At 40.4% G+C, this 56474-nt stretch overlaps 1 protein-coding gene across 2 annotated transcripts; it reads left to right on the top strand.

Moving 5' to 3' along the window:
- Positions 1–1125: 1125 nt before the first annotated feature.
- On the top strand, positions 1126–56069 carry LOC106612407 (AP-2 complex subunit mu). 2 transcript variants are annotated; one of them, XM_014213509.3, is made up of 13 exons: positions 1126–1307; positions 26986–27097; positions 35815–35992; positions 36087–36174; positions 45680–45762; positions 46679–46814; positions 49272–49419; positions 50880–50894; positions 51395–51526; positions 51633–51768; positions 52017–52114; positions 55254–55365; positions 55544–56069. In XM_014213509.3, the coding sequence occupies exons 2-13, from the start codon at positions 27024–27026 to the stop codon at positions 55676–55678; spliced, it is 1335 nt and encodes a 444-aa protein (XP_014068984.1). In that variant the 5' UTR covers positions 1126–1307; positions 26986–27023; the 3' UTR covers positions 55679–56069. The 2 variants fall into 2 exon arrangements, with proteins under 2 accessions (XP_014068984.1, XP_014068986.1); XM_014213511.3 differs by lacking the exon at positions 50880–50894.
- Positions 56070–56474: the final 405 nt, after the last annotated feature.

The following is a 56474-nucleotide window of genomic DNA, read 5'->3' as shown; positions in this document are numbered from 1 at the left end:
CTCAACACAGGGGCCCCTCAGGGGTGGGTGCTCAGTCCCCTGTACCGGAGCTGCTTCTACCCCCAAGCCATAAGACTCCTGAACATCTAATCAAATGTCTATTTGCATTTCCCCCTCCCCCTCTTTACACCGCTGCTTTCTGTTGTTATCATCTATGCATAGTCACTTTAATAACTCTACCTACATGTACATATTACCTCAATTACCTCGACTAACTGGTGCCCCCGCACATTGACTCTGTACCGGTACCCCCCTGTATATAGTCTCACTATTGTTATTTTACAGCTTTAATTACTTGTTACTTTTTATTTCTTATTCTTATTCATATATTTTTTAAACTGCATTGTTGGTTAGGGGCTCATAAGTACGCGTTTCATTGTAAGGTCTACACCTGTTGTATTCGGTGCATGTGACTATTAACATTTGATTTGATTTCATTACCAGGTTATGATGAGGTCTTAAATCAGCAATATGTAACTTGTAGGGTGACCCGACCAAATTCATATAGACAAGTGAGTTTTAGAGTCTAAGAAGTGGTAGATCTGTTCTATGTGCGCTATTTCTATGCTTCCCGTTCTTACATTTCAGTTTTGTGTCTTTAACTTTTTGTACACCACTTTCAAACAGCTAAAAATACAATATTTTTGGTTATGGAAAACATATTTCACAGCGGTTAAGATGGTACAATGATTCTCTACACAATGACTGCTTGTTTTGTCACATAAACTGAAATTAGGCTAACTATTCGAATTTTAACAACCAGGAAATGGCGGACCGATTTCTGAATATTGCATCTTTAACTATGACCAGTAGGCTTCATAATATAGCACATAGTATAGTGGGCAGAATTATGACCGGATGCAGAGAGGTTAGTTACAATTATGACAAACTGGTAGTATGGTAGTTTGAAAAAAACGTAATATTCTGGTCAATAAAAATACTTAAAAAAACGTCGTTTTTCAACCAGTTCAACCAGGTTTTTCCCATTGGGCCTGGTTTTGTTTTATATAATACACCTTTTTTTTTTTTAATAGTGTGGTTTATTCCACCAAACTAAATGTATATACTAGTCTTGACCGTTATAATATATAAACCCAGCAGTGCTAGCTAATAGTGGTGGGTGTTCTCACTTCCCTATATCCGCGTCAGAGTCAGCTGACAGAAGAGGCTCTTTGAAGCGGTCGACATCTTGAATTGGAATAAGAAAGTGATATAAAAACCTTGATCTTAACCATACTGTTTAAAAAGTATTGCTTTCAGGACACGTAGCAAAGTCTTGTGATCTAAACGGGCCTGTGCATCTTCAGGTGAGTTCGAGGGAGACCGGTGGGAACAGTAGCAATGCAGTACAATTTGACCGAGACGACAGCGAACGAGTCGTGACAACCTTGCAGTATCTTCATAGCTAGCTATGCTAGCTAACAGACACATTTCGCATGCTAGTAAGTTGATTATAAAAGGCAATTTGAAACCAAGAACAGTGTTGTGTTCAGTGATTTTCAAAAAGGGGCATGGTTATGGGAATACACAATAGGACAGAATACCTGAACGGTGATAGCTACAAAATTGATAGCTAGTTTTCGGTGATAAGCTAACGTTAGCAAATTTTCCGGTCAGGCAGCGGGTCTAGCTGTAGTAACGTTGGCTAGCTAATTTCAAAACCTCTTATGTTAGCTGACATTAGCAAGCTAGGTACATTGGTTTGCTCCATCCCCATCCGAATCGATGTAATAACGATATTATAACTCGTATTTCATGTGTCAGCGCCCTTTGGCACTAATGATGTTCACAGGCTATTGCAATGTCAAGTTGTCAACATGGACACAAAACCAAATGCCTTGAAAGTAGTTACTATGGTTGACGTTAACTGCTAGGCTATTCTATTCTAGAACGCTGAAGACATGTTGATGCATGAAATTAGTAATTGAATAGGATTTGTGTTGATCCAGTTTGAATGGATGAATCATTACATTTGATTTGTCACATGCGCCGAATACAACAGTTTACTTACGAGGTCTTTGCCAAGAATGCAGACTTAAAAATGAAATACAATTTTGAAATTTACTGAACAAAAATATAAATGGAACAATTTCACTGAGTTACAGTTCATATAAGGAAATCAGTCAATTGAAATAAATTGATTAGGCCCTAATCAATGGATTTCTCATGACTGGGAATACAGATATGCATCTGTTGGTCACAGATAAAAATAAAAAAAAACAAGGGAGAGGCGTGGATCAGAAAACCAGTTAGTATCTGGTGTGACCAGTGGCGATTTTAGCATGTAAATCTTGGTGGGGCAAACTCAAAACATTTTTTTTAGATGCATGCCAGCAAAGACACTACACAACACCAAACAGTACATTAATTGCACTATAACAGCGACAAGCGGTGCCCACAAACTGTTAGGGCCTACATAAAGCTGTCCCAACAGTAGAGCTTTCTTTCCAGCACAATGGAGTGAATCCTTACCACCGCTTCACCTGGCTGTCCGCGGAGCCTTGTCTGGCAATGCAACAATTCATTCAGCTTTGTTTACTTCCTTTAAAAAAAAAAAAAAAAAACAGTTGATATGGCTGACTTTCTTAAACAAATGTGGTTTCTACTGACAGTTGAAATGTACAAACTATGGCGTAAGGGGACGATGAGTGGATAAGAGGCATTCTGTAATTTCGATTAAGACATTAATGAGCGAGCTAAGACGGATGTAGTCAATATAACTATGTGTTCAGCACTTTTGTAATGTATAGCGACAGAATGCAGAACATGGGCTGCTCTTACAGTATTTTCCCTATACACCAAGTCAGAACCGTAGGATAAATAAATGGGGCATATAAGCGGACAATGAAACCTCTTACAATATTAGATGATGACATTTCTTATAAACAGGTTATAGGCTACATGTGCAGCACCACCGAGTCAGAACAGTAACGTTAGGCGAAATTAAGAGGTGAAAATATACCAAATTATTAGGGTGAGGCACATGGGCTACTAACAGCTTACTACACAACATACACTTTCTTAGCTACAGTATACATATATCCCTTGCATATTACATAATTTATGCAGCAGCATACGAGACATTTTTGGACTCGCCTTGGCTTGTGATGTGCTCACTTAAACATGAAGGTGGCGCGCGAGTCCTTTGTGGGCACATTTTGTCATCAAACTTTGTCATCAAAGTCTGGCATTCTCTGGATTTATGGTGGAAAAAAAACACAGCCACTCCATTGAATAGCAGGCTAGTGGTTGCTTTGCAATGCAGATTCCTTCCAAACGACTCATTGTTGAATTTGCGATTTCCAACTTCTTGTGTAATCTTTATGTCCAATGGCCGATGAGCACCGATACGTTTTATCTATAATTTCTCTTCATTAATTCTATTTGTATGACAAGGATAAAAAATGATTTGCCGGTAGATTGTCGACTTGATTCATGATGATGACTGCTAGCTAAGGCTTTGAAAGTAAGATGTTGACATGATCAGTCCAATCAAAACTACTGAAACACCTCAGTAAAATTACGTGATTTTACGTAATTTTATCTGTGGCCAATGACCTTGAGTCTTCATGGAAGGGCACTTGTAATATAACTCTATGGCAGGACCCAAAGGGCTGACATTTTGGATGTCTACCCTTACTAAGGAATTAAACTTGGCGATGACGTAGTGTCCCCATGAGTGACAGAACACTGAGCCCATTACGGCGCAATGCTCCTATTTTCTGCTGGCTCGCCCCACCACCACAGAAAGCTCTGTGCTAGGCTGAAACACCTGCATTTTGTAGCTGCCTTACTCAAGAAAACAAAAAAAAGAGACCGTGTGCATGCGGCTTTATTAACTCAATGATATATATATTTACATTGTTTACAAACTGATATGCGACACGTACTAATGCCAAAATAACATGCAAAACAGGCAAGCCACACATTTATTTATTTGTGTAAAAAATAATTTAGCTAAAAATGTGTGGGCTCAAAACAATCCTGATGAATGACTGGTCGCCACTGAGTGTGACCACCATTTGCCTCATGCAGCGTGTTGCCATCGATAAAATGCAATTGTGTTTGTTGTCTGTAGCTTATTGCTGCCCGTAGCATAACCCCACCGCCACCATTGGGCATTCTGTTCACAACGTTTACATCAGCAAACCGCTCACACACACAATGCCATTCATGTGGCTGCGGTTGTAAGGCCGATTGGACGTACTACCAAATTCTCGAAAACAACGTTGGAGGTGGCTAATGGTGGAGAAATTATCTTGCAACAGCTCTGGTGGACATTCCTGCAGTCAGCATGCCAATTGGACACTCCCTCAAAACTTTTGTGGCATTGTATTGTGTGACAACTGCACATTATAGAGTGGCCTTTTATAGTCCCCAGCACATGGTGCACTTGTTTAATGATCATGCTTTTTAATCAGCTTCATGATATGTCACACATGTAAGGTGGATGGATTATTTTGGCAAAGGAGAAATGCTCACTAACAGGGATGTAAACAAATTTGTGCACAATATGAGAGAAATAAGCTTTGTGTGCGTATGAGACATTTCTGAAATCTTCTATTTGAGCTGTTGAAACATGGGACCAACACTTTACATGTTGTGTTTATATTTTTGTTCAGTGTAAAATGGTAACACAATAAATAACGAGTATATATACAAGGAGTACCAGTACAGATTCAATGTGCAGGGGTACGAGGTAGTTCAGATAATATGTACATGTGAGTAGGGGTCAAAAGTGACTAGGCGATCAGGTGATTCTCATAAAACCAGTTTTTAACTATGGCAGTACATGATACAACTATCATTATTTTTGACATGCTGACTGCAGCAATGTCCACCATAGTTGTTGCCAGGTAATTTTAATGTTAAAACCTCTCTAGGTCCACCTGGCCAACATCCGGTAAAATTGCAGAGCTCCAAATTCAAAATACAGGAATACACATAATAAGCATTCATAAAATATACAAGTGTTATACATCGGCTTAAAGATTAACTTCTTGTTAATCCAGCTGCTGTGTCAGATTTGAAAAAGGCTTTACGGCGAAAGCATACCATGCGATTATCTGAGGACAGCGCCCGTGTAAAAAAGCATACAAACATTTACCAGCCAAGTAGAGGAGTCACTAAAGTCAGAAATAGCGATAAAATTAATCACTTACCTTTGATGATCTTCATATGGTTGCACTCACAAGACTCCCAGTTACACAGTAAATGTTTGTTTTGTTCGATAAAGTCCCTCTTTATGTCCCAAAAACTCTATTTTTGGGCGTGTTTTGTTCAGTAATCCAATGGCTCCAAGGCGGTCACAACAGGCAGACGAATACATACTAAAAATACCGGTAAAGTTCGTCGAAACATGTCAAACGATGTTTATAATTAATCCTCGGGTTGTTTATTGTCTTTATACTCAATAATATTTCAACCGGACAATACCGTTTTCAATTGAAAGGAAAAATAACTAACGGCGAGCACACGGGAGCGCGCCAAATCAGGTCTGCAAACTTCCTCTGACCAAAATGGCTTTTTACATGTCATTTTTCAAAATAAAAGCCAGAAACCATGTCTAAAGACTGTTGACATCTAGTGGAAGCCATAGGAACTGCAATCTGATTCCTAACCCATTGGATTCTCTATAGGCATTGAGTTGAAAAACAGCCATATGAAAATAATTCCACTTCCTGGATGGATTTTTCTCAACTTTTTGCCTGCGATATCAGTTCTGTTATACTCACAGACGTTATGTTAACAGTTTTGGAAACTTTAGAGTGTTTTCTATCCAAATCTACCAATTATATGCATATCCTAGCTTCTGGGCCTGGATAACAGGCAGTTTACTTTGGGCACGCTTTTCATCCGGAGGTGGAAATACTGCCCCCTACCCAAGAGAGGTTAATTTCTATACCATAAGTCGCCTCCAAACGTAGTTTTAAAGAATTTGGTAGTATGTCCAACCGGCCTCACAACCGCAGACCCTGTTTAACCATGCCATCCTAGGACCTCCAAATCCGTCTTCTTCACCTGTGGGATCGTCTGAGACCAGCCATCCGGACAGCTGATTAAAATGTGTTTGCACAACTGAAGAATTTCTGCACAAACTGTCAGAAACCGTCTTGGGGAAACTCATCTGCGTGCTCGTCGTCCTCACCAGGGTCTTGACCTGACTGCAGTTCGGTGTCGTAACCGACTTCAGTGGACAAATATTAACCTTCGATGGCCACTGGATGGATTCATGGATGAATCCCGGTTTCAACTCTACTGGGCAGATGGCAGACAGCGTGTATGGTGTTGTGTGGGCGAGCGATTTGCTGATGTCAACGTTTTGAATAGAGTGGAGAACCGTGGAGGTGAAGTTATGGTATGGGCAGGCATAAGCTATGGACAACGAACACAATTGAATTTTATCGATGGCAATAAGTATTGTAATATTTTTTTGTGGTCCACTTAAAAGGTTGATGTAGATCGTGAGTTTTCCTATTGCCACTATCATTTGTTTTCACTGTAATTTTATATCCTGAGATTTTAGAGTACTCTGAATTTTTTTTTGTTGCCAAGTGGGCATTGAGTTTTCAATATTGGTCAGGTATATCAGAAAATCATCTGCAGATAAGTTTAGTTTATATTCATGTTTACCAATACTGATACCTGTTACATTTGGGTCCTGTCTAATTATTTCTGCAAGCCGTTCAATTGCCAGTGCAAACGGGGGTGGATAGGAGACATTCCTGTCTTGTGCCCCTTTTCTAAAGCAATGTCATAAGATAATGTATTATTTGTGTATATTTTTGCTTTAGGACATTTTATAATATTTTTATTAAATATATTTCAACTGGAAAGTTAAACTTCCAAAGTTTTGAATTGAAAAGTCCATTCAAGCCGGTCAAGCCTTTTCGGCATTAACAGCCAATATTGATGAATCTCTATATACAGTTGGAAGTCGAAGTTTACGTACACTTAGGCTGGAGTCATTAAAACTCGTTTTTCAACAACTCCACAAATGTATTTTTAACAAACTATAGTTTTGGCAAGTCGGTTATGACATCTACTTTGTGCATGACACAAGTAATTTTTCCAACAATTGTTTACAGACAGATTATTTCACTTATAATTCACTGTATCACAATTCCAGTGGGTCAGAAGTTTACATACACTAAATTGACTGTGCCTTTAAACAGCGTGGAAAATTCCAGAAAATGATGTCATGGCTTTAGAAGCTTCTGATAGGCTAATTGACATAATTTGAGTCAATTGGAGGTGTACCTCTGGATGTATTTCAAGGCCTACCTTCAAACTCAGTGCCTCTTTGCTTGACATCATAGGAAAACAAAAGAAATCAGCCAAGACCTCAGAAAAAGGAATTGTATACCTCCACAAGTCTGGTTCGTCCTTGGGAGCAATTTCCAAACGCCTGAAGGTACCACGTTCATCTTTACAAACAATAGTACGCAAGTATAAACACCATGGGACCACACAGTCATCATACCGCTCAGGAAGGAGACGCGTTCTGTCTTCTAGAGATTAACGTACTTTGGTGCGAAAAGTGAAAATCAGTCCTAGAACAACCACAATGGACCTTGTGAAGATGCTGGAGGAAACGGGTACAAAAGTATCTATATCCACAGTAAAACAAGTCCTACATCGACATAACCTGAAAGGCCGCTCAGCAAGGAAAGAAGCCACTGCTCCAAAACCGCCATAAAAAAAGCCAGACTACGGTTTGCAACTGCAACTGCACACAAAGATTGTACTTTTTGGAGAAATGTCCTCTGGTCTGTTGAAACAAAAATAGAACTGTTTGGCCATAATGACCATTGTTATGTTTGGATGAAAAAGGGGAAGCTTGCAAGCCGAAGAACACCATCGCAACCGTGAAGCACGGGGATGGCAGCATCATGTTGTGGGGGTGCTTTGCTGCAGGAGGGACTGGTGCAGTTCACAAAATAGGAGGGATAATTATGTGGATATATTGAAGCAACATCTCAAGACATCAGTCAGGAAGTTAAAGCTTGGTTGCAAATGGGTATTCCAAATGGACAATGACCCCAAGCATACTTCCAAAGTTGTGGCAAAATGGCTTAAGGACAACAAAGTCAAGGTATTGGAGTGGCCATCACAAAGCCTTGACCTCAATCCTATAGAAAATTTGTGGGGAGAACTGAAAAGGCATGTGTGAGCAAGGAGCCCTACAAGCCTGACTCAGTTCCTCCCGTCAGAGCTGGAGTAATGGGCCAAAATTCACCCAACTTATTGTGGGAAGCTTGTGGAAGACTATCCGAAACGTTTGATCCAAGTTAAGCATTTTAAAGGCAATGCTACACTCAATTAGTATTTGGTATGTAAACTTCTGACCCACTGGGAATGTGATGAAAGAAGTAATAGCTGAAATAAATCATTCTCTCTATTATTCTGACATTTCACATTCTTAAAATAAAGGGGTAATCCTAATTGACCTAAGACAAGGATTAAATGTCAGGCATTGTGAAAAACTGAGTTTAAATGTATTTGGCTAAGGTGTATGTAAACTTCCGACTTCAACTGCAGGTATGCACGTGAGCTTTGACATCGGTTTTGCATATCGGTGTTAAACTAGAGTTTGGGCCGATACAGATGTTGGCATTTTTAGCTAGTATCGGCCGATTCTGATATGTTCACAGATATATCATGTATCCCTATTCATTAGGCATAGTTATATGGTTTCCAAAGTGGCAGCCTGCATTCAAAATCTGATACATTTGGGAATGAAGTCTTGGATCAATTAAAATACAGCCTGTAAACTGTAAACAAGTCTGTAAACAATTGTTGGAATATTTACTTGTGTCACGCATGAAGTAGATGTCCTCTCTGACTTGCCAAAACTATAGTTTGTTAACAAGAAATTTGTGGAGTGGTTGGAAAAACAAGTTTTAATGACTCCAGCCTAAGTGTATGTAAACTTCCGCCTGCAATTGTATGTAATGTAGGTACATGACGTAATGACGCCACGTAAAATGTTGCGCTACACGTGCAACACAGCATTCCTAACCTAGCCCACAATGTCTGCTGTGTGGATTGAGCAGTCAACAAGTCGAGCAGTCATTTGAAAGAGTAAGAAAATGTCAGCGAGACAACTCAAAGTCCAACTCCATTAAATTCTATTGGTCCCACCTGCGGGACACAGCCAGTGAAATATCAGGGCGTCAAATTCAAAAACAACAAAATGTCATTATTCAACTTTCTCAAACATACGACTATTTTACACTATTTTAAAGATACACTTCTCCTTGATGTAACCACATTGTCCGATTTCAAAAATACTTTACAGAGAACGCAAAACAGTAGATTATGTTATGAGAGTACATAGACAAAAATAATCACACACAGCCATTTTCCAATCAACTAGATGCATCACAAATACCCAAAACACAGCTAAATGCAGCACTAACCTTTGACAATCTTCATCAGATGACACTCCTAGGACATCATGTTACACAATACATGCATTTTTTGTTCGATAAAGTTCATATGTATATATAAAAACAGCATTTTACATCGGCGCGTGACGTTCAGAAAATCTTTTCCCTCAAATGCTTCCGGTGAAGCAGCGCTACAATTTACAAAATTACTATTCGAAAACATTGTTAAAATGTAATATTGTCATTCAAAGAATTATAGATTAACATCTCGTGAATGCCACTGCTTTGCCAGATTTCAAAATAACTTTACTGGGAAATCACACTTTGCAATAAACGACGTGATATGCTCAGAAAAATAGGCTAGGCGATTCATGTTAGCTCCATCTTGGAACCATCAACCATCAAAAATACTATTGTAAATATTCCCTTACCTTTGATTATCTTCATCAGAAGGCACTTCCAGGAATCCCAGGTCCACAACAAATGTAGTTTTGTTCGAAAAAGTTAATAATTTATGTCCCAATAGTTCCTTCTTGTTAGCGCGTTCCGAAGGCTACTCAAAATGTACCGTAGTGCGCGGGACTTGTCGTCACGAATGTGCAAAAAAAATATATTTAAGTTCGTTCAAACCATGTCAAACGTTGTATAACAAATCTTTAGGGCCTTTTTCAACCAGAGCTTCAATAATATTCAAGGTGGACGATTGCATTGTCTTACTAAACGTTTCGAAAGGGGAGGGTAGCCATGGGCGGCCGCGTCATAATGGTAAATGGCCCTCCCCCTGTGACCAAGTTCCACAGCCTCTCTTTGGGTCAGTTTGTACCATAGAAGACTCAAACCACTTTGTAAAGACTGTCGACATCTAGTGGAAGCCTTAGGAAGTGCTAAATGATTAATAAGCCCCTGTGTGTTTCAATGGCAAATGTTTGAAGTGATTTCCACACATCAGATTTCCATTTCCTGTTAGGATTTGTTTCAGGATTTTGACTGCCATATGATTTCTGTTATACTCACAGACACCATTCAAACAGTTTTAGAACCTTTAGGGTGTTTTCTATCCAAATCGACTAATTATATGCATATTCTAGTTACTGGGCAGGAGTAGTAACCAGATGAAATCGGGTACGTTTTTTTATCCCGCCGTGCAAATACTGCCCCCTATCCCCAACAGGTTAACCTCTTACATCTAGACGTTCCGCTAGCGGAACACCTGCTCCAATATCCAATGATAGGCGTGGCGCGAATTACAAATTCCTCAAAAATACAAAAACTTCAATTTTTGAAACATATGACTATTTCACAGCATTTTAAAGATAAGACTCTCGTTAATCTAACCACACTGTCCGATTTCAAAAAGGCTTTACAGCGAAAGCAAAACATTAGATTATGTCAGTAGAGTACCAAGCCAGAAATAATCAGACACCCATTTTTCAAGCTAGCATATAATGTCACAAAAAACAAAACCACAGCTAAATGCAGCACTAACCTTTGATGATCTTCATCAGATGACAACCCTAGGACATTATGTTATACAATGCATGCATGTTTTGTTCAATCAAGTTCATATTTATATCAAAAACCAGCTTTTTACATTAGCATGTGACGTTCAGAACTAGCATACCCCCCGCAAACATCCGGTGAATTTACTAAATTACTCACGATAAACGTTCACAAAAAACATAACAATTATTTTAAGAATTATAGATACAGAACTCCTCTATGCACTCGATATGTCCGATTTTAAAATAGCTTTTCGGTGAAAGCACATTTTGTAATATTCTCAGTAGATAGCCCAGCCATCACGGCTAGCCATTTAGACACCCACCAAGTTTAGCCCTGATCAAACTCCGATTTACTATTACAAAAGTTTCATTACCTTTGTTGTCTTCGTCAGAATGCACTCCCAGGACTGCTACTTCATTAACAAATGTTGGTTTGGTCCAAAATAATCCATCGTTATATCCGAATAGCGGCGTTTTGTTCGTGCGTTCCAGACACTATCCGAAATGGTAAAGAAAGGTCGCGCGCATGGCGCAATTCGTGACAAAAAAATTCTAAATATTCCATTACCGTACTTCGAAGCATGTCAACCGCTGTTTAAAATCAATTTTTATGCCATTTTTCTCATAGAAAAGCGATAATATTCCGACCGGGAATCTCCTTTTCGGCAAACAGAGGAAAAAAATCACAAAGACGGGGGCGGCCAGGTCACGCGCCTAAGCCCAGAGTCCCTTGATCGGCCACTTGAGAAAGGCGATAATGTGTTTCAGCCTGGGGCTGGGATGACGACATTCAGGTTTTTCCCGGGCTCTGAGCGCCTATGGACGACGTAGGAAGTGTCACGTTAGAGCAGAGATCCTTAGTAAAAGATAGAGATGGCAAAGAAGTTCCAGAAATGGTCAGACAGGCCACTTCCTGTAAAGGAATCTCTCAGGTTTTGACCTGCCATTTGAGTTCTGTTATACTCACAGACACCATTCAAACAGTTTTAGAAACTTTAGGGTGTTTTCTACCCATATATAATAAGTATATGCATATTCTAGTTACTGGGTAGGATTAGTAACCAGATTAAATCGGGTATGTTTTTTATCCAGCCGTGAAAATACTGCCCCCTAGCCATAAGAGGTTAATTTGACACGTCAAATAACACAGTTCTATTATAAAATGTTGTGTGTTCTGAATTTGTACGTGCAAGCCAAGCACCACAACTACAATCAGTAGCACTGTCAAAGCTGTACAAAAAAGTCTGCAAACACTGGTGATGAACGATGTTTACAATAATAAAGCATTATTTGTTCGACCGCAACTTCTGGGGTAGCTAGCTAGCTTTAGCTTGGTACCTAGCAAGGACCAATTCAACCAGCCTGAAAACAATGACCAGTAGAAACTGCAGTCATTTTCATTATTCTTAGCAATGATTTAGGAATCCTTGTAAGTATTGTTGTTTGCCTATTGAAATTGAACTTCATGAAAATAAATAGCTAGCCTACCCTGTTGCCCAAAACTAACGTTATAAGCAGCCAGCTAGCCTCATCTGGCTAGTGATGTTCGACCGGACCGGGTTATTTGTTGTGAAGCTAGCCACAATAAGGATTAGGCACAATAGTAGAATTTGAAGTTTGCCTTCAAAATAAAAGTACCTATTTGAAAGTGATGCAGAAGGTTACAATTGGTGGAATCATACCATATTTAGACTAGATAATGTTAAACAAGGTTGGAATGTGAAGCAATGAAATGGGGTATCAGTCTACTCAGTGACACCCACAGAACACAACTGTTAAGAGTTTACGCAAATATTAGCGTTGTAGCTCTTATTGCGGGACTGTGGCTGTGAAATCATCTCCCCAGTCAGCCAATTGTGTGTATTGACATTCATATTGCACTGTACAGCTTTACCTAAGGATTGGGGAGCAATGAAATGGGCTATCAGTCTACTCAATACCCAATATACTTTTTCCTAACGTCCTCCTCAGTTATTAGACTCCAAAACATCCACGCAGTATTGTTTTTCCTCGGGAATAGTGTTCAATACACATCGGTTGACAATAAATGTTGCTCAATTCAGTTGTTTCAGAGTCCTACAGTAAGAGCTATGACGCTCATGTTCTCAGGGTGTCACTGAGTAGACTGATACCCCATGTCATTGATCCACAATCCATAGGTAACGCTGTACAGTGAAATACGTATGCCCTCAATGCAATTCTAAAGTATAATACATCCAGTGTGATTTCAAGAAATTTTTGTCAAATTAACAAATTATTGTCTTTTGTTGATTTTATATAACATTCCAACCTCGTTTAGCATGATATATTCAATTATGGCATAATTCTACTATTTGTATTAATATGCATCACTGTCAATTGCATACTTTTATTTTGAAGGCTAACCGCGAAGTCCCTTATTGTGGCTATTCCTTTTTGTAGCTACCGACCACCATTAATCAAATAAGAACTGTCTTATAAATTAGGGTTATTTTAGATGATGACACCTAGCTATATAGTTTAAGCAATATGTAATAACTATTACAAAAATGTATGAACGTGTTAAATTATTATGTGACGTGCAGTCATATTCCGGTCCTGATTGGTCAACAAGCTTATTTGACATGTCAAATAGTGTTGTTTGACGTATCTTTTTTGACATGCAAAGACCCGCGGTGTTCCACAGAAATCCTGGTTGAGAATGAAACAAATGAACAATGAAACAGCACAGCAAGTAAGTAAAATAAATAGGTTTTGATTATGTTTTACTGGTAATGGGGACATACGTAAATGCAAAATGTATTTTTGGTGTGTGTGTAACCTTTTATTTAACTAGGCAAGTCAGTGAAGAACAAATTCATATTTACGATGACGATCTACCCTGGCCAAACCCGGACGACGCTGGGCCAATTGTGCGCCGCCCTATGGGACTCCCAATCATGACCGGATGTGATACAGCCTGGATTCGAAACAGGGACTGTAGTGACGCCTCTTGCACTGAGATGCAGTGCCTTAGACCGCTGCATCCAATTTGTTTGTGTTAACTATTTAACTGTACTAGAATGCTTAAAAGGCAGCTAAAATTTTAAATATCGGTTATCGTTTTTTTTTTGGCTAGGAAAATATTGGATATCAGTATCGGCCAAAAATGTAATATCGGTGCATCACTACTAATGACCCTTATATTATTTACAGAAATGACTGAAGATGTGTTCCATTTTTTCTAGCATCTTATCCCGGTATTGGGATTTATTGTCAAGAGACCATGGCGGGAAATTCAAAACTGCAAGAATCTAATAATTTCAATTTCTCAAACAATCAACTATTTTTCACCATTTGAAAGATAAACATCTCCTAAATCCAACCACATTGTCCGATTTCAAAGAGGCTTTACGGCGAAAGCATAAAGTTAGGTTATGTTAGGAGAGTACATTGAAAATAGCTGTGTGTAATGTTTTGTCAATTCAAAGACCGGCGTCACCAAAAGCAGATAACCAGCTAAAATTATGCACTAACCTTTGACAATCTTCCTCAGATGACACTCCTAGGACATTATGTTATACAATACATGCATTTTTTGTTCCATCAAGTTCATATTTATATCCAAAAACAGCATTTTACAGTAGTGGTGAAATTCAGAATTTTTTCCCCCTCAAATGCTTCCGGTGAATCAACGTTACAATTTACAAAATTACTATTCGAAAACATTGGTAAATTATAATATTGTCATTCAAAGAATTATAGTTTAACATTTCGTAAATGCTACCGCATTGCCAGATTTCAAAATAACTTTACTGGGAAATCACACTTTGCAATAAACGGGGTGCTGTGCTAAGAACAATAGGCTAGGATATACAGGTTAGCACCATCTAATATCAATAATACTATTGTCAATAATCCCTTACCTTTGATTATCTTCATCCATTGGCACTTCCAGGAATCCCAGGTCCACAACAAATGTGGTTTCTTTCGACAAAGTTCATAATTTATGTCCAAATAACTCCAAGTTGTTCCATGTTGTTAGGCTTCGGTAGGCTCCTCAAAAGTAGGGCGGGGGGGGAAAGTCACGACGAAAAGTAAAAAAAAATAATCTCTTTACGTTCGACGTTGTTTAGCATCAATCTTTAGGACCATTTTTAACGTGAAACATCAGTAATGTTTCAACCCGACCTCTCCTGTGTCTTGAAAAACGTTTTTGAAAAATGTCTCGCCTCACATGAACTCACATGAATGCGCAGGTGCGGGCAATAATGAAGTGACGTCAACTTCTCTTCCTTGTCATCCGGTCTCTGTTCATCATAGACGCTTCAAACAACTTTATAAAGATCGTTGACATCTAGTGGAAGCCGTAGGAAGTGCGAAATTAATCCTTTGTCACTGTGTGGTCTATTAGCAATGAAAAATAGTACAGCCACAAAATTCTAATTTCCTGCTTGTAATTTTCTCAGGTTTTTGCCTGCCAAATGAGTTTTGTTATACTTACAGACACCATTCAAACAGTTTTAGAAAATTCAGAGTGTTTTCTTTCCAACTATGTTAATAATATGCATATCCTAGCTTCTGAGTTGGTGTAGGAGGCAGTTAAAAATGGGCACATATTTTTTTTGTTTTTCTCAATACTGCCCCCTATCCCCAACAGGTTAAAGGGATAATCCACTAGGCTTGGGCGGTATCCAGGGATTTATGGTATGACCGGCATAGCAAACAAGTAGGTGCGAAAAACGCAAGAAATGCCCATTGGTCCTCTAGTACCAGAATGCTAACAAATTAGCACAAGTAATAGCGAAATCACATAGACTCGGTTAGCTAAATGCTTATGAGCGAAAACAAAGTAATTGCAGACCGGAAAATCCAGCTCAAAGTTATACAAGCATAGCTAGTAGGTACCGAATGTAATTTTCAGTGAGTGTGCACATTTACAAGCGAAAGTGAACACGATAAATTGTGTAAATGAACAAAGTTGCGATGCATGCTTTTCTGAAGGAAGAGCACGGACGAGAGAAGAACAGAGGAGACACCAAATCAAATGTATTTATATACCCCTTTGTACATCAGCTGATATCTCAAAGTGCTGTACAGAAACCCAGCCTAAAACCCCAAACAGCAAGCAATGCATGTGAAAGAAGCACGGTGGCTAGGAAAAACTCCCTAGGAAAAACTCCCTAGAAAGGCCAAAACCTAGGAAGAAACCTAGAGAGGAACCAGGCTATGAGGGGTGGCCAGTCCTCTTCTGGCTGTGCCGGGTGGATATTGTAACAGAACATGGTCAAGATGTTAAAATGTTCATAAATGACCAGCATGGTCAAATAATAATAATCATAGTAGTTGGCTTTTTCATAGCCGAGCTTTGAGAGTATCTCTACCGCTCCTGCTGTCTCTAGAGAGTTGAGAACAGCAGGTCGGGGACAGGTAGCACGTCCGGTGAACAGGTCAGGGTTCCATAGCCGCAGGCAGAACAGTTGAAACTGCAGCAGCAGCACGGCCAGGTGGACTGGGGACAGCAAGGAGTCATCATGCCAGGTAGTCCTGAGGCATGGTCCTAGGGCTCAGGTCCTCTGAGAGAAAGAAAGAAAGAGCGAATTAGAGAGAGCATATTTAAATTCACACAGGACACCGGATAAGACAAGAGAAATACTCCAGATGTACCAGACTGACCCTAGCCCCCCGACACATAAACTACTGCAGCATAAATACTGGAGGCTGAGAGAGGAGGGATCAGAAGACACTGTGGCCCCATCCGATGATACCCCCGGACAGGGCCAAACAGGCAGGATTTAACCCCACCCACTTTGCCAAAGCACAGCCCCCACACCACTAGAGGGATGTAGTATAGCCCACAAAGATCTCCGCCACGGCACAACCCAAGGGGGGACGCCAACCCAGACAGGAAGACCACGTCAGTGACTCAACCCACTCAAGTGACGCACCCCTCCCATGGACGGCATGGAAGAACACCAGTAAGCCAGTGACTCAGCCCCTGTAATAGGGTTAGAGGCAGAGAATCCCAGTGGAGAGAGGGGAACCGGCAATGCAGAGACAGCAAGGGCGGTTCGTTGCTCCAGCCTTTCCGTTCACCTTCACACTCCTGGGCCAGACTATACTTAATCATAGGACCCACTGAAGAGATGAGTCTACAGTAAAGACTTAAAGGTTGAGACTGAGTCTGCGTCTCTCACATGGGTAGGCAGACCATTCCATAAAAATGGAGCTCTATAGGAGAAAGCCCTACCTCCCGCCGTTTGCTTAGAAATGCTAGGGACAATTAGGAGGCCTGCGTCTTGTGACCGTAGCGTACGTGTAGGTATGTACGGCAGGACTAAATCGGAAAGATAGGTAGGAGCAAGCCTATGTAATGCTTTGTAGGTTAGCAGTAAAACCTTGAAATCAGCCCTTGCCTTAACAGGAAGCCAGTGTAGGGAGGCTAGCACTGGAGTAATATGATCAAATTTTTCTAGTCATGATTCTATCAGCCGTATTTAGCACTAACTGAAGTTTGTTTAGTGCTTTATCCGGGTAGCCGGAAAGTAGAGCATTGCAGTAGTCCAGCCTAAAAATAACAAAAGCATGGATTAATTTTTCTGCATCATTTTTGGACAGAAAGTTTCTGATTTTTGCAATGTTACGTAGATGGAAAAAAGCTGTCCTTGAAACAGTCTTGATATGTTCTTCAAAAGAGAGATCAGGGTCCAGAGTAACGCCGAGGTCCTTCACAGTTTTATTTGAGACGACTGTACAACCATCCAGATTAATTGTCAGATTAAACAGAAGATCTCTTTGTTTCTTGGGACCTAGAACAAGCATCTCTGTTTTGTCCGAGTTTAAAAGTAGAAAGTTTGCAGCCATCCACTTCTTTATGTCTGAAACACAGGCTTCTAGCGAGGGCAATTTTGGGGCTTCACCATGTTTCATTGAAATGTACAGCTGTGTGTCGTCCGCATAGCAGTGAAATTTAACATTATGTTTTCGAATGACATCCCCAAGAGGTAAAATATATAGTGAAAACAATAGTGGTCCTAAAACGGAACCTTGAGGAACACTGACATTTACAATTGATTTGTCAGAGGACAAACCATTCACAGAGACAAATTGATATCTTTCCAACAGATAAGATCTAAACCAGGCCAGAACTTGTCCGTGTAAACCAATTTGGGTTTCCAATCTCTCCAAAAGAATGTGGTGATCGATGGTATCAAAAGCAGCACTAAGATCTAGGAGCACGAGGACAGATGCAGAGCCTCGGTCTGACCTCATTAAAAGGTCATTTACCACCTTCACAAGTGCAGTCTCAGTGCTATGATGGGGTCTAAAACCAGACTGAAGCGTTTCGTATACATTGTTTGTCTTCTGGAAGGCAGTGAGTTGCTGCGCAACAGCTTTTTCTAAAATGTTTTGTGAGGAATGGAAGATTCGATATAGGCCGATAGTTTTTTTATAATTTCTGGGTCAAGATTCGGCTTTTTCAAGAGAGGCTTTATTACTGCCACTTTTAGTGAGCTTGGTACACATCCGGTGGATAGAGAGCCGTTTATTATGTTCAACATAGGAGGGCCAAGCCCAGGAAGCAGCTCTTTCAGTAGTTTAGTTGGAATAGGGTCCAGTATGCAGCTTGAGGGTTTAGAGGCCATGATTATTTTCATCATTGTGTCAAGAGATATAGTACTAAAACACTTTAGTGTCTCCCTTGATCCTAGGTCCTGTCAGAGTTGTGCAGACTCAGGACAATGGAGCTTTGGAGGAATACGCAGATTTAAAGAGGAGTCCGTAATTTGGTTTCTAATGATCATGATCTTTTCCTCAAAGAAGTTCATAAATGTATTACTGCTGAAGTGAAAGCCATCCTCCATTTGCGAATGCTGCTTTTTAGTTAGCTTTGCGACAGTATCAAAAAGACATTTCGGATTGTTTTTATTTTCCTCAATTAAGTTGGAAAAATAGGATGATCGAGCAGCAGTGAGGGCTCTTCGATACTGCACGATACTGTCTTTCCAAGCTAGTCGGAAGACTTCCAGTTTGGTGTGGCGCCATTTCCGTTCCAATTTTCTGGAAGCTAGCTTAAACACTAGTAGAAAGCACAGGGGAAAAAATGGCAGCTGTACTGAACTCATCCAGAGCGCTTTGACTTCTCAAACACTGCAGAAATACATTATAAGATATCTGATGGCACACATTTAGTAGTGAACTACATACAAGGGTTGGGTGATATGGCCAAAATATTATATCACAGTAATAAAAAAAAGTTATACATTTGCTTTATGAGTAGTGAGTGATCCTAGGTTGGCAACACATACATTCTTAATGATTTCAATGAGTCTTTCTCCGTTCTGATTGTTTTATACTATTCAATTCAACTTCAACCAAAACAAATTTTAGCACTTTTTTCATTTCTGCATTTCCTGCACTCAGTTGCAGTGGTTGAAATAGTACACAATTGTCATACTTGAGTAGAAGTAAAGATACGTTAACAGAAAATGACTCAAGTAAAAGTGAAAGTCACCTTGTAAAAGTCTCAAAGTATTTGGTTTTAAATATACTTAAGAATCAAATGTAATTGATAAAATGTACTTAACCTGTTGAGGACAGACGTTCCGCTAGCGGAACCCCGTTCCGCCTGCGGAACCCCTAGCCAACAGCCAATGGCATCGCACGGCGCGAAATACAAAACCAACTAAATTACCACAATTCAATTTTCTCAAACAATCAACTATTTTACACCATTTTAAAGATAAGACTCTCGTTAATCTAACCACATTGTCCGATTTCAAAAAGGCTTTACAGCGAAAGCAAAACATTAGATTATGTTAGGAGAGTACATAGACACAAATAATCACACAGCCATTTTCCAAGCAAGCATATATGTCACATAAACCCAAACCACAGCTAAATGCAGCACTAGCCTTTGATCTTCATCAGATGACACTCCAAGGACATTATGTTATACAATACATGCATGTTTTGTTCAATCAAGTTCATATTTATATAAAAAACCAGCTTTTTACATTAGCATGTGATGTTCAGAACTAGCATACCCACCGAAAACTTCCGGTGAATTTACTAAATTACTCATGATAAACGTTCACAAAATACACAACAATTATTTTAAGAATTATAGAAACAGAACTCCTTTATGCAATCGCGGTGTCAGATTTTAAAATAGCTTTTCGGTGAAAGCACATTTTGCAATATTCTGAGTAGATAGCTCGGCCATCACGGCAAGCTATTTTGACACCCACCAAGTTTGGGGCTCACTAAACTCAGAATTACTATTAGAAAAATTGGATTACCTTTGCTGTTCTTCGTCAGAATGCACTCCCAGGACTTCTACTTCAACAACAAATGTTGTTTTGGTTCCAAATAATCCATAGTTATATTCAAATAGCTCCGTTTTGTTCGTGCGTTCAGGTCACTACCGAAGGGTGACGCGCGAGCGCATTTCGTGACAAAAGAATTCAAAATATTCCATTACCGTACTTAGAAGCATGTCAAATGCTGTTTAAAATCTATTTTTATGCAATTTTTCTCGTAAAATAGCGATAATATTCCAACCGGGCATTGTTGTATTCATTCAAAGGCTGAAAGAAAAAAATGGAGTAGTCTCGTGACCGCGCATCTCCAGTCTCACTGTCCCCAGGCTGAGCACTTACAAATTCTGCTGCTGTTCTTTGCCCAGAGACAGTAGACACCCCATTCCACTTTCTGGCGGCTTTAGAGAGCCAATGGAAGCCTTAGAAAATGTCACGTTACAGCACAGATGCTGTATTTTCGATAGAGATGCAACAGAAGGACTAATTATATGCATATTCTAGTTTCTGGGCAGGAGTAGTAACCAGATTAAATCGGGTACGGTTTTTATCCGGACGTGAAAACTCTGCCACCAATCCCAAAGAAGTTAAGTATCAAAAGTAAAAGTGTAAATAATTTCAAATTCCTTATATTAAGTAAACCAGATGGCACCATTTTCTTGTTTGAAAAAAAAAAGTTATCAAAAATAGTAAAGTACAGATACCAAAAAAAATGACTTAAGTAGTACTTGAAAGTATTTTTACTTTAGTACTTTACACCACTGCTCAATTGAGATCATTTCCACACTGCCATGTAGGGCTGCACAATATGGGCAAATAATCTAGGACTTAATTTTAACCAAATGTTGCAATTGCGATTTGACTTGCAAATTAGTGCAGAACTGTTGGAATCATGGAAATAGAATGACTATTCTAATTTTATAGTTAGAATATAATAGTGGGCACTTTTAATACAGTGTTTGAGATGACAACGAATTAAAATGCCAGTGAGGAGTTATTGTGACAGAGTAGGAATTAAAGTGTTGATAAGTGTTTCCTAGGTGACCCTATAAACTTTGGCTACATTGCATGTTTTCTCTTAGCTACTTTAATTAGAAAACATATTATTGCTTTGCATATTCCTCTTTGATTTAGAAGATACTGTTGCACAAACAACATACTGATTTAGGTCTATGCCATCACTGGTATTATCAGGCTGTATTAGCTAGCTACGTTTGCGCTTACTCAGTACATTTATTAGCTAGCTATTAGCATTAGCGGCTAACAATTAGCGTCTCACAAGATTTAGGGCAACTTGCTAAGAAAATACAAACTAGCTGTTTTGCTGACGTAAGAAACACAAACTAATAGTGTCATTATAGAACCCTAGTGGACTTATATTAACAGCATTGTTGTCATCAACATTGTTGCATGTGCTGCTTTGACCATGAAAACTCGTGGTTGAGGAACATCAAATGCGCTCCTTGAGTGACAGGGGGCGTGGCTAGGTCTGTGTGGAAAGTGGCACAGAGAGAAAGAGCGGAGAAAAGAGATGACTCAAGTAGTGAAGTAAACTATATAAAAATGTACATTACACATTGCGTATCACATTTAACAAACCAAACATTCAAATACCGGCATAGAAAGTAAAGGAAAAACCGGTCCCTGCATCAATACCGGTATATCATAAAATACGGTATACCGCCCAGCCCTAATACAAGTGTAACTTCATCACCTCATGTGCGCCGGACAACAGCCACTCACCGCACAACAGAGGCCTGCCAGTAGATATAGAATGCCATGGACTCACCAGCTCTCGCTTTCTCCCATTGTGTTTTTTACAAACAAACATGTGACTGGCTCAACTGTTCTGGGGAACTACAGTAAACTTCAGAATGTGACAGGTGAAATTAAAGCAGATTGTGTCATCTCCTAACATATTGTACAAGTTGACTGAAGGTATTAACTTCTCTAGGGCCAGTGGGACGATTTCGTCCCACCTACGTAACAGCCAGTGGAATCCCGTGGCGCGTTATTCAAATACCTTAGAAATGCTATTACTTCAATTTCTCAAACATATGACTATTTTACACCATTTAAAGACAAGACTCTCGTTAATCTAACCACACTGTCCGATTTCAAAAAGGCTTTACAACGAAAACAAAACATTAGATTATGTCAGCAGAGTACCCAGCCAGAAATAATCAGACACCCATTTTTCAAGCTAGCATATAATGTCACATAAACCCAAACCACAGCTAAATGCAGCACTAACCTTTGATGATCTTCATCAGATGACAATCTTAGGACATTATGTTATACAATACATGCATGTTTTGTTCAATCAAGTTCATATTTATATCAAAAAACAGCTTTTTACATTAGCATGTGACGTTCAGAACTAGCATACCCCCCGCAAACTTCCGGTGAATTTACTAAATTACTCACGATAAACGTTCACAAAAAACATAACAATTATTTAAAGAATTATAGATACAGAACTCCTCTATGCACTCGCTATGTCCGATTTTAAAATAGCTTTTCGGTGAAAGCACTTTTTGCAATATTCTAAGTAGATAGCCCGGCATCACAGGGCTAGCTATTTAGACACCCAGCAAGTTTAGCCCTCACCAAAGTCAGATTTACCATAAGAAAAATGTTATTACCTTTGCTGTTCTTCGTCAGAATGCACTCTCAGGACTTCTACTTCAATAACAAATGTTGGTTTGGTTCAAAATAATCCATAGTTATATCCAAATAGCGGCGTTTTGTTCGTGCGTTCAAGACACTATCCCAAAGGGTAAAGAAGGGTGACGCGCCCGACACGTTTCATGACAAAAAAATTCTAAATATTCCATTACCGTACTTTGAAGCATGTCAACCGCTGTTTAAAATCAATTTTTATGCCATTTTTCTCGTAAAAAAGCGATAATATTCCGACCGGGAAATCGTGTTTTAGTACAACGAGAGAGAACATAAAAACATGGTGTCGCCCCGTTCACGCGCCTCAGTCTGATGGTCCTCTGATAGACCACTTACCAAAGGCGCTAATGTTTTTCAGCCAGGGGCTGGAATTACATCATTCAGCTTTTTCCCGGGTTCTGAGAGCCTATGGGAGCCGTAGGAAGTGTCACGTTACAGCAAAGATCCTAAGTTTTCAATAAATAGAGCCAAGAAGCCCAAGGAATGGTCAGAGAGGGCACTTCCTGTACAGAATCTTCTCAGGTTTTTGCCTGCCATATGAGTTCTGTTATACTCACAGACACCATTCAAACAGTTTTAGAAACTTTAGGGTGTTTTCTATCCAAAGCCAATAATTATATGCATATTCTAGTTTCTGGGCAGTAGTAATAACCAGATTAAATCGGGTACGTTTTTTTATCCGGCCGTGTAAATACTGCCCCCTAGCCCTAACAGGTTAACTTAAAAAGTAGCTACAAATATTCACATTTATTGAACAAATTCAAAGAAATAGTATTGACGGTATTGAAAAACCATCCTCTGGCTTTTTCCAAATACCCTGGTATACGTTATACCACCCAAGCCTATAGTTCACCCTAGAAATGAAACGTGACATGCTACGTCATGATAAGGTTCTCGTCATTGGAGATGGGGGATAACAAATGCACATTTCATAACGCTTTTAAAGTTGTTCAGTGCAGTTTTTTGTTGAAGTGTCATCACACAACACGATTTTCTCTTCTCGGTTCGTCCTCCTGTGTATTGCTGTGGGAATAGGTCGTTTCCATAGCAACGCCCACTCACAAGGGACATACGAGACTACCACGTTGAACATGGTGAAATTGTACACCTAGAGCTAACTAGCTACTTCACGCTGATATTGACTTCGGTATTGTGTGTAGCTCAGTTTGCTTGCTTTCTTGACCAGGGAGAGATTACATTTTATTTGTCACTTGCTTCTTAGACAACGGGTATAGACTAACAGTGAAATGCATACTTACAGGTCCATTTCTAACAATGCTGAGTTAAAGATACGATACATTTTTTTTAAATTAAAAATATAAATAGTGATGAGGAAATCATACACAGTAAATAAGAAATTCAAATAATGAGTAAAAATAACATGACTATATACAGGGACTACCAGTACCGACTCTATGTGCAAGATACGAGGTAATTGAACTAACTATATGTTGTCGACTTAGCGGCAACAGATTTTCACGTTGCTCCCTATCTTAATATAACGACATAATTAAACATTTGTTCACAACAGTTTTCTCACATATTCGAGGTATTGAACACTGTACATAATAGGAATTTGTGGTGTTGGGTGGATTATTCCTATTTTTTTAAAACGTTTTTTGTTATACTTTTTACCCCTTTTTTCTCCCCAATTTCATGATATCCAATTGGTAGTTACAGTGTTGTCCCATCACTGCTATTCCCGTACGGACTCGGGAGAGGCGAAGGTCGAGAGCCAAGGACATCCCGGCTGGCCAAACCCTCGCCTAACCCGGACTACGCTGGGCCAATTCTGCGCCGCTTCATGGGTCTCCCGGTCGCGGCCGGCCGTGACACAGCCCGGGATCAAACCCTGGTCTGTAGTGACGCCTCTAGCACTGCGATGCAGTGCCTTTAATCCCTTGTAAATTATGGGGAGTGGAAAGTGCCAAAATTGAAGTGCATCTTGAAGGTTTGTAAATATCCCACTTAGCTAAAGCCTGGGCATTAGCCCAGGGAGCTAACACCATTCTTCAGGTCTAAACGCAAGCTTAGCCCTACCCTACCCCTACCCTACTCATTACACTAGTGTCAACAAATGACATTGAAAACTGTTGTTGGTGTTTCCTTATTTACAACTCTACAACTCAGCCTAAAGTTTCCCCACTTGCACTGAAACATATCCAGCTTTTCGGTGGTGCGACTGCGTTAGACGCTTCAAGAGGGCAGTCGCGTGTGTTTTCGAGGCAAAGGTCCTGGGTTTGAGCCTCTGTATGAGCCGAATCGAGCGGAAGCGGTATTCTAAGCAAGCAGTGTGACATTCTTTACATAATGTCACACACACATACATATGTACCAGCTCTTTACACTAGCTTGACTGTGTCTGGCTGGCCACATGCCAACTGTTTCACTATTATTGTTGCCCTTCTATAGGGAGCAGAAGTTGGTTGTCATCTTAAGGTCTTTGCAGACTGAACGTAGGATTCAGTCTTTTACAATTATCACGTCACATGGTGCGATGTTACCAAGTATGCATCTTTAGAAATAGTTTTTACAACTCCAAATCAAATATGCTTCCCCAAAAAAACACGATAGAAAGTTTTTGTTTAGGGTAATAAAAATCACATCAGGCAGCCAAATTTCAGATGTGTCATGTAAACAAGATTTATTCGGGAAATCGTTCTTGCACAGCATGTAGGCTAAGCATTTAAACCAAACTATTGTATTAATCTGACTTTTCACAATAATTGTATTATTGTGTGCACACTCTGTGCCGGCCATTTTCCTATTTGTCATTCACCAGGATCGGCTTAACACAATAAAGGCAAAACAAATCTGACACTGGTAGAACTTTGTCATAGCCTACGACCGTACGTAGCGGTACTTAATCGGCAGACCTAGACCCGGTCACACTGAACAAGCCAAGACATCCGACAATCGTTTACGTCCTAAGAATTTGCCTACTATGTGGAAATTGTCTAGGACAGCAAAATCGTGGCATTAGATGGCTAAAATCGTACAGTCTGCAAAGGCCTTTAGCCAGCTCTCTACTCTAAAGCCCATAGACGTTTTGTCTGTTTATATAAGGATCTGTTGAAAGGTGTCTTGATTTTGCCATTTTGTCAGTGCATTGACAATTAGCCTATCTGGCCTAGATGAGTCATCCAATCAAGCACAGCATTATTTTCTGCTTCCTATGCTTTGACCTTGAAGTGATAGAGACCTAAGGCCAGATCTTGTGGAACACACACACACAGTTACACACACTAGGCTATTATGCTGACTTGCATATCTCAACCCTATCAGTCTGGCTTTATGATGTTTGAATAGATATAAGCGTAAAATTAGTTCTCTGGACCCTTGCAAGCTTTTGGATGTGTCCTGAATAGACTGAGAGGCAGAGGCGAAGGGGGGTGGAGTGGGTCCTTCAATCTGAGCAGAGTTCAGCTCAATCATGACATGAAATGGAAATGTGCTTCCTATGGCAACTGAAGGTCAAATGAAATGGCAGATGTTTTTAATTCGTTAACAAATTTGCCTACATGACATCGCTCCTCTAAGTAGTGTTCATTAGGGCGCGTAATGGAAAATGTTTTAAACTATTTGCACCAAAACACATGTATCAATTATTGGCTTTTTAGGTAGGACCCTCCCTGTTTGTCTGCTTTCTTCATTTTGGGACCTAATGAAGACCACCCTGATTCCCCTCCTTGTTTTCTGTGTGTTAACTATAGTCATATATTTCCAGGAGCAGTAATCTGGTATAGGCCTATTTTATTGGTCTTCCTGAGCGGGAAGGAAGAGGATTAGTTGATCGAGGGCTTTTCCTGTTGTGTATCATGCACTTTCTTAAACTATTCCGCCTTTCCTGCCTAGTAGAATCTAGATGAATATAGTAGCTCTCTGTGCCTCTTTAGGCAGATATGTGATTTATTTCTGAATTCCTCCTGACCCAAGAAAATGTTTCTTAAAGAAGCCTTTTTCCCCCTCTGATTTTTATATTGTTGTGCTGACTGTTGATCACTTCCTCTCTCTCTCTCTCTCTCTCTCCTCTCTCTCTCTCTCTCTCTCTCTCTCTCTCTCTCTCTCTCTCCTCTCTCTCTCTCTCTCTCTCTCTCTCTCTCTTCTCTCTTTTTCTTCCCCCCCATGCAGTCATCCTCATGGCCTGTTATGACTGAGAGGCTGCCATCATGATTGGAGGATTGTTCATCTACAACCACAAGGGGGAGGTGCTGATCTCCCGCGTCTACCGCGATGACATAGGGTAAGTCCACAGAGTAGTGGAGCACGGTATACTGAAACTTCAGTACTTTTTCGAAAATAAAAAAATGGTTCGGTACGTCTGTCAAGTGTGTCTCACATGATTGAGAGAATCAAGTCTATTTAAAAAACAATTAACACATATTTTACCATGCAAGTTGACTGAGTACACAGTCTCATATACAGCAACAACCTGGGGAGAGGAGGGTGGATGAATGGGCCAATTGTAAACTGGGGATGATTAAGTGGCCAACCCTGGTGTCCTGGCTAACACCCCTACTCTTACGATAAGTGCCATGGGATCTTTAGTGACCACAGAGAGTCAGAACACCCGTTTAACGTCCCATCCGAAAAGACGGCACCCTATACAGGGAAATGTCCCCAATCACTGCCCTGGGGTGTTGGGATATTTTTTTAGACCACAGGAAAGGGTGCCTCCTACTGGCCCTCCAACACCACTTCCAGCAGCATCTGGTGTCCCATCCCATTTATAGCGTGAGGGCAAAGTGCCTGCTCCTCTTAATCATTCATTGCTAGGCTGTGTGGGCTGCATTGTTAGTTCCCCACTCATGCTGCACAAACACTTGAATAATGGAAGATGTAGAAAAGTTAAAACTGTTAATTACTGGGGGGGGGGGCAACCCAGACAGGAAGACCACGTCAATGACTCAACCCACTCAAGTGACGCACCCCTAGGGACGGCATGGAAGAACAACAATAAGCCAGTGACTCAGCCCCTGTCATAGGGTTAGAGGCAGAGAATCCCAGTGGAGAGAGGGGAACCGGCCAGGCAGAGACAGCAAGGGCGGTTCGTTGCTCCAGAGCCTTTCCGTTCACCTTCACACTCCTGGGCCAGACTACACTCAATCATAGGACCCACTGAAGAGATGAGTCTACAGTAAAGACTTAAAGGTTGAGACCGAGTCTGCATCTCTCACATGGGTAGGCAGACCATTCCATAAAAATGGAGCTCTATAGGAGAAAGCCCTGCCTCCAGCTGTTTGCTTAGAAATTCTAGGGACAATTAGGAGGCCTGCGTCTTGTGACCGTAGCGTACGTGTAGGTATGTAGGGCAGGACCAAATCGGAAAGATAGGTAGGAGCAAGCCCATGTAATGCTTTGTAGGATAGCAGTAAAACCTTGAAATCAGCCCTTGCCTTAACAGGAAACCAGTGTAGGGAGGCTAGCACTGGAGTAATATGATCACATTTTTTGGTTCTTGTCAGGATTCTAGCAGCCGTATTTAGCACTAACTGAAGTTTGTTTAGTGCTTTATCCGGGTAGCCGGAAAGTAGAGCATTGCAGTAGTCCAACCTAGAAGTAACAAAAACATGGATTAATTTTTCTGCGTAGATGGAAAAAAGCTGCCCTTGAAACAGTCTTGACGAGAGATCAGAGTCCAGAGTAACGCCGAGGTCCTTCAGTTTTATTTGAGACGACTGTACAACCATCAAGATTAATTTCCAGATTTAACAGAAGATCTCTTTGTTTCTTGGGACCTAGAACAAGCATCTCTGTTTTGTCCGAGTTTAAAAGTAGAAAGTTTGCAGCCATCCACTTCCTTTTATCTGAAACACAGGCTTCTAGCCAGGGCAATTTTGGGGCTTCACCATGTTTCATTGAAATGTACAGCTGTGTGTCATCCACATAGCAGTGAAATTTAACATTATGTTTTCGAATGACATCCCCAAGAGGTAAAATATATAGTGAAAACAATAGTGGTCCTAAAACGGAACCTTGAGGAACACCGAAATTTACAGTTGATTTGTCGGAGGACAAAACATTCACAGAGACAAACTGATATCTTTCCGACAGATAAGATCTAAACCAGGCCAGAACTTGTCCGTGTAGACCAATTTGGGTTTCCAATCTCTCCAAAAGAATGTGGTGATCGATGGTATCAGAAGCAGCACTAAGATCTAGGAGCACGAGGACAGATGCAGAGCCTCGGTCTGACATCATTAAAAGGTAATTTACCACCTTCACAAGTGCAGTCTCAGTGCTATGATGGGGTCTAAAACCAGACTGAAGCGTTTCGTATACATTGTTTGTCTTCAGGAAGGCAGTGAGTTGCTGCGCAACAGCTTTTTCTAAAATGTTTTGTGAGGAATGGAAGATTCGATATAGGCCGATAGTTTTTTATATTTTCTGGGTCAAGGTTTGGCTTTTTCAAGAGAGGCTTTATTACTGGATAGAGAGCCGTTTATTATGTTCAACATAGGAGGGCCAAGCACAGAAAGCAGCTCTTTCAGTAGTTTAGTTGGAATAGGGTCCAGTATGCAGCTTGAGGGTTTAGAGGCCATGATTATTTTCATCATTGTGTCAAGAGATATAGTACTAAAACACTTTAGTATCTCCCTTGATCCTAGGTCCTGGCAGAGTTGTGCAGACTCAGGACAACGGAGCTTTGGAGGAATACGCAGATTTAAAGAGGAGTCCGTAATTTGCTTTCTAATGATCATGATCTTTTCCTCAAAGAAGTTCATGAATTTATTACTGCTGAAGTGAAAGCCATCCTCTCTTGGGGAATGCTGCTTTTTAGTTAGCTTTGCGACAGTATCAAAAATAAATTTAGGATTGTTCTTATTTTCCTCAATTAAGTTGGAAAAATAGGATGATCGAGCAGCAGTGAGGGCTCTTCGATACTGCATGGTACTGTCTTTCCAAGCTAGTCGGAAGACTTCCAGTTTAGTGTGGCGCCATTTCCGTTCCAATTTTCTGGACGCTTGCTTCAGAGCTCGTGTATTTTCTGTATACCATGGAGCTAGTTTCTTATGACAAATGTTTTTTGTTTTTAGGGGTGCAACTGCATCTAGGGTATTGTGCAAAGTTAAATTGCGTTCCTCAGTTAGGTGGTTAACTGATTTTTGTCCTCTGATGTCCTTGGGTAGGCAGAGGGAGTCTGGAAGGGCATCAAGGAGTCTTTGGGTTGTCTGAGAATTTATAGCACGACTTTTGATGCTCCTTGGTTGGGGTCTGAGCAGATTATTTGTTGCGATTGCAAACATAATAAAATGGTGGTCCAATAGTCCAGGATTATGAGGAAAAACATTAAGATCCACAACATTTATTCCATGGGACAAAACTAGGTCCAGAGTATAACTGTGGCAGTGAGTAGGTCTAGAGACATGTTGGACAAAAGTCGATGATGGCTCCGAAAGCCTTTTGGAGTGGGTCTGTGGACTTTTCCATGTGAATATTAAAGTTACCAAAAATGTGAATATTATCTGCTGTGACTACAATGTTCGATAGGAATTCAGGGAACTCAGTGAGGAACGCTGTATATGGCCCAGGAGGCCTGTAAACAGTAGCTATAAAAAGTGATTGAGTAGGCTGCATAGATTTCATGACTAGAAGCTCAAAAGACGAAAACGTTTTTTTTTTTTTGGTAAATTGAAATTTTCTATCGTAAATGTTAGCAACACCTCCGCCTTTGCGGGATACACGGGGGATATGGTCACTAGTGTAACCAGGAGGTGAGGCCTCATTTAACACAGTAAATTCATCAGGCTTAAGCCATGTTTCAGTCAGGCCAATCACATCAAGATTATGATCAGTGATTAGTTCATTGACTATAACTGCCTTTGAAGTGAGGGATCGAACATTAACCTGTTGGGGATAGGGGGCAGTATTTGCACGGCTGGATAAAAAACGTACCCGATTTAATCTGGTTACTACTCCTGCCCAGTAACTAGAATATGCATATAATTATTGGCTTTGGATAGAAAACACCCTTGAATGGTGTCTGTGAGTATAACAGAACTCATATGGCAGGCAAAAACCTGAGAAGATTCCTTACAGGAAGTGGCCTGTCTGACCATTCCTTGAGCTTCTTGACTCTGTTTATTGAAGACTGAGGATCTTTGCTGTAACGTGACACTTCCTACGGCTCCCATAGGCTCTCAGAAGGCGGGAAAAAGCTGAATGATGTAATTCCAGCCCCAGGCTGAAACACATTAGCGCTTTTGGCAAGTGCTCTATCAGAGGACAATGGGCTGAGGCGTGTGCACGAGTCGACTCCATGTTTTTATTTTCTATCGTCTTTGAACCTAAACACAGATTCCCGGTCGGAATATTATCGCTTTTTTACGAGAAAAATTGCATAAAAATTGATTTTAAACAATCGAAGTACGGTAATGGAATATTTAGAATTTTTTTGTCACGAAATGCGTCGTGCGCGTCACCCTTCTTTACCATTCGGATAGTGTCTTGAACGCACGAACAAAACAGAGGATATTTTAACATAACTATGGATTATTTTGAACCAAACCAACATTTGTTATTGAAGTAGAAGTCCTGGGAGTGCATTCTGACGACGACAGCAAAGGTAATAACATTTTTCTTATAGTAAATCTGATTTTGGTGAGTGCTAAACTTGGTGGGTGTCTAAATAGCTAGCCTGTGATGCCGGGCTATCTACTGAGAATATTGCAAAATGTGCTTTCACCGAAAAGCTATTTTAAAATCGGACATAGCGAGTGCATAGAGGAGTTCTGTATCTATAATTCTTAAAATAATTGTTATGTTTTTTGTGAACGTTTATCGTGAGTAATTTAGTAAATTCACCGGAAGTTTGCGGGGGGTATGCTAGTTCTGAACGTCATATGCTAATGTAAAAAGCTGGTTTTTGATATAAATATGAACTTGATTGAACAAAACATGCATGTATTGTATAACATAATGTCCTAGGGTTGTCATCTGATGAAGATCATCAAAGGTTAGTGCTGCATTTAGCTGTGGTTTGGGTTTATGTGACATTATATGCTAGCTTGAAAAATGGGTGTCTGATTATTTCTGGTTGGGTACTCTGCTGACATAATCTAATGTTTTGCTTTCGTTGTAAAGCCTTTTTGAAATCGGACAGTGTGGTATGATTAACGTGAGTCTTGTCTTTAAAATGGTGTAAAATAGTCATATGTTTGAGAAATTGAAGTAATTGCATTTCTAAGGTATTTGAATAACGCGCCACGGGATTCAACTGGCTGTTGAGTAGGTGGGACGATTTCGTCCCGCCGACCTTAGAGAGGTTAAGTAGCCCTATTTGAGATGTGAGGTATCACGATCTCTTTCAATAATGGCAGGAATGGAGGAGGTCTTTATTCTAGTGAGATTGCTAAGGCGAACACCGCCTTGTTTAGTTTTGCACAACCTAGGTCGAGGCACAGACACGGTCTCAATGGGGATTGCTGAGCTCACTACACTGACTGTGCTAGTGGCCGACTCCACTAAGCTGGCAGGCTGGCTAACAGCCTGCTGCCTGGCCTGCACCCTATTTCATTGTGGAGCTAGGGAAGTTAGAGCCCTGTCTATGTTTGTAGATAAGATGAGAGCACCCCTCCAGCTAGGATGGAGTCCGTCACTTCTCAACAGGCCAGGCTTGGTCCTGTTTGTGGGTGAGTCCCAGAAAGAGGGCCAATTATCTATAAATTCTATTTACATTTACATTTAAGTCATTTAGCAGACGCTCTTTTCCAGAGCGACTTACAAATTGGTGCATTCACCTTATGATATCCAGTGGAACAACCACTTTACAATAGTGCATCTAAATCTTTTAAGGGGGGGGGGGGGGGTTAGAAGGATCTTTAAAAAAAAGATTCTATCTTTTGGGAGGGGCAGAAAACAGTTTTCAACCAGCGATTGAGTTGTGAGACTGCTGTAGAACTCATCACTCCCCCTAACTGGGAGGGGGCCAGAGACAATTACTCGATGATGACACATCTTTCTAGCTGATTTACACGCTGAAGCTATGTTGCGCTTGGTGACCTCTGACTGTTTCATCCTAACATCGTTTGTGCCGACGTGGATAACTATCTCTATACTCTCTACACTCGCCAGTTTTAGAACTTCAAGTCTGAATGTTATTAATGAAGCCTATGGATAGAGTAGAATAGGATAATTTTATTGTGCCAAGGATGCAAGTCCTATATACATGTACTGTAGTTATTACCGCGCATGAGATCCCCACATTGTAGCCTGTACATTGAATATATTCACTGATCATGTATTCTTCTTTGGCAAATAAAGGTGCGGTTTAGGTATGAATCTCTGTGAGACATTCTTTTTCAGTCGTATCCAATACCAGGTGTATCAAACTCCATTCTTTGAATGATGCTGTGTCAGCATGTATGTATTACAATTAAACACTTCAACAGTGTTTACCACTCCTGCTCCTGGGACATCAATGATTACACATTGTAACTATGCAATAGACTAGAAACAGGATTTAAGTAAAGGCTGATTTGTAATTCATATGTTCAGAAAAACAGTACACTACACTTCCTATGCATATCTAACTCCCTTCATCTGCATTAATCTGAGGACACAGGATAGGTGTAGTATTTCAATGAGATACTTAATTTCAACCAGTGGAGAATGTGAAAGCTTTGAAAGTTCATTATCCAGGTCTTATAAATACATAAAACATGCATTATAAATATTATAATTGTAATATTATATTATAAATACAAGTTCAGTCTGTACTTCAATGCACATATGGTGTGCATTATAAAAAAAAGAAGAAAGAGGAGGTGGTGAGAGGTGTAGAAGATAGAAAAGGAAAGCGGTAAAACAGTGGTGCAGGGAAGACAGCATATGATTAATGATTTACAGTGCTACCCTAATATTCAGTTCATCACAATTACATTGTGTCTCTAGCGGTGTCTCCTAACCAGCCTTGGGCTCCCAGACGGCCCGAAGGTCATCTTAACCTCCCTGGGCACGGTGAAAACTATATTTTTACCAGGTTTCTTTATCTTGCAGAATATACGTGATTATGTTCATTTAGGTTAATGTACATTATGCTACTTATATTCATAACAAATTGTACATCCAAATGGATGATTTGTAACATGGGTAACTTTTTATATTGTATCTTGGATCATTGAGGGGTCAACAGCCAGTGGAATCGCGTGGCGCGAAATACAAATACCTCATAAATGCTATAACTTCAATTTCTCAAACATATGACTATTTTACACCATTTTAAAGACAAGACTCTCGTTAATCTAACCACACAGCCATTTTCAAAGCAAGCATATATGTCACAAAAACCAAAACCACCGCTAAATGCAGCACTAACCTTTGATGATCTTCATCAGATGACACTCCTAGGACATTATGTTATACAATACATGCATGATTTGTTCAATCAAGTTCATATTTATATCAAAAAACAGCTTTTTACATTAGCATGTGATGTTCAGAACTAGCATACCCACCGCAAACCTCCGGTGAATTTACTTAATTACTCACGATTAACGTTCACAAAATACATTCATTATTTTAAGAATTATAGATACAGAACTCCTTTATGCAATCGCGGTGTCAGATTTTAAAATAGCTTTTCGGCGAAAGCACATTTTGAAATATACTGAGTAGATAGCCCGGCCATCACGGCTAGCTAATTTGACACCCACCAAGTTTGGCCCTCACCAAACTCAGATTTACTATAAGAAAAATTGGATTACCTTTGCTGTTCTTCGTCAGAATGCACTCCCAGGACTTCTACTTCAACAACAAATGTTGTTTTGGTTCGAAATAATCCATAGTTATATCCAAATACCTCCGTTTTGTTCGTGCGTTCAGGTCACAATCCGAAGGGTGACGCGCGAGCGCATTTCGTGACAAAAAATGTCAAAATATTCCATTACTGTACTTAGAAGCATGTCAAACGCTGTTTAAAATCAATTTTTATGCGATTTTTCTCGTAATAATATTCCAACCGGGCGACGTTGATAATATTCCAAGCGATCGACGTTGTATTCATTCAAAGAGAGAAAGAAAAACATGGAGAATTCACATGAACGTGCATCTCCAGTGTCACTGTTCTCAGCCTGACCACTCACAAACAGAGCTCCTGTACTTAGCCCACAGACTGCAGACACCCCATTACACTTTCTGGTGCCTTCTGAGAGCCAATGGAAGCCTTAGAAAATGTCACGTTACAGCAGAGATGCTGTTTATTCGATAGAGATGCCGCAGAAGGAGAACAAATTGTCAGACAGGGCACTTCCTGTATGGAATCTTCTCAGGTTTTGGCCTGCCATGTGAGTTCTGTTATACTCACAGACACCATTCAAACAGTTTTAGAAACGTCTGAGTGTTTTCTATCCAAATCTACTAATTATATGCATATTCTCATTTCTGGGCAAGAGTAGTAACCAGTTTAAATCGGGTACGTTTTTTATCCGGCCGTGCAAATACTGCCCCCTATCCCCAACAGGTTAACCAAGTTTATTCATCCCAAAGGATCGAACAGCTGAACAGACAAAGACATTTACACAAGCACTGATATTTAACCCTTTCTCCTATGCAGTCTCCTCCTACACATCTGAACAGCCAATGCATCTATGTTGCTAGACAGAACCTTAGTGATATCTTTTCTTCCTCACCTCATCTGACCTCTGCCCCAAACGGCTCACTCCTCCCCAACTCACGGCTGTCATGGTGACTGGTACCAGACTTTCTCTTCTCCCAGAGGTTACCTCCCATATGATCCCTGATGGCTAGCAATAACATATCCTGACATCATGTAAACGTTATACATTACCCTCTCTCCCTCAGTGACATGAATAAGTATATTTCATATTCTCAGAACCCAACACCGGCTAATGGAAACACTGGTGTGCTTGCACCTGCCCTTCGTGTATCTCTCCTTAACCCTCTGCCGATTCCCATTTTCTAACGACCCCCTCCTTTTCTTTTCTGTATTTGTGTATCCAGGCGCAATGCGGTGGATGCGTTCCGCGTGAACGTGATCCATGCACGGCAGCAGGTGCGCTCACCGGTCACCAACATCGCTCGCACCAGCTTCTTCCACGTCAAGCGCTCCAACATCTGGCTGGCGGCAGTCACCAAGCAGAATGTTAACGCCGCCATGGTGTTCGAGTTCCTCTACAAGGTATATTTATTGGTGTTGTATGTATTGGCTGGCGCAATAGAATGTTCTTCCTTGGGGATCAATAAAGAACTATCTTATTTTATCTCATCTTAAGATGTGCGATGTCATGACAGCCTACTTCGGCAAGATCAGCGAGGAGAACATCAAGAACAACTTTGTGTTAATCTACGAGCTGCTGGACGGTAAAGGAAGCCTTTTCTTTTCTTTTTCTTTTGCCACTCTTTTAGGATATCGTCTGGAAAGAGTCCTCTTGAAAGAGCAGAGCTGATGTGTCAATCATATAATGTTGCTGCTGTGTGTGTGTGTGTGTCTGTGTTAGGGATGGGCATTTGAATTGATTGCAGTATTCAAATAATATTTAAAAAAATGTGGATATCCTGATAATTGAAATGCATGTTTTAAATATGATATATATATTTTCTTACTTCAATGGGGGCGCTACTCAGGAAAGAGCCGGTGCACTCTGCTTGTTGTTTTTAGCAGAAGGGTGGAAGAGGACCAGGGGCGGGAGAGGACCAGGGGCCAGTGTGTGAGATGGAGGAAGTGAGAGAAAGTAGCGAAACCAGCTTGCGCAAGTTAGACACGTATTGCAGCTATAGGTTATCTATCATCTCATCTGGTAGTGTCTTGTCTTGACAGCATCAAATCCATTGCATTGGCTACACTAGCCAGCTAGCTAGGCTAATTGAGGCTATTTTACTGCGCTCCTCGTCCTTGTCTACAACAACAGCCTTACCTGTTGGTTGATCATTGTAGCCTGCTCCTTATCATTTAGCCAACTTAATTCCGTAATTGTAATTTCATTTTGAATTGATTTAGAAATCTACCACTTTACTTGCAACACATGGAGCCTCTGAATGTAGTGCTGCTTTGATTGCCCGACAATAACAAGTTACAAAGTGTGTAGGCTAACGGTATGTCTTTTTTATAGGGTGCACTCATAAAAAGTGTAATAGAAATAATTTTGACAAATATTTCGATTGTCATGGTCTGTCCTTATATGTAGCAATTAGGGCTGCCCCTGACATAAAAAAGTTATGTTCTTTCGATCAATCAATTTATCGACATTTTTAATTGTGGATTTTTCCATATTGATACATCCTATGCGTTTTAATCAAATCGACTATATTCACTGAGCTTGTCTTGTGCTTTAAGCACACAGTTTGATTAAATAATTAAGACACACAAATGACTAGAGGGAGTCCGACCAGCAATTGATTTGATTGAGCTGGGCCAGGCTCAGACTTTATGATGTAAAAAAAAAAAAATAGTAACTCTCGAGCATCCGTTGTCAATTTATCGAATCAGTTATTGTTTTCTTGCTCAAACCGTGAGCAACACCTGTCAAACACAGACATTTATCTCAAAACACAGGAATGTCGAATCGCATGAGACTAGTATTATCAGAGGACATTGGCGTTCATCAACAAACAGTAGGTTATTCTGGCTGGAATTGTTACTCTCCTGACATGTAAAAATGACTGACATGGCAGATTCGGATGGAACAAAAATTACAGATGAGGTGTTTTGTGCTTGTGCAAATAACTACATTACCCGACCTCCCCCAGTTAAAACTAATCCTGTCCAAGTAGGGCATAATTGAGCCTGACCTATAGCCAGGCCCGGTCTTTGCCGTTATGCCACCATAGGCAAGACCAAAAAATGCCGCCTCCCGCAAAACAAAAATAGTCCCAGTAAGCAAAATGACATTGAAAAGACATCTTAATCCAGACGGGGAAGTTAGATTTTTTTTCTGAAAGAAAGATAAAACTGTGTTTTCTGTATGTTTAAAATATATATTTTACAGGACGCTGAAAAACATGTTTTTTCCGCACGTTGATATCAGGTTCATTTTCGGTACTGAATGAAAGTTGAAAATACTTATTTTCCTGATGTTGAAAATATGTATTTTACAGATGTTTGAAAATATGTTTTTTCCAGATGTTGAAATCGGGCTCATTTTTGGTTTTGAATGAAAGTTGAAAATAAGTATTTTATAGGCGTCTATTATGTTTTGATCAAATCAAGGCAGGTCTGGACCAAAAATCTATGTCTATGTACGTTGAAATCAAGGCCGGTCTGGACCGCACCAAATCTGAACCAAACATAGACGTTTATGATTGGTTCAGATTTGGTCCTTACCAGACCAAAAACCAATGTCAGTGGATGTGGAAATTGAGGCCAGTCCAGAACTGCACCAAAAAAAGGGCGTCGGTCCGTGCTTACTGAGATGTAGTCTACAGTGTTGCCTGAAATTTATTTTTGTGAATGCCCATTTCTGTGGTAAACCAACCATTTGTAAAACACCAAAAAACAACGTCCAAACAGGACCAAAAAAGAAGTCTGTTCCTGCTTACTAGGTTGTAGCCTACCATGTCGGCCCACTATGGAATTGTATGAATGCCCATCCATGTGGTAGGCCCACCATTTGTAAAACAGGCCATTGTGTTTGCTTTATTTGTCCTGATTCCTGTGACTAATCAATTTGGCTATTTATCTCTGAATATCAGCTACCCAACTTTATCAGGAGTTATTGTGAGCCTATTTGCAATGTGTTTACACAGCGGGAAATGCAGAAGTATTTTCCTTTTCGCTATGATCAGTTTGTTTAAAAAAAATCCTGATTGATACCACTGATCATGACAATGGGGTGAAACTCCTGGACAACAGTTGTGATTGTCCATTCCATATTGTCTATTTTACTCTGACCTGTCTTGTCTTTAGGATATGTTGCTTTGTTAACAGCAATTTGTTTTATTTGATTATGCACCATTTAGGTTGCGCTATTCGATCTGAGAAACCTGTATGATGCAAAGTGTCCATCTCATTACATTGTCATACATTTTATCTCCAGCCTGTAGGCTTCAGAAAAGGCCACATACTCTTTCTACCATATCCTATATCTGCTAAATGATTTATGTTAGAATGTTTTGGGACTGAACGTTGGTGGAGCGCTGCGGAGATGCATCTCTCCAACAGAACCCTGGAGAGGTGTGCTGGGAATAGACAAGCAAAATTATTTTGCGCCCCTGACTTTAACAAAGTGGGTTACTGCTTATGAAATGCCGGCATCAGCGCTCACCTAAAAAACTCATATTCCACTGGTTGAGAGAAATTGTCATTGTTTTTGGCCAGAATTATGTGAGGTTTTATGTGTTGGAGGTGCGTCTTGGCCAGTTCAGCTTAGAAAATGCTGCCCTCGTCAATCTGCCTAATGAGCGGGCAGGCGGTAACTATAGCGTAACATAATCACATCAATAAATTGGTTATAACAAACTCTGAACGACATTCAATTAAGTATAAGTGTACCAGAGAGTCTTTAGTAATGTTTTTTTGTTAAGCATTTATTACAGCAGACTAAAAATAGTTGCATTCATTAATGAATACAATTTCCGAAATGGAACGTTTTTTTTATTGTTTACCGTAATTTCCGGACTATAAGCCGCAATTCTTTTTAAACATTTGTACATTTTCCCACGCTTTGAACCTCGCGGCTTAAACAATGACGCGGCTATTATATGGATTTTTCCCGCTTTCAAATTAAAAAAAAAAAAAAAAAAAAAAACCATTCTGTGACGTGCTCAGTTTTTTGGCGGCATGAAGCTTTCATTAGACCAATGAAATTGCCGAACGGGTTAAGGTCAAACTTTTTTTGTTTACTGTTTAGATTAAATCGAGCGCTCTCAAACTTCCCATCATTCTGATTACGGTAGTCATTTTGTCACCCTCATCATGGCAAAGACACAGAGAAATGCATATGATGCAGCTTTCAAGTTGAAGGCGATTGATCTGGCTGTTGGAAAAGGAAATGGAGCTGCTGCACGGGAGCTTGGTCTTAATGAGTCGATGATAAGACGTTGGAAACAGCAGCGTGAGGAATTGACTCAGTGCAAAAAGACAACTAAAGCTTTCAGAGGGAAGAAAAGCAGATGGCCCGAACTACAAAATGAGCTCGAAGACTGGGTCAACACACAGAGGGCAGACGGCCGAGGTGTTGCGGCTTATAGACATGTGCGGCTTATTTATGTTCAAAATATATATATTTTTTTTAATTCACTGGGTGCGGCTTATATTCAGGTGCGCTCAATAGTCCGGAAATTACGGTAAGCTAATTATTCAAGGCTCGCATTATTTTATTTAAAAACTAAAATGCTTGATTGCATTTCAAATCATGAATGACTCGTATGCTGTGTGATGACATTAACAAATACATGATTGATGGATTCAGTATTGAAATGTCTAAGTAAGTTATGGTATTAACACTTAACAGGATGTGTTAGAATTACAGCTCCATGGTGGTTATACAAGGCTGCTATACTAGGTCTACTAATGATAGTTACATTACCTACAGCTCCATGGTGGTTATATAAGGCTGCTATACTAGGTCTACTAATGATAGTGACATTACCTACAGCTCCATGGTGGTTATATAAGGCTGCTATACTAGGTCTACTAATGATAGTTACATTACCTACAGCTCCATGGTGGTTATACAAGGCTGCTATACTAAGGTCTTCTATTGAAATGACATTACCTACAGCTCCATGGTGATTATACAAGGCTGCTATACTAGGTCTACTAATGATAGTGACATTACCTACAGCTCCATGTTGGTTATACAAGGCTGCTATACTAAGGTCTACTAAATATTAGTACATTACCTATAGCTCTGTGGTGGTTATACAAGGCTGCTATATTAAGCCAACTAATGATAATGGCATTACCTACAGCTCCATGGTGGTTATACAAGGCTGCTATACTAAGCCTATGAATGATAATGACATTACCTACAGCTCCATGGTGTTTATACAAGGCTGCTATACTAGGCCTACTAATGATAGTTACATTACCTACAGCTCCATGGTGGTTATACAAGGCTGCTATACTAAGGTCTACTAATGATAATGATAAGATTATTACCTATAATAGTATTAATATGGGAGTCAAGAGAAAGGAATTCATCCCACCTACGTAACAGCCACCTGAATTCAGTGGCGCGATTTTTGAATCGTTTGAAATACTATTACTTCAATTTCTCAAACATATGCCTACTTTACAGCTATTTAAAGACAAGACTCTCCTTAATCTAACCACACTGTCCGATTTCAAAAAGGCTTTACAACGAAAGCAAAACATTAGATTATGTCAGGAGAGTGCCCAGCCAGAAATAATCAGACACCCATTTTTCAAGCTAGCATATAATGTCACAAAAACCCAAACCACAGCTAAATGCAGCACTAACCTTTTATGATCTTCATCAGATGACACACCTAGGACATTATGTTATACAATACATGCATGTCTGTTCAATCAAGTTCATATTTATATCAAAAAACAGCTTTTTACATTAGCATGTGACGTTCAGAAAAAGCATACCCCCCGCAAACTTCCGGGGAATTTACTAACAGTTTGCTAAATTACTCACAATAAACGTTCACAAAAAGCATAACAATTATTTTAAGAATTATAGATACATTACTCCTCTATGCACTCGATATGTCCGATTTTAAAATAGCTTTTCGGATGAAGCACATTTTGCAATATTCTAAGTACATAGCCCAGCCATCACGGCTAGCTATTTAGACACCCGGCAAGATTAGCCTTCACCAAAATCCTATTTCCTATAAGAAAAATGTTCTTACCTTTCCTGTGCTTCGTCAGAATGCACTCCCAGGACTTCTACTTCAATAACAAATGTAGGTTTGGTCCCAAATAATCCATCGTTATATCCAAATATCCTCTGTTTTGTTCGTGCGTTCTAGACACTATACGAATGGTAAATAACGGTCGTGCGCATGGCGTGACAAAAAATGTCTAAATATTCCATTACCGTACTTCAAAGCATGTCAACCGCTGTTTAAAACCAATTTTTATGCCATTTATCTCGTAGAAAAGCGATAATATTCCGACCTGGAATCTGCAATAAGCTAAACAGCCGAATGAAATTTCTCCACGGGGGCGAATCGTGCACGCGCCTCATTCAATGGTCCTCTGATCGGCCACTTGGATAAGGCGATAATCTGTTTCAGCCAGAGGCTGCCTCGTCATCGTTCAGGTTTTTCCCGGGTTCTGAGAGCCTATTGGAGCCCTGGGAATTGTCACGTTACAGCTAAGATCCTTACTCTTCAATAAACAGATGCAAGACGCACGACTCCTTGTCAGACAGGCCACTTCCTGCATGAAACCTTGTCAGGTTTTTGCCTGCCATAGGAGTTCTGTTATACTCACAGACACCATTCAAACAGTTTTAGAAACTTTAGGGTGTTTTCTATCCAAACCTGAACAATAATATGCATATTCTAGCTTCTGAGTTGGTGTAGGAGGCAGTTAAAAATGGGCACATATTTTTTCCAAAATTCTCAATACTGCCCCCTAGCCCAAACAGGTTATACAAGGCTGCTATACTAGGTCTACTAATGATAGTTACATTACCTACAGCTCCGTGGTGGTTATACAAGGCTGCTGTACTAAGGTCTACTAATGATAATGACATTACCTATAGCTCCATGGTGTTTATACAAGGCTGCTATACTAGGCCTACTAATGATAGTTACATTACCTACAGCTCCATGGTGGTTATACAAGCCTGCTATACTAAGGTCTACTAATGATAATGATAAGATTATTACCTATAATAGTATTAATATGGGAGTCAAGAGAAAGGAATGTTATGGTTATTATTATGAATATTATTTCCCTGACAATTTGGAGCAATGTAAGCAACACTTAGAACATCCGCTCTGGTATTATTTTTTATCGAAAAATAGTGTCAAGCCTTTATTTTAGCATAACAAAGATTAAAAACAGCTGAATTTGTGCAATTGTGTACTTGACTTCGTTGCATTAGGCTTCGTGCTCTCGGAATCAGTAGGCTATTAAACATACACTCAAACAGGCAACAGAAGCAGGATCTGTCTTATTTCTTTAGATTTATATGGCTGATTTATAACGCCACGCACATTTAACAGTTAGGCTATTGATTGTTGATCTAATTAAGTTCGGGTTTCTTCTCCTCACTTCTCTTAGACAATAAGGCAAGGGCTGTTTTCTCATCTCTACATTCTGCTGCTGCCTCTGCTGCGTGGTTCTCAACACCAATATGCTAGTTAATTAACTTTGCTATTATGCACATAGCAACATGGTCTAGGAAAATGCGCCAATTCAACAGCGCAGTAATGTGTTTCAGGACTGTGGACAGCGACCACTATCCAACGAGGGAGAAAGCGCGTTTGTTATCTAATTTTTATTAGTGTCGCACCATTGTTCTTATATAATATAACCATATACAATTTCAGTAGCACGTCTTAGAATGGTGGACTGTGTCATCCCCACAGCCTCCACAATGGATCAGTCCACTCAGCGCGAATCAGACTGGTGTCTTGTACACCATTATATATTTTTTTGCTACTGCTCGACTAAAGAAATCTCGCTTGACCAACAGCCTATCGAGCAAACAATTGACTAGTTGGCTAAATGGGGTCAGCCCAAGTAGCAAAATCACATACCGTAATTTCCAGACTATTAAGCGCACCTGAATATAAGCTGCACCCACTGAATTTAAATTGTTTTTTTATTTTGAACATAAATAAGCCGCACATGTCTATAAGCCGCAGGTGCCTACCGGTACATTGAAACAAATGAACTTTACACAGGCTTTAACGAAACACGGCTTGTAACAAAAATAAATAGGCTTTAACGAAACACGGCTTGTAACAAAAATAAATAGGCTTTAACGAAGCACGGCTTGTAACAAAAATAAATAGGCTTTAACGAAGCACGGCTTGTAACAAAAATAAATAGGCTTTAACGAAGCACGGCTTGTAACAAAAATAAATAGGCTTTAACGAAGCACGGCTTGTAACAAAAATAAACAGGCTTTAACGAAGCATGGCTTGTAACAAACATAAATAGGCTTTATCGAAACACGGCTTGTAACAAAAATAAATAGGCTTTAACGAAGCACGGCTTGTAACAAAAATAAATAGGCTTTAACGAAGCACGGCTTGTAACAAAAATAAATAGGCTTTAACGAAACACGGCTTGTAACAAAAATACAAAATTAGCAGTAAACAGTAGCCTACCAAGAAAGTCATTGGTCACCATCTTCCTTCTCCTGTGCACTGAAACCATCTCCTTCGGTGTCGGAGTTGAATAGCTTCAGAATTGCTTCATCCGATTGCTTCATCCTTAACCCGATCGTTTTCATTGTCGCTCTCGTCACTTTCATCCGGAGGCAAATCCCCCGCTGAGCCCTCTTCAACACGCAGCAGTCCAGCCTTTCGAAACCCGTTGATGATAGTGGATTTTTTGACAATGCTCCACGCTGTCTGGACCCACTGGCAGACTTGACCATAAGTTGCTCTTCGCATGCGGCCCGTTTTAGTGAAGGATTTCTCCCCACTTGTCATCCAAGCCTCCCGCTGAACACGGAGCGCCACCTTAAATGCACGATTTACACTGATGTCGAGTGGCTGCAAATACTTTGTTGTACCCCCAGGAATCAGGGTGACAAAATGACTACCGTAATCAGAATTATAGGAAGTTTGAGAGCGCTCGATTTAATCTAAACAGTAAACAAAAATAGTTGTTTGACCTTAACCCGTTCGGCAATTTCATTGGTCTAATGAAAGCTTGATGCCGCCCAAAAACTGAGCACGTCACAGAATGTGTTTTTTTGAAAGCGGGAAAAATCCATATATTAGCCGCGTCATTGTTTAAGCCGCGAGGTTCAAAGCCTGGGAAAAAAGTTGCGGCTTATAGTCCGGAAATTACGGTAGATCAGTTCATTTTGGACAGTCTTTTCATAGAAAAAATATGATTTTTTTCCCCAAAAAGTAATCGAATACTAAAATCCGTTCAGATATTACAATAGTTTAATAACTGTGCCCATCCCTAGTGTGTGTGCTCTCAATTGCAGCATGTTATTTCCCCAATCGTTTTACAACAACCTTACAAACTTTACAGGAATTCCACACAACCGTCATGCCACATCATGAAGTGGTTCTCTCGTGCTGCGGTCAGCCTTTCTGCTGTGCTGTTGTTTTTTTAGGTTTAGATTTTTGTGACTTTTAAGCAAGAAAATCTCAACCTAAAGAAAATATAGCGCCGGCAGATGTCGAGGTGTGCTGTGTGACGGTGACAGACATTGCAGACTTGCTAATATCCACTCAAGATATTGGTGATATTATTATGATTGCTTTTCTTTTCAAAAATTACTTTTTACATTTTTTTATAAATGTTTTATACAGATAGTGACAGAATTATAGTGGTGAAAGGTGGAGATGTTGTTGTGTCAGATTTAAAACCTATGCCCTGCCTGTGCATGTGTGCGAGAGGCTACGGCATTACCCCTAGACCAGCCAGGCCACATTAGTTTTCTTTAGGTGAATAGCAATATACAGAAAATGCAGCAGTGGACATGTTTTAAAAACATACAAGTACAACTTTCTTCTGATATATGTTTGGGAAGGACCAACATTTTTTTTTGACTTAAAGAGGGTAACTGTTGGAAACAACCCCTCTCTTCCCCTGCAACCATTTCCCAGATCGTCACTCATGTTCAACACGGTCTCTGAATTTACCTGGTCAAATAATGGTTACATAAAATAAGATGGTGTTTCTTTGTGAGCCCATCTGCTGAGCTCATAGCAGAAGTTTGTGGTCTCACGATCACCTTGTCCCTTGTAGAGATCCTGGACTTTGGCTACCCCCAGAACTCGGAAACTGGCGCACTGAAGACCTTCATCACTCAAACGGGCATCAAGAGCCAGGTGGGCACCATGACCATTATTTTAAGATATCCCTCATATCCAGTTTGGACTGCGTGGTAGTATCACTGTAGTATACCTTTTCAGCTGTTGATGTTGGGAATGAGGGATGGCTTCGGTCAGAGCTGATGAGTGATGAATTCGATGTAGACTTGTGTAATGTGTTTTTCTCTCGCTTGCTCGCTCTATCTGTGTGTCTCTGTCTCTTTCTGTCTCTCTGTGTCTGTCTCTCTGTCTTTGTGCTACGTGGCTGCCGTTTATGCCTTGGTCATTTCATTCTCCAGCACCATGTGAGTACTCTCCCTTTTGATTGGTTGTTTAAAGGCAGACTCGGCTGTTTAACATCTTGCACAGCTGGGTGACTGTCTCCTTACGGATATATGACCAACATATTGTCGAGTCCAACTTTATATATTGAGTTGTCGTTAGAATTACCCAGGTGAAAAGTGTTTCAGGCATAACAATCTGGCATGGGGCGACAGGTAGCTGACAAGGTGAAAATTTGTCGTTCTGCCCCTGAACAAGGCAGATAACCCACTGTTCCCCGGTAGGCCGTCATTGTAAATAAGAATTTGTTCTTAACTGACTTGCCTGGTTAAATAAATAAATAAATTACATTCTCATTTTCTCTCTCCCCGATCTCTGTCCCTACTTTTCTTCCTCACTGTCCTTTTACCCTCTTCTCTTTTTCTCCATCCCTCATCTCTCTTTCCTCCTCCTTGTCCTCTCTCTGTCAATCCCTTTTTTCTATACTCCTCCCTGTCCTTTTCCTCGCTGTCCTCTCTCTGTCCATTCCTCCTTTTTACCCTCTTTCCTTGTCTTTTTCCTCTCTTTATCAACCACTTGTTTCTCTCGCCTCCCTGTCCTTTTCCTCTTATCTCTGTCTATCCCTCCTTTTCTCCCTCTCTCTTGTCTTCAGTCCAAGGAGGAGCAGTCTCAGATCACCAGTCAGGTGACTGGGCAGATTGGCTGGCGTCGCGAGGGCATCAAGTACCGTCGCAACGAGCTCTTCCTGGATGTACTGGAGAGCGTCAACCTGCTGATGTCTCCACAAGGTAATACCGATGTGTGTGTTTTGCAGCAAGGACTTTGTAACACTGCTGTACTGAAACAAATCAACAAAGACAAATGTACACTGGACTTTGGTCTTGGGCCTTGCTTGAATTAATACATTCTATTGGACATGTTTGGAGTGGTTGAAAAACTAGTTTTAATGACTCCAACCTAAGTGTATGTAAACTTCTGACTTCAACTGTATTGTCATTTTGGAGTTACTTTTATTGTAAATAAGAATATGTTTCTAAACACTTTTACATTAATGTGGATGCTATCATGATGACGGATAGTCCTGAATGAATTGTGAATAAAGATGAGTGAGAAAGTTAGACTTACAAATATCATACCCCCAAGACATGCTAAGCGCTCACCATTACAATAACAGAACAGGTTAGCATTTTTTGAGGGGGGTTATGATATTTCTGTGTCTCTCTCGCTCATCATTATTCACTATGTTAGCATCCACATTAATGTAGAAGTGTTTAGAAACACATTCTATTCTTATTTACAATAAAAGGGACTCCGAAATGAAAAAATACATTATTTACTGTTCATTTGTATTTGGCACAAAAATCCAACACGTTTGTGGAGTCACAATCTTGATGTAATCATTGTGTGCTAGGAATATGGGACCAAATACTAAACTTTTGACTACTTTAATACACATATAAGTGAATTTATCCCAGTACTTTCAGTCCCCTAAAATGGGGGGACTATGTGCAAAAAGTGCTGTAATTTCTAAACGGTTCCCCCGAAATGGATGAAAAAGACAGTCTGCACGTTAACCTCATAGTCATTGTAATGTTTCAAATTCATAGTGCTGGAGTACAGAGCCAAAACAACAAAGTATGTGTCACTGTCCAATACTTTTGGAGCTCACTATATATGCACAATATACAGTCACCAAGACTAGACAAGGGCATGATCTCACATTACAAAGACTAGGCTATTAGGCTTTACAGTTGCAGCCAAATATATTGTCAACCTTGCACTTTTTGTAAAAATGTCCCTATTTCCTCTAAAATAAGTTGAAATGGAAAAACACTTTTGGTCACCACAGCATGCTATTGGATTTTCAGTATTGCAAAACCAAGTGCATTTTTGTAAACTCAATTTAGAAAATAAAGACAAATGGCATGGACAAAATTAGTGGCACCCCGGAGCTAGTACTTGGTTGCACAGCCTTGGCCAAGATTACTGCAGACAAATGCTTCAATGAGCTTGCTGTACCTTTCTGCTATCAATTTGGCAGCAACAAACTGCTCTAATTATTTTTTGAGAGGTGCCCTCCACCAGATCTCACCATAGGTTTTGGATGTGATTTGAACCATTCCTGGGTGCTTTTTGATATGTGTCCTGCTGGAAGACCCACAACCTTCAATGGAGACCCAGTTTCTTGACATTGGTTTGAACATTGGACTCCAAAACACCTTGATAATCTGCTGATTTCATGATGTCTTGCACACTTTCAAGACCCCAGGTACCAGAGGCAGCATAGCAACCCCACAATTAAAAGTGTAGACTTAAAGGTCCTACACCTAAGATTTCTGCCTATTGAGTTCTCCCGCCAAAGTGGCATCTGTTGTACAAATGGGAAAGCAGTTCTGACTTTGGCTGTGTTATCTAGTGGAAAATCCTGTGTAATATCCAGTTTGCTAAAAGTCTACACTGTATGCTCAATTTCTGTTTATGTGAGAAATCCAGCACTGAATACTGTAGGGAATCATTGTACCATCTAAATCGAAATGACAGAGTGATTTCCGCTAGATAACACAGCCACAAAGTCAGAACAGCTTTCCCATTTTGACAACAGATGCCTCTCCAGTGGGAGAAATCAATAGGCCAATATCACAGCCAATCACAACGCTGGCGGTTAAGTAACACCTGTGAAACACTATCATTACACTATTACTGCAGATATGTTATGGATATTTTCTGAAATTACAATGCAAAAATGAAACGAAAAAATCCTGTGTGTAGCACCGAAATTGGTTCTGCAATGTTAAAAATCCAATAACAAGGTGTGTAAACCAAACATTTTAGAAGAAATAGGGAATGATTTAAGAAAAGTGCAAGGGTGCCAATATATTTATTATATTTCAGGGCGACAGGTAGCCTAGTGTTTAGAGCGTTGGGCCAGTAACCGAAAGGTTGCTGGATCGAATCACCGAGCTGACAAGGTAAAAATCTGTTGTTCTGCCCCTGAACAAGGCAGTTAACCCACTGTTCTCCGGTAGGGTGTCATTGTAAATAAGAATTTGTTCTTAACTGACTTGCCTAGTTAAATAAATATGACGATGAATGCAAATTTTGCGGAGTAGTATAGTGCCAGTGTGGCCACTAGAGGCTGCCACCTGCCTGTCTTTAATGGGTAAACCACTCCTTGACAGCTCTCCTGAACCGGTTACCTGCCTTCCGTGTTGCTCCGTGGTAACCTCTTCCTCTGCTCAAATCAGGCCAGGTGCTGAGCGCCCACGTCTCAGGCCGCGTGGTGATGAAAAGCTACCTGAGCGGCATGCCGGAGTGCAAATTTGGCATGAACGACAAGATCGTCATCGACAAACAGGGCAAGGGGGGCGCCTCCGAGGAGGCGGCGGGCAAAAGGTGATGGGGCAACGGGTGTGGCCGGCTTTGTATATTTCGATTTGAACTGCTTTTATTTGATTGATTTGCCAGCAGCATACAACCCTGCATCCCACTGCTGGCTTGCCTCTGAAGCTAAGCAGGGTTGGTCACTGGATAGGAGACCAGATGCTGCTGGAAGTGGTGTTGAAGGGCCAGTAGGAGGAACTCTTTCCTCTGGTCTAAAAAATATATACAGTGCATTCGGAAAGTATTCAGACCCCTTAACTTTTTCCACATTTTGTTACGTTACAGCCTTATTCTAAAACTGATTAAATAATACATTTCCCTCATCAATCTACACACAATACCCCATAATGACAAAGCAAAAACAGTAAACTTTTTTTTTTGTTGCTAATTTATTAAAAATAAAAAGTGGAAATACCTTATTTACGTAAGTATTCAGACCCTTTGCTATGAGACTCGAAATTGAGCTCAGGTGCATCCTGTTTCCACAATGTTAGGCTTGCCAATGACATCAATGGATTTGCCAAGAACACAACAGATCTGGGACCAGGCTAAAACTGAGAGTTTTCCCCTCATCAATCTACACACAATATAACATAATGACATAATACAACATAATGACAAAGAGAAAACAGGTTTTAGACGTTTTAGAACTCTGCCATAAAGGCCTGATTGGTGGTTCTTCTGGAAGCTTCTCCAATCTCCACAGAGGAACGTCAGAGTGACCATCGGGTTCTTGGTCACCTCCCATTATCCAGCTATTGCCCAGTTTGGCCGGGCGGCCAGCTCTGGAAAGAGTCTTGGTGGTTCCAAACTTCTTCCATTTAAGAATGATGGAGGCCACTGTGTTCTTGGGGACCTTCAATGCTGCAGAAATGTTTAGGTACCCTGCCCCAGATCTGTGCCTCGACACAATCCTGTCTCAGAGCTCTACGGACAATTCCTTCGACCTCATGGCTTGGTTTTTGCTCTGACATGCACTGTCAACTGTGGGACCTTAATATAGACTGGTGTGTGCCTTTCCAAATCATGTCCAATCAATTGAATTTACCACAGGTGGACTCCAATCAAGTTGTAGAAACATCTCAAGGATGATCAATGGAATCAGGATGCACCTGAGCTCAATTTAGTCTCATAGCAAAGGGTCTGAATACTTATGTAAATAAGGTATTTCATTTTTTTATTTGTAATAAATGTGCAACAATTTCTCAGCCTGTTTTCACTTTGTCAGTTTGGGGAATTGTGTCTAGATTGAGGAATATTTTTATTTGATCAATTTTAGAATAAGGCTGTAACGTAACAGTTTGGAAAAAGTTTAACTTTGTTCATCATTTTCCATCACCTTTTTTATGAAGTTTTTTATTTCCTGGCATTATGTTTAGAGTGCTAATATTTTAAGTGTCAGTATCAAGCTCTGTGTGTTCCCCCCTTGATTTGTGTTTTTATTTTCTCCCTCTCTCTGTGCTGGACCTCAGTGATTTGGGGGGCAGGTAGCGTACATCACTCACTCGGTCAGACTGCTCTCTCCATCCTCAGTCTGCCTCAATCTGCCTCTGTGTGCGTCTGTCTTGTCTGTCCATCGTTTTGTCTACACATGGTTGTGTTCACTACAGAGCAATGTTGTGTGTCTGATTTTCTGACATGTACAATTGGATGTAGTGTTCATAATCAAATGTTGCATCCTTCTGAACGCGAGAAGGCATGCAAGTCAGACTGACCAGGCAATTTGTATCTGTTTTGTGTGTGTTTGTGGATTTCAGTATGAAGGAGTTCAGTGTGTGTGTGCATCAGCTCTAATTTGAAATTCATACTCTTTGTAAATTTGTGTTAGTCGTTAATCTCACTGTCATCCATTTTGTAATACACAGACATTTTAATGTCTGTGTATTATGATTAGGCTAGGTTTCTCCTCCAGTGTGTGTGGCCCTCTTGTCCCCTTTAAACACCTTTCTCTTTCTCTCCCTCTCTCTCTTCTTTATCTCCCTCTTAGTGGCGGTGGTGGCGGTAAGCAATCCATAGCCATTGACGACTGTACATTCCACCAGTGTGTGCGTCTCAGCAAGTTTGACGCTGAGCGCAGCATCAGCTTCATTCCTCCGGACGGAGAGTGTGAACTCATGAGGTAACCAGCCTGTGTGATATGGACACACGCACACACACATTCACACACAGGCTCTGACCTTGTGTCCGTTTTGTGTGTGTGTGTGTTTGCCTCTTCTTCTCCACAGGTACCGCACCACCAAGGACATCATCCTACCCTTCCGTGTCATCCCCCTTGTCAGGGAGGTGGGCCGCACCAAGCTTGAAGTCAAGGTGGTCATTAAGTCCAACTTCAAGCCCTCGCTTCTGGCTCAGAAAATTGAGGTATGGCTACAGAGGGATTTAGGGGTACCATATGAGCATAGAGCTTTGGGCATAGTACCTGACCAGGTCGTGGTCATTATGGTCAGGTTGTGTGGTCAGGTAAAAGTCCTGAAATAATCTACTTTTGTAGTAGTGCTCAACATAACCATTTCGGATGCACCCTTGGTCTTAAACTAATGAATGAGTGTTTGTAGATGGGGAATGGATCCACTGAACTGAATGTCTTTTTCCATGTTTTTACTACCCAGGTGCGCATCCCCACCCCTCTCAACACCAGCGGGGTCCAGGTGATCTGCATGAAGGGCAAGGCCAAGTACAAGGCCAGCGAGAATGCCATCGTCTGGAAGTAGGTTTTCCTCACTGTTGTTTTCAGGTTAGCTATACCAGGGTCCTGTTTATTAGAGCCCACATTGGAAAACATTACGCAACCGGGGGGAAAAAATGGAAAAATATTGGACATGTCCAGGTAGTCCCTCCCTGTTTCACTAAATTGTTTCTGTTTCGTGCCTAATGAGGGTCAGAAGGGGGGTCAGAAGTCAGAAGTTTACATACACGAAGTTGACTGTGCCTTTAAAACAGCTTGGAAAATTCAAGAAAATGATGTCATGGCTTTAGACGCTTCTGATAGGCTAATTGACATATTTTGAGTCAATTGGAGGTGTACCTGTGGATGTATTTCAAGGCCTACCTTCAAACGCAGTGCCTCTTTGCTTGACATCATGGGAAAATCAAAAGAAATCAGCCAAGACCTCAGAAAAAAAATTGTTGACCTCTACAAGTCTGGTTCATCCTTGGGAGCAATTTCCAAATGCCTGAAGGTACCACGTTCATCTGTACAAACAATGGTATGCAAGTATAAACACCATAGGATCACGCAGCCGTCATACAGCTCATCCTAGAGATGAACGTACTTTGGTGCGAAAAGTGTAAATCAATCCCAGAACAACAGCAAAGGACCTTGTGAAGATGCTGGAGGAAACAGGTACAAAAGTATCTATATCCACAGTAAAACAAGTCCTATATCGACATAACCTGAAAGGCCGCTCAGCAAGGAATAAGCCACCTCTCCAAAACCGCCATTAAAAAATCCAGACTATGGTTTGCAACTGCACATGGGGACAAAGATCGTACTTTTTGGAGAAATGTCCTCTTGTCTGATGAAACAGAAATAGAACTGTTTGGCCATAATGACCATCGTTATGTTTGGAGGAAAAAGGGGGAGGCTTGCAAGGTGAAGAACACCATCCCATCCGTGAAGCACGGGGGTGGCAGCATCATGTTGTGGGGGTGCTTTGCTGCAGGAGGGACTGGTGCACTTCACAAAATAGATGGTGTCATGAGAAAGGAAAATTAAGTGGATATATTGAAGCAACATCTCAAGACATCAGTCAGGAAGTTAAGGTTTGGTTGTAAATGGGTCTTCCAAATGGACAATAACCCCAAGCAAACTTCCAAAGTTGTGTTAAAATGGCTTAAGGACAACAAAGTCAAGTTGTTGGAGTGGCCATCACAAAGCCCTGACCTAAACTTCTGACTTGAGCTGTATTTCTAGCTATGTCCCTCTCATTACAAATGAGACTCATTATAAATGACAGTTGAATTGTGGGAAATGTTCATTCAGCAAAGGATTGAGAATATTTTCCTAGCTCAACACTTGTTAGTTGGACCATATTTTAGACTCCTCTGCAAGACCTGTCCACATGCTGGACACTATGGATAATAATCACTAAGCCAGCTCTGCGACTTGTAAGTGATGCAAGCTAGCTAGCTAATTTAGCTGGCTAGCAAACAGATCCACACACGCATTGCTTGCAAATGTGTATAGCCTACTGGTGGGTGATTAGCCTACAGCCAAATAAACGTGAACACACTTACTTGAAAACTTTGCTGGAGTTGCTAGCTGGCTAGTTGCTAGTTTTTCTCTTGGATTTTGAGTTTAATATTGGAACCTTTTTTGATGGGAAATTTTGTAATTCAAACATGCTATAGTTGCTGAGGGTTGACTTTTCCAGGCAAGTGTTTGCAATGCAAGAGATCAAGCAGATAACGGCACAACCGTTGCACCGCAGTAGGTGGCCTATATTGTTGAACTTGTCTATGAAAATTAAAATGATATTTTACTGCTGTAACGTTCAAAGCTGACTCCACTTGTAAATTGTAATTTTTATAATACAGTAGAGTAGCCTACATGTAAATGAGAACACCAGCTGTCTCATACAGACTGATCGAAGCAAAGCTTGAGAACTCTTAAAGCACATTGTGACGTCTTGCCGGGGTTTGTTCACATAATGTCTTTCCTGAGTTTGTTTTGTCGCGCTGATATTTAATATTTCATGAAGACTAACTCAGTTGTTAAAATGGGCCCCCCAAAAATCTCTATATACAGTACCAGTCAAAAGTTTGGACACACCTACTCATTCAAGGGTTTTTCTTTATTTTGACTATTTTCTACATTGTAGAATTATAGTGAAGACAGCTATGAAATAACACATATGGACTCATTTATTAGCCAAAAAAGTGTTAAACAAAAATAAATATATTTTAGACGTTAGCCCCATTTGGTAAAAAACCAAGTCCATATTATGGCAAGAACATCTCAAATAAGAAAAGAGAAACGACAGTCCATTACTTTAAGACATGAAGGTCAGTCAATCTGGAAAATTTTAAGAACTTTGAAAGTTTCTTCAAGTGCAGTTGCAAAAACCATCAAGCGATATGATGAAACTGGCACACCTCCAGGCTGTGCAAGGGCTATTTGACCAAGAAGGAGAGTGATTGAGTGCTGCATCAGATGACCAGGCCTCCGCAATCACCTGACCTCAACCCAATTGAGATGGTTTGGATTGAGTTGGACCACAGAGTGAAAGAAAAGCAGCCAACAAGTGCTCAGCATATGTTGGAAAAGCATTCTAGGTGAATCTGGTTGAGAGAATGCCAAGAGTGTACAAAGCTGTCATCAAGAAAAAGGGTGGCTACTTTGAAAAATCTCAAATATAAAATATATTTTGATTTGTTTAACACTTTTTTGGTTACTACATGATTTCTTATGTGTTATTTTGTAGTTTTGATCTCTTCACTACTTTACAATGTAGAAAATAGTAAAAAAATTAAGAAAAACCTTTGAATGAGTAGGTGTGTCTGAACTTTTGACTGGTACTGTATATGTGTGTGTGTATATATATATATATCTATATATCTCTCTCTCTCTATATATATATATATATATATATCTCTCTCTCTATATATATATATATATATATATATATATATATATATATATATATATATATCTTAATACTTGGAATACTAACGACCATTTGGATTAACAGTGCCCATCCCTTGTGTGTGTGTGTGTGTGTGTGTGTGTGTGTGTGTGTGTGTGTGTGTGTGTGTGTGTGTGTGTGTGTGTGTGTGTGTGTGTGTGTGTGTGTGTGTGCGCGCGCGCTGTGGAATGGGGTTAACTGTGTGGGTATGTGTGTCTGCAGGATCAAGCGTATGGCAGGGATGAAGGAGTCTCAGATCAGTGCCGAGATCGAGCTGCTGCCCACCAACGACAAGAAGAAGTGGGCGCGCCCTCCCATCTCCATGAACTTTGAGGTGATTAGGTCTTTTATTTCCTTTACACAGTCACCTCTACTGTAGCTGGGTTCAAGATCAGTTTGTGCTGTATAGCCAACTCCTATGGTTGAATGACCCGGATGTGCAAACATTTCTGTTCTGTCAAATATGGAACTCTCTCCCGGGGTGTCATTATGGTTCTGTTATGGTCTCCCAGGTGCCATTTGCTCCGTCCGGGCTCAAGGTGCGCTACCTGAAGGTGTTCGAGCCCAAGCTGAACTACAGTGACCACGACGTCATCAAATGGGTGCGCTACATCGGCCGCAGCGGCATCTACGAGACACGCTGCTAACCGCCCCCTCGCAATCGGGTGGAAAGAGCGGTGCAACAGGGAGGAGGGAGCGAAAGACAACAACATGGGATCAAGACGACAGCATGGGATCGCTACCTTCCCATCGATTCTGTTTTTTCCCATGGGCTGGCTGACAAAGGAAAACAAATTTAAAAAACAGGACCATGCTTTCAAAAGTGTTGAAAATTATGAAATTATTAAACACATAAATGTATAGATAATGCAAACGTCCTGTGGAGTACAAAAAATACCATCTGCATCTAAAGGGTCTTTGACCTCTTAATCTAAACAAAAAATCCATTCCACCCCTATGAAATGTCGTTTCTTCATATAGTACTACTGAGCAGAACAACATAGGGCTCTGGTCAAATTAAAGCCACAAGTTACATTACCATAGTTGTCTACTATTCCTGTTCTACCCATCTATTCCTCATGTCACTGAATTAGTGGATGACTGTACGCCTTGCCAATAACCACAGATCTGACCATGTGTCATTGGCTTAGGGGTAACTGCTACCCTCCCTCTCTTGATGCTGGTGTAGTAGTGTGTGTGTCGCTCTTCTGTTTTCCTGTCCTACCTCTCTCTCCCCAGCCCTGCCCCTGTATCTGTATATCCAACCGGTGGAGTCCCTCTTTAGCCTAGTGTGTAGTTTGCAGCAGTATGCAGTGTAGATGCATCCATTAAGTGTCATGCCATTTTCAATCCATTTTATACGTTTTGTTTTTGTAACACCCCGCCTTCCCTTTAGTATATTAGTGATGAATCGTCTTGTGTTTTTGTATTTAGTGCTTTGTC

This window comes from Salmo salar, chromosome 09 (assembly GCF_965601325.2).
Source record: "Salmo salar chromosome 09, fSalSal1, whole genome shotgun sequence".
Classification (NCBI taxonomy): Eukaryota; Metazoa; Chordata; class Actinopteri; order Salmoniformes; family Salmonidae; genus Salmo; species Salmo salar.
Note: the sequence above shows the minus strand (reverse complement) of the source record. Positions and strands in the feature narration are given on the sequence as shown.

Excerpts from the sequence above, each read along its gene's own strand:
- LOC106612407 (XM_014213509.3), top strand. The coding sequence starts at position 27,024 with ATGATTGGAGGATTGTTCATCTACAACCACAAGGGGGAGGTGCTGATC. Across the intron at positions 36,175-45,679 it reads AATCTACGAGCTGCTGGACG|AGATCCTGGACTTTGGCTAC; the intron begins GTAAAGGAAGCC and ends TGTCCCTTGTAG. Across the intron at positions 52,115-55,253 it reads GAGAATGCCATCGTCTGGAA|GATCAAGCGTATGGCAGGGA; the intron begins GTAGGTTTTCCT and ends GTGTGTCTGCAG.